The sequence below is a fragment of the Ixodes scapularis genome, unplaced genomic scaffold, assembly GCF_016920785.2.
Source record: "Ixodes scapularis isolate PalLabHiFi unplaced genomic scaffold, ASM1692078v2 PGA_scaffold1__304_contigs__length_218370807, whole genome shotgun sequence".
NCBI classification, from domain to species: domain Eukaryota; kingdom Metazoa; phylum Arthropoda; class Arachnida; order Ixodida; family Ixodidae; genus Ixodes; species Ixodes scapularis.
The window spans coordinates 22,768,074-22,838,420 of NW_024609846.1; the positions used below are offsets into that span (position 1 = coordinate 22,768,074).

The 70,347-nt window shown below is 47.0% G+C and overlaps 4 protein-coding genes and 2 non-coding genes across 6 annotated transcripts in view; 2 read left to right on the forward strand and 4 right to left on the reverse strand.

Annotated features, from left to right (window-relative positions):
- The first annotated feature begins 21,645 nt into the window (after window positions 1–21,645).
- Window positions 21,646–25,983, forward strand: LOC115311629 (TATA box-binding protein-associated factor RNA polymerase I subunit B). The gene has a single exon (XM_029970371.4). It carries the CDS (start codon window positions 21,965–21,967, stop codon window positions 23,894–23,896), a length of 1,932 nt encoding a protein of 643 aa, XP_029826231.3. The 5' UTR covers window positions 21,646–21,964; the 3' UTR covers window positions 23,897–25,983.
- Window positions 25,984–26,021: 38 nt separating this feature from the next.
- LOC8025369 (alcohol dehydrogenase [acceptor]-like) lies at window positions 26,022–42,492 on the reverse strand. Its single transcript, XM_029970387.4, has 6 exons — window positions 42,338–42,492; window positions 41,622–41,769; window positions 39,550–39,713; window positions 36,493–36,670; window positions 32,324–32,540; window positions 26,022–26,366 (listed from the first exon to the last, which is right to left on the reverse strand). Exons 2-6 carry the CDS (start codon window positions 41,725–41,727, stop codon window positions 26,165–26,167), a joined length of 867 nt encoding a protein of 288 aa, XP_029826247.4. The 5' UTR covers window positions 41,728–41,769; window positions 42,338–42,492; the 3' UTR covers window positions 26,022–26,164.
- Window positions 28,426–28,498, reverse strand: Trnar-ucg. Its single transcript has one exon. It is a non-coding gene; the product is annotated as a tRNA-Arg (tRNA).
- A 3,270-nt stretch (window positions 42,493–45,762) lies between the features above and the next one.
- Window positions 45,763–54,492, reverse strand: LOC121046529 (glucose dehydrogenase [FAD, quinone]-like). The gene is made up of 4 exons (XM_040500871.2): window positions 54,261–54,492; window positions 53,734–53,926; window positions 51,683–51,814; window positions 45,763–45,938 (listed from the first exon to the last, which is right to left on the reverse strand). Exons 1-4 carry the CDS (start codon window positions 54,345–54,347, stop codon window positions 45,763–45,765), a joined length of 588 nt encoding a protein of 195 aa, XP_040356805.2. The 5' UTR covers window positions 54,348–54,492.
- Window positions 54,493–61,470: 6,978 nt separating this feature from the next.
- Window positions 61,471–61,543, reverse strand: Trnar-ucg. The gene has a single exon. It is a non-coding gene; the product is annotated as a tRNA-Arg (tRNA).
- An 8,217-nt stretch (window positions 61,544–69,760) lies between these two features.
- LOC115311639 (anther-specific proline-rich protein APG-like) overlaps window positions 69,761–70,347 on the forward strand; it is a 1,560-nt gene continuing 973 nt past the window's right edge. Inside the window, exons 1-2 of the mRNA XM_042290100.1 lie at window positions 69,761–69,836; window positions 70,143–70,267. Of these exons, the coding sequence (XP_042146034.1) occupies window positions 69,761–69,836; window positions 70,143–70,267 (201 nt within the window). The remainder of the gene's footprint in view (window positions 69,837–70,142; window positions 70,268–70,347) is intronic.

The window sequence follows — 70,347 nt, forward strand, 5'->3', positions numbered from 1 at the left end:
AGAGGTTATGCAAGTAAAGTAATAAGTACACTGGGCAGTGGCGTCACTCAAAAAGGAGTTGGGGGGGGGGGGGGGGGGGGGGAGGGGGACCGCCTCGGGTGCAACTCTCGGGGCGGTGCAGCTGGGCAGTGAAAGTGGGAGGGGGGATGTCGCGGCAGGCCACGAGAGGGTGGTGGGAGGGGGTGTTGCTGTGGGCAACGACCCGGGTGCCGCTCACCCTAGTGACGCCACTGACTCCGGGTGCAATGTACTTGAAGTAAAGTACTAAAAATACAATGTACCTTCCAAGTAGAGTACGGTGCCCTTTCAATTCCCTAATTTTTTTTTTACATTGCTTATGCTCTGTTTTACACTTAGCGTACAACACTGTCAAAGCTACTGGCGCGAGCGTGAGGCTTGATATCGTTGATCATTGGCACGCGCGCTCGAGCGAACAAAAGCCACGCGCTCGCGCCAGTAGCTTTGACAGCGTTGCATATTAAGTATGAAACGGAGTATAGGTGTGTATTAGTCATTTTCGGAAATGGCGCCGAATATTGGATAAAGTCAAGTTGCTACAGAGTTGACAAAGCATCATTTTGTGATACCAGTTTTGGGGAATGCACTTTTAAGTCAGGAGTTGTAGTTTCCTAGAATGTGCAAGAAAAGCAAATACTTAAAAAAATCTAAACCACAAAAAAAAGTTTCTTTTTCTATTTTTAGGCGATTTAATATGGTGTCAAAAGACTACCCAATCATTATTTTGCTACAGTGTCCCGTATATTTTCGATAAACTAAAAACTGGACTGGGGACGAAGCAGAAATGTAGAGGAGGAGAAAGTTGCCAGAGCGCGTTTCCTTTTCTTTTTTTCCCCTCTTCGTTTTTTTGTCCGTGCGAGGCAGACGAAAACCGCGCACGTCGCACGAAAAGCACAAACGTCAAGCACGAACGTTTGCGCGTCTGTTTCAAGCTTTTACCAATTTGTGTTCGTAAGACGAGCGGTGTCTTCAGCAAAGAGAAGCGGCGACGACTCGGCGACGTATTCGTGCAAACCAGCTTGGTGGTCGGGAATATCGTACGGGAAAAACATTAATTGTTTTTATCGGTAAAAAAAATTGCTTTCGAATCTAGACCGATCCGTCGGTACCGCGAACAACAGTTTTGAAGTAGAGGCGGTCCCACGCCCGTAGTCCGCCGCCATCGCATCCAGCTGTCGAGCCCTCGACTCCCACGATGCGACTACATTGTTCACTGTAATACGCCGCCATGTTGTTACGCAGAGAATGCACCAAGTGTTTCCGGTTCTCTGTGCAACCTCTTTTTTAAAGGGCAACTCCGCTCAATTCCGAAAAATTTAGGCTTCCATGTGATTCGCATTCACAAAGCACTACTAAACAACTATACGTCTTCGGATTCGCGAAATGTGGAATATTATTTGTGTAATTCTAATTTAAACATCAGCAGATACCGAAACCGAAACTTCGGTTGCGTCAGGCAACATTGGTCATTGGTCGTCAGAGTCATGGCACGTCACGTCGAATCACGTGGTCTTGTGACGTTCGGGAGGAAGCGAGAAACCGAGCGAGGTCTTTTTTTTTTTTCTTTTTTTTATTGGACGTGGGCAGGTCGCTCCCCATGGCGTGGACGGTGATGGCCCGGGGGCGAGGGGGAAGGGGAGAAGACGAAAGAGGAGAAAAGGAGCGGAGAAACAGACCGATAAGCCCGCAGGGCAGCGCATCCCAGGCGCATCCGTGTTAAAGCGGCGGTGCAACGATTTTCGGACTTCGGTCAAAGATTTCTGGAAGTTGCCCCCTGACACTTATAAAGTAAAGAACAGAAAACCGATTTCGCCTGCGTGTCCTAGTTGTTGCGTAAAAAAAAAGATAAAGATTGGCATTTCGGGCACCCCTCAACTCACTCCCAGTCTTCAGGGTCACACCTGGTCGCACTCCCAGTGACGTCATTCGGAGTGCCGTGTAGCTTCCCGTGTGCTATCTCGGAGGACGCTTCCCCTCCCTCTCTCTGCGTACATTAGCGGGCGCTATGCTGCAGCTTAGAGCCGAGCGAGGTCACGTAATCTTTCCGCCGTAGTTCCTTCGGCTGCCACTTGGGGCTGCAGGTGGGGGGAAAAGCTTGACTTTTGCTTTGCGATTATGCAGCGGAATCGCGACATTTTTAAAGAAGGAAGTGTTTTCTCTATCCTCTGGGACACGATAAACAACGTAAAAATGACGAGATGCAAATTGTTTTAATCATAAAATCGTTGCACCGCCCCTTTAAGGCTAGCCCACATGGCGCGTTTTTCAGTGCGTCTAGACGCGCGTCTCGGCTTGGCGCTCGCTCTAAGCCAGACGCGTGCGCCCAGTGAAACCACACGCAGCGCTACCGGGCAGCGCTTCGCGTCTGCGTTTCCGAAGCGTCTGTCCAACGTAGCCAGACGCGCTTAAGAAACATAAGCAAATTTAAAATAGAAATCGCGCGTTAAATGATGGTTACATGCCGTAATATTTAATTTTAGCAATAGTAAGCACGCATTTTTATTACAGCAATTGCAATGAAGCTCAATTTCACTAATTTTCATCCTTTTTAGTGCGGATACGCCATTGGCATCACCATCGCCCGCGCCAAAACATTCACAGCTGGCCGGCTGGCCGCTGGCCGGTGCAGAGGTTGCATTGTTGCCGGTGTTGCCGGTAGTATTGATGTTGTACCTTTGTCTCTCGGTGTCCTTCTAATCTTTACATTTGGCCTGCCAGAGTGCAGGACGCTTTTGTACTTTGCTAGGTCCTCTCTGTTCCGCTGAAGGAGCGTAGCCTCTCCCGCGGAGCAGAGAGGACTCCCTGGACTTGTGTAAAAGGTATGATAAACTGATATCCGCGGGGGGAAGGACGTAACTACCCATGTTCGCCCTGCTGCTATTGTTGGCGGGGCCTAAAAGCCGTTTTTATTGAAGGCCGCGAGCGTGCAAATTTTGTAAACTCCGCGCGCGCGGGTGTGTGTGTGTGCGTGCGCTCTGCCTTGGAATGGCACAGGGCTGCTACCCGTATTTGTGTTTGTATCTTTCTGTTTTGAGTGTTTTTATTTATTTTCCTTTCCCGTATCCCCTTCCCTACTTGGCGGCGGGCTAGCAGGCCCACCTGCGTAAGGGTCTCAACCTTTTTGCCTAGCCTCGCACGCTGCCGAGTGGGTATCGCAATATGTGCAAATAAAAAGTATTAATATTATTATTATTATCGCCTTTGTCGCGAGGTCCGGGGCGAAAACTACAGTCCTCAGTGGCGAAAACAGTGGAGAAAATTCAAACGCTCCTTGCGACTAGTGAACACGGCGGTTCATTGGTTGTTGCCTTCTGGACGCAGCGCGAGACGCGACGCGTGGACGCAAAATATCTGGCTCCTCCAGATACGCCGGAATGCGCCAAAAAACGCTGCGTTTCGTCCCGGCGCCGGAAGTGACGTCAAAGCGCAGGCGCAGACGCGACGCAGACGCGGAGAAAAGCGCACCATGTGGTGATCACGTGGCCTTGGTGATCACGTGAACGCCCGGTCAGCCAACACCGGGAGGAGAAACTCATGACGTCATCGCTCAATTTCGCACTGAGAAGTAAAAACAAACAAAACGTGAGAGTGACGTATGCATGCCTCTGACGTAGTGGCTCAACGTTGGCCGCCCGATCTCCGTGGCATTGACTGCGCTGGTGATTGCGCCTCGCGCCGCACTCTAGAGTTGGCAGATTTCGGCGACTTGGCTCGCTTGAAGGTGTGCTGGCCAGTATATTAAATATATAGACGGGATTTGATCGTAATATTTGACATGGGGTCTTCCTATATGATACTGAAGAGGGCTACATAGTTTTCTAAATATCAAAAATGAAGCGGAGTTGCCCTTTAAAGGGGCCATGAAGGCAGTTTCGAAGTTTTATTCGACAATTGAAATGGATGTCTCAGGCACGTCTCAGATACTGTTGACCAAGTTCTAGCCCGAACAGAAGTTTGGGTGTTGCACCAATCGAGCAAACAGGCGCGGTAATAATAGCGCCGGGAACGATGCCCAAGACCCCACCGAGGCGGCGGCAGAAAGGTGAACTAAAGTGCGCCGTCGAAGCGTGACGACAACGGGCTCCTCATCTGGCGATCGGTTCAAACGATAGACGCGCTCTTGGTTTCGATTTCGGTGCTGAGATGTGATGAAAAAAGTTTATTTGAACGTTGGATAATCTTTTGAAGTTGGTAGTTGGGAATTTATAGGTTTCATACCGTGTATAAAAGCATAATCTGAAGCGATCCCTCCGTTTGTCACTGGTTGAACGCATCCCGCACTGTTACCTCGGGTGCGTAACAAGCATCGAACAACCATGGACAAAAAAAAGAAAAAGAGGTACGAGCGCCGGGGGCGGCGGACTTTTGGTTTTGGTTTCGTGCGTCGTCTCGTGTTCGCTTTGCGAACTGGTGTCTCACCAACCATGCCGCGTTTATGTGCAGTAGTAGGTTGCGCGAAAGGTCGGCTAAAGACGTGCGGTCGATCGGGCGACGTTAGTTTGCATAAACTGCCGACCGATGCAGCAATGTGCAGCATTTGGTTGCGCGCCGTCGTCTTGCGTAGAGCTGTGGACAGCGGTGTCAGGATTTGTTCGTTGCATTTCCGACCAGAAGACTTTGAGCAGCACCTTCACGACAGCCGGAGTCTGGGTAAAAACATGAAGTTCCCGTGTCTGAGGAGACGGGAGTCGCTCTGAGGCGGCGACCGAGGAGTTGGTGGTAGGTCTGGGGCGCCCTCGTAAAGCGCCAATCCGGAGTTCTGCGTCCTTAGCAGCATCTCCCGTTCAGTCGGCGTGAGGTCGCTGAACGGGAGCTCAAACTCGTTTGCGAGCGCGGCGTTGTCGTCCATTTCTTCCAGGTTTTCTTCACAGACCGCCGTGCACTAGAGCGAACCACGGGAACCACACTGAATGTGCACTAAATCCTACCGAAGCCGACAGTGCTCCCTGACGTCACTTCTCTTTCCAGAGGCGAAAAAGGGGAGAATTCTGAATGTTTGTTTCGGTTTCGCAAATTTATTTGCAGGTACAGAAATAAGAGTCACAACGTTCAAGAAAAATTGTCTGGCATGCCAGGACCCCAATGCTTCCAAAAACACCTTCTTTAAAAAAAAAAAAAAAATTAAATTGCTTTCATGGTCCCTTTAATTACGTTTTATTAGTTTTTTTAAAAGCCACAAAAAAGGAATATCACGTTTTTTTTTGTTTTTTTTTTATTTCTTGGTATTGTGTGTGTACCTTCGATGACCCACGATGTTGATTATATTCGGTGGTTGTGTCCAAACCGCGCGTGACCACAAAGAAGAGAGTGAGCGCGACTCTACCCGGCCGGTTTTCGATTAGTGGTTTTCGGGCGCAAAAGAAAACGTATACTTCGAGCCGCAAATTGTGTTCTGTGCAGTTGGGCTCTCATATGCTATACACAAATAAAAACATTGACAAGCATCAGCATTCTGTCCGTGGCAGTTTAAGTAGAGTACGGGTGCATACACAGAGAATGCACTTCAAGTCAAGTAGAAGTATTCTAAACCTTTTTGAAGTAGTACTTTAACTGCAATCTACTTAAAGTCCTTCCCAACACTGTATTTATTTGACACGTACTGCAGACCACGTAGGTCCAGACAGGGTGGACAAAAACAAGAAAAACCAATCGCGCGTACTTCAAGCGCGACAATTAATGCTACGATGAAAAGGCAAACGCCATTATTCGACGCTCTACGCATTCTGACTGACCGCACACTCACGCAAACGAAACACGAAACACAATTTTGAATTCATCTAGTTTACATGATATTCACAGTGTCGAAAATATGTAACACTGATAAATCTTAATCTTCTGAGAAAAAAAAATACACACAGAAAGCGCAGCAAACGAACAGTACAAAATAAAATAAAAAAAGACTATATACTGAAATAATCAAATTTCGATGACGCTTTCTAGTGATAATGCAAAATGTGCGGAAGGAAACAATTTTTGAGGCAGTACATTCAACTCGAGTACTGTCCGAGTAAATTTGAAAGCCTAAATATTATTTAGAGTGGAGAGCGTGCGGTTAAAGAACGCATGCAAAGCAAAAAACAATACATATATCTTTTTTTAAACCAGCTTAGATGGAAAAAAGGATATCATAAAACGAATTTACAACGAACAAGAAACATTTGTGAGCTATATTTACCGCGCGAAACGAATTTGTGGTTGGCGCCCGCTGGCGCCCGCGGAAAAGTGGCCGCAATTTATCACCTGGCTGGCCGCTATTTATCACGCGGTGCTTTCGCTCTTTCGGAAGCTTCCCATGGTCTCTAAAAGTCACTTATTCATCTTCGTTTGTAGTGCAAGAAAAAATCATGAACCATTCCACTCTGGGAAGGTGGATGAGCAGCGAAACTGTTTAGCGCACGACACAGACCCGCCCCGAGGAGCCGGAGGAAACTAGACACGCGCGTCGGGACCGCCACCCCGGGAGAGCAGAAGGAAAGGAAACGAGGCACGCAAGCGCTTGGAACGAGGACAAAGAGAGGGCGGTGCGAGCGTAGACATGGCCGACGCGGGTCGCACAGCGGCAAATCCTCGAGAAAGCTTTATTATCTACCTGAGAGCCATGCTGATCTTGAAAATGGTGCCTACTAATAACTAATCTACCCAAGCATCAAAAAGAGTGCAGAGAAGGGTGTTCGTCTGCAGCAGTAACTGTTCCAAAGCAAAATCCTAAACCAAATGGTATCTTGTATGCGCGTTCGTCAACGCTCTATTTCGGTTATTTACTTCGAATATTTTGTATCCGGAAGGCGTGCGCGTGCGGCGCGTGCGGCGGTGCGAGCGTAGCGTTTTTCATCACACACACGAAAAGTACACGGAACCCTAGCCATATAAGCAGCTTCGCTGTAAAACGCAGATTAATAAGTAACTTTTAGAGCCCAAAGGAAGGTCAGGTCAGGTCAGGTCAGACAACGTTTATTAAGAATGAAATTCTGCTGGCGGTTTACACTACGGTACACTCTAAGCCCGGTCCCACTTAGTAAGAGGGACATTTCTTCGATTTTTTCCCACTTAACTTTAAGGGGGGCGACAGACCTCTTAATATTACATGGAGATGCTCCCTCTTAATTAAGTGAGACACCACCCCTCTTAAAGTAAGCGAGGCGGCGTCTCCCTTAAATTTGAGGTCAGAGTCCCTTAATTAAGAGGGACAGTTTTTAGATATTTTCTTCCTTAAATTCGGAGGGACGGTGGCCCGCTTAAAATGCAGGGGCATAGTCCCCCTTAAGTCGGGGTCACGCTGCTTATACTTCATACAAAATACATTCTGCAGACATGTTCCGAAACGAGTCGCCTCGACATCCGCGCTTCGTACGCCACGAGGTAACCAATCAAGAGGTTACTTTGTCACGTGGCATACAAAGCACGGATGTCGCGGTGACTTGCATTGGAACATGTCCGCAGAATGTATTTTGTATGATGTATAAGCAGCGTGACCCCGGCTTTAAGTTACCTCTGTTATTGTACAATTTCTGCTCCTTCGTGTTTTGAGTGTCAGGTGACATGCTGCACTGCACTTCTCGCACTTTTGCTGATATGGTTTAACCAAAGTTATTCTGTGCTGCGTAGCAGAATTGAAATTTGATCTGTATATCTTGTTTGATAAACGGAATCAATGTGTTAAAGAAAACAGTAACAATCTTCAAGAGTAAACACTGTTTTATTTGCCATGACACAAGAAAATATTTTGATATGTCTTCATCAAAATAATAATTCTATAACGATGTTCTGGTAGCTTTTACGAATAAAAAAAGGCTTAGAACGACGCCAGAAATCGGCGTTTCTTGGAAGCTATCACACAAAAAATTTCGTGCTGCAGAGTGACTCATTTTGCCTATCATAAACAGCAACAATACAATCGTGATGGAAAAAAGAAAAAAAAACCTTTTTTTAGCGGATAACACAAAAAGAAAAGTACATTCTAAAAAAAAAAAGCCCGTGCGTCTACTTTCCCGCACAACACTTGGAAAGACAATCACCATAACTCTCGGAGGCAGCTCAGCGAATGTAGATGCCGAAACATATGATTATACCAAAAAAATGAGTTGCGACATTAAGCACAACAAGCGTGATGTTTTGCATTGGATAATGTCACAACTCGGACTGGCTTTTTTGGTCTAATCTTATGTTTCGGCATCGTGATTCGCTGAGCTGCTTCCGCGAGTTACGGTGATTGACTTTCCAAGTGCTGGCTCGGGAAAGTAGATTCCTGTGCTTTTTTTTAGAGCGTAGTTACCCACTTCATAGCATTAAAAACTAATTATTCGGCGTCTCTTGCCATCAGCAGAAGCTCAGAATTTCTGTTGTTTTTGAACGGCCATAAGCGATTTTATGAGCTTCTCCGACATAAACTGAATCGAAACACTTTATTTTCAACGAGCAGACCCTAGAGGAGTCCAAGGGTTTGTCCACATGCGACGGGGTAGGAAAGTCCCGTTATGTAATACACCCATAAGCACATGACTAGTGCCCCCTCCATAGTCGTGCTAGCGGTGAGTTTCACTGACCAGTTCCCAGAAACGATCCCTTTCTCCGAACCGAAGAAAGTCTTGGGTCTTGGAACTTTTTCGTCAGGGGTAAAATCGTCCTGCAAACAGCAATTCTTAAAAAAAAAAAAAAATGCGTCAGCGTCAAACTTAGATTTCTATTTTTGCATTCGCTTTTTCACATACCATAGGTGATGAAAGAACTTCTGGCCAATCGAGACCGGAGGATGGTCTTAATGTTCAAGAATGTTGTTGGGTTGTCTCCGCAGAAGGCCCCTTTTACCTCCTCCAGGTTTCCCAGCATGGTGACGATCGTGTTATGGAACCGAAGTTGTGCATCCACCTTTAGCTGAATGAAAGACCATATTGTTTTCCTTTAGATACAGAGGGTGGGAATTAGAATAAAGGTAATGAAGCGCTTTCACCTGTTATCAAGCAGGCGATAGGAAACAAATGCGAAAATAAAGTGCAAACAGTCCAAAGATTCGGAACCCAAACTGTATGCGATGAAATAGCGAGTGACATTAGCTTATGACGCAACTTCTGCTACTATTAATTTTTGGTACGAGAATAGACTGCAGTTTTAATTAATTTATGAGAATCAATTGTTTCTGTATTACCAAGACAAAACGAAAACGCATTTAGTAGTAGATGAACTTTAGAAGCCCCATGTGCTTTGGAAAGCATGGATTGCATTTGCGGCTCGAAGCTGCAGAAGTGATCTAGCGCATGTTTTAGAAAGCAACATAATCAAATAAAAAATTACATTTCTGTAAATATTTCGCCGCAAGCCATTCATTTTTTTTTTTTTCAGAAGCAGTGCATATGCCAACAGAACGTAAATAGAGCCAGCCTACCTACATACCGGAATACAAAAAGTTAATAATTACCGAGTTCGTCGTGAACCGTGTGCGGGTGGCCGCAGTAGGCTCACCACTCAGGGTGGTGCGTTCCACCGTGCAGAGGGTCCCGGTAGAGCTCTTTACACGAGCAATCCGAGCGGAACCCCCGCCTGATTCCCTTCATGTCAACGTTCGTTGCCATTGCCTCACTCTGAAAACAAGATTGTTAATAACGGTCAGTCATTTAACGCCCACAGTCAACGCACCAGCCCTAAAGCGCATAAGAAAGAAAAGAAAAAAAAAAAAGCAAACTTCTGTTTATATATTTTTCGCGGATGCACGACACAGAAAAAAAAATATTCAGCCAGCTACAGAAAACAAAGAGCATAATAAACATCATAAATAAAATCTCCAAAAACAAAAACATGGTCGGCGCCAAAAAAAAAAAAAAAAAAAAAGCCGGTAGCTGTGCCGGCACGACCGTCAAAATATAACGAACAAAACAGTACGCCAAAGGAATACAAAAAAAAAAAAAAATGTACACCCTGGCCGCCGCTACACCCTTCCCCCAGACGCCGCGACGCCGACGCAACGCGAACACGCGAAGAAAAAAAACCTTTATTTCTTCTTTTTGTTTTGTGCTCGTCCAATCCCCCTGCCCTTTTCAAAAACATACACACACATTATGGGTTTTTACTCGCCGCCCACTTGAGAAAAAAATGTTCATAATCACTGCAACGCTACCGATGTCTACAACATAACGTTGCAGTGTAAATTGCTGTAATGAATTGTGAAGGCAAACAAACGCAAAATCGCCAACATTGTTTCTGTCAATCAACGCTCTCGGGCGGTCAACCTCAAGCATTTAGAGTGCCCACCGAGAAAGAAATCGGCGAGCCAAGCTTACAAACACTGACTGCCCCAGCTAGGGTGCCTTTATGTTGGCTTTGCCTTAGGGAGGGTGATGCCATCCTTTGTAGTACTCGATGTCGACAGTGTACGCTCACGGATAAAATACCGGGAAATTGCCGGTAATAAAATGCCGGCGTAGCACTGCCAAAGTTAGCAGCTCGAGCTGGGAGAAGAACGATCGCGCGTTCGAAATTGAAAAGTAGACAAAAGCGTCGGACTGAAAATGGTCTGATATCACCAGCTTAAGACAGACGCGTACACATTGGGACACCCTAACCCGCTAAAAGTGTTTTGTGCGAAAGACAGCCCTGCGGCTCACGGCAGGGCAAACGATTAGCGACGCTTTGTCCTAGCTGAATGAGCAGATCCAGGAAGCGACCGCGTCCGCGGACTACAGCTGAACACTCTCACTCTACATGCAAAGCTCGTGCATCTCACAGCCAGCGTGAAAATATTGATGGCTCGTTATTCCCACCCGCAATGCACCCAAAACAAAAGCGCCAATATGACAGGATTACTCACCCGAAGGAAGTCAAACGAGCAGCATGACGCTTGCGACTCTCCGGCAACGACCGTTTCCAGCTCTCCGTGAATTGGCGCGAAGCCTTAGCACCGTCTGAACTCTTTGCCGTGGATTAGTGCGCCTGCCCCCCTCCTCCTGACCGAACTACATTGGTCCAGTTAAGAGGGACCGGTCCCCTCTTAATATGAAGGGACACGCGCGAATCTTTTTGTCTGTCTTTCCTGTTCAGAGGGACTAACGAAACGGTTTCCTTGGTCTCTCTTAATATGTTGGTGTCCCTCTAGATGTTGCTATTTTATTTTTCAATTTCCCTCTTAAAAAGGGTTGTCCCCCTGAAAGCATTGTTGTCCCCTCTAAAATCAGAGGGACAGCGTTTTTTATGAGGGACCGGTTTTAGAGTGTAGGGCCAGAGGGGAGGGGGTTATAAGGATGATGGAAGCGCGCAGGGTTGTAATTGTGGCAGCTACAAGTCTCTGCCGAGGTTGGCCGTCTTCAGAAAGTCGACCAGCGATCGGAGGATGAGGCTGCGTCGTTCTGAGTCTCCTGCCGGGTTTACCCATTCGTCGAGTGTTGAAGGTTTGTCTTCATGGTTGAGCGCTCCCAGGGCGTCATTGCGTTCTTGGTCGAGCTTTGAACATTCCCAGACCAAGTGTTGAGTGTCTGCTCTGAGATTCTCTAGGCAGTACTTGCACTGGTCTGGTTTTGGTACAAAGTCCGGATTCTTCTTCTTCTTTTTAGCGTCCGCCCATTTCTTCGTTATTGATGGAGTGACTGCAGCTCCTGCTTGGAGTCTTCTTAGCAGGACGGATTCGTGTCTTCGGAATCCCTTGGGAAGGCTTTCCCGTGCCACGTCTTTGTGCTTGTCGATAGTTTTCTTCCGAGCGATCCTGGCTGCTTTAATTTCCCAAAAAGGGTCGTAAAAGCCGTCAGGTTCGCTCTTTGGAGACTCGATTGGTTGTGACATTTGTGGTGGATTTCGATGGGTTCGAGAGGGCGCGGGGGCTTCGGAGTGGCATTGAAGGCAGCGGAGGAAGGAACGAGTTAACTCTCCTGCTGCCTCGTTGGCTATCTCGTTGCCCTCGATCCCTTCGTGACCCGGGATCCAGCGTACCGAGGCTCGGATGTCGCGCATCCTTAGCTTGATGGCCGTAGTCGTAATATTTCGAATCGCCTTGCACGTTTCTTGATGCGTCTTCAGTGAACGGATGGCGTCTTGGGAGTCTGTGAACATGATGATGCTCGTGCCGCATTGGGCTTCTTGTCCTAGTGCATTCAGGGCCTCTTCAATGGCCGTGATCTCAGCCTCTTGCGCTGTTCTGCAGTACGGTGCATGTTTTGTGCAAGTAGTTTTCGTGTTTTCAACGTACCACGCAAGAGCAGCATTTCCTTGTTCACTGAAGGCTGCGTCGGTGTAGCAGACGATGGTATGTGAGTCGTTACATTCGATGATGGCTTTTACTTCCTCGGCGTGCTTCATTGCCTTGTGTCGCCGTCTTTCTTTGTTTTTTTCGCCGTTCATTTTTCGTGGTATAGGGGCCGATTGGGCTATGTCGATTCTCTCCCATGGTGGTAGTTGGTCTGGTATGGGTGTATTGTTCTCGAGTTTCCAACCAAGTAGTTTGGCGATTTCTCTGCCTTGCTTGGTGTGTTGCATCTTGACTCTTTGTGCTTGTTCTTGCGTGGAGGCCAATTCTTTCAGCGACGGAAATGGCACGCATTTGTGTAGTTCTATCAGTCTTGTTTGTCTCGGAAGGCCCGAAATACATCTTCTCGCGTCGTTCATCAGGGTTTCGAGACGGGCCCAATGATGCAGTGTCAATCTGTAAAAGCGACAGCCATACATGACTTTCGGTATGAGTGCCGCTTGAACTATCGTTCTGGCAATTCCCTCACCTGCTCCGCCGTGTTTATTCGCTATTCTTCTGATGATCGAGGTGCCGTGTCTCCATGTGTCGCGCATTCTTTTGATCCATTTGTCGGGATTGAGTTTGGTGTTGACGTGGATTCCGAGGATGGTGTGTTCGTCACTCTTTTCTATTGTCTGCTCGTCGAATTTTAGAGTGGGGTTGGTGTTGTCTCTTTCTCTACCAAATATCAGGAGTTTAGTCTTCTCTGCTGATGGTTTCATTCCTACTTCTTTTAGGAAGCTCTCTATTATGTGAAGTGCTGCCTGCAGTGTTTCGACCTGTTCCTCTTTCGTGCCTTGTGTCGTCCAGATTGTGATGTCATCTGCGTATATAGTAAAATGGAGTGTCTCTACCTCGTCCAACTTCCAAGCTAGCGGTGCCATCGCTAGATTAAAGAGCGTGGGGGAAAGGACAGAACCCTGCGGCACTCCAATGTCATTGCTCTTTGTGCTACTTTGATCTTTGCCCACTTTGATTACGTATCTTCTATTTTTGAGAAATGTCTTGATTAAGTTAAGGGGTCTTCCTAGGATTCCTTGTGTCTCCATGGTCTTGATTATTACGTCGTGTGGTAGCGAATCAAACGCTTTCTTGATGTCTACAGCCACCAACATTCTCGTACTGTGGGCTTCGGGGGTGAATTTCAATACTGTTTCTCTAAGGAGTATTAGACTGTCGTGCGTTCCCAAGTTCTTTCTGAATCCCGTTTGGGCCGGGTGGTATGTACCATTCTTATCCGTAAACCAATCGATCCTAGCAAGTGTCATCCTTTCGACGAGCTTGCACAGTATCGACGTCAGGGATATTGGTCTTGTGTTTTGAGGTTTGTCTGGGACTTTTCCGGGTTTTGGTATGGGTGTGACCCACGACATCTTCCAGTCCTCTGGCATTTCACCTAACTTCCAGATGATGTTGATCTGCTCCAATAGCGCAGCTCTCGCACATTCGGGTAGGTTCTTTAACATACTGTTGGTTATTTGATCAGGGCCTGGTGCACTTCTAGTCCTGCCGTTTGCAATTGCTGCTTCAAGCTCCCAGACGGTAAAGTCGCAGTTGTAGTGGTGTTGGTCTTCTACTACTGTTGGGGTGTAGATTATTGCGTTCGGCTTGGTTGCAGGTTGAGGGAAGAAAAGTGGGCCCGTTTCTTCAAGTACTTCTTCTAGCGTTTTGTTGCTTCGTAGGGCTATATTGGATGTGATACTCCACTCTTTCTTTTTTCCGAGCATAGAGTTACAAATACTCCACATTCGTGTTATTGACGTATGCTCGTTAAATGATTCGCATAAGTCGTTCCAATTTTCGATACATAGCTTATTGGCGTAAGATTGTGCTTCCTTTGCAAGCTTGTTTGCCTCAGTTAAGTCTTTGCGATTTCTGGATGTTCTATATTTGTCAATGAGTTCCTGTCTGTGTCGCCAGAGTGAGAGAAGGTGTGTGTCAGGATTTGGGCCATCCGCGTTTACTGCTTTCTGAATTGTCGCTTTTACAGATGCTTCTTTCATAGCGTGGGTTAGTTCGTCTATGTTAGTTATGTGGTAATCTTGATTCAAGATTGTTCTGAAATCATCCCAGATGATGGTCTTGCTGTTTCTTTTCAGTTTAAGTTTGCTTCCGAGTTCTAGTGTTATGTGTATTGGGAAATGATCGCTTCCCCATGGGTCATTATTATCGCATTTCCAGGTTATTATAGACTTTTGTGATGCAAGGGTTAAATCGGGTGTTGTGTCTTTCTGTTTGGGCCCTTGTCCGAGCCTGGTTTTAATTTCGGGGTGATTCAGTAGGTTGAGCCCTGCTTTTTCATATTCATCTTGAATTTTGACGCCTCTCTCATTGGGTTGGTCTTGTCCCCAGTCCGCGTGCCAGGCGTTGAAATCTCCCCCAATTACGATGTGGTGCTTGGGATACGTGTTAACAAAGTGTGTTAGCCAGCTGTGCTCGTCGTTCGTGAAAAGTGCTGGTCTGTAGTATACCGATATGAGGATGATTTTGATGTCGTTATCTGTTGTGCGGACTGCTACTATTTCTTGGGTTTGGTTGCACCATTGAGTAGTGTCTAATTGCTCATATGGCAGTGGTTTTCTTAGGTACACCGCTACTTGGGCTCGGACCGTTTCTTTCTTGCCTCTTTTGTGGATGATTGAGGGTGATGTGAAGCTTCTGTATCCTCTAAGACCGATGTTGTCCCCATTTATTTCTTGTAATAGTAGTGCATCTTTAGGTTCTTGTTGCAGTCGTAAATTAAGTTCCGCCCTGCGAACTCGGAGGCCCCGGCAGTTCCATTGGAGAAAATCGAGTGTCTTAGTCTTCCGGGAATCCCTAGATGGTTTGTTCTGCATTGTGGGTCGGGGTGGAGGTATCCTCTATGCTGCATTGTTGTACTTGCGATTTCTGGAACTGCATAAACATGATTTGAAATTGCTGCATCATCTGCTGCATCTGTTGGTGCTGCTGTATTTGTTGCTGAATTTGTTGGTGTAGCATTTGCTGTGTTTGTTGCGTTTGCTGAGCTTGTGTTTCTACGAAGCGCAGCACTTTCTCTTCCCAATTCCCGCTTTGGGTAGCTTGGGTAACCGCACAGATCGGCGGGTTTTCTGACGGTGTTGGGTTCTTTGTGAAGGAGGGAATTAGCACCATCGTTTGTTCAACACTCTTCTTGATCGCATCTTGCTTCTTTTTTTCCAGTTCTGTTTGTCTGCGTTGCTTGGCACGTTCTTCTTCTTGTTTGTCTTTTTCAATTTCCACTTTGAGCTGGGCCACGCGTCTTTCAAGTTCCTTTAATTGATTTTCTTTGGCTTCGATCGATGTCTTGTTCGTTGAAGACGTTCTCTTGGCCATGTTGGCATTGGCGTTTGGTAGATCCTGTTTGTATGCCGTGCAGTTGGTGCCGGTGGGGCCCTTCTTGGTACTGCCGGTGTTTTCCAGCGGCGGAAACTCTTCGAGGTCTTGTAGGGTGGAGAAGCGGTTTTGGTAAAAGGATGTTCTTCCTCTAACTGTGCCTTGGTTGTGCAGGGCAGTAGCCATCCTCTTCCATGGAGACGCACTTGCCACATTTGTTGCTTTGCTTTTTGTCTGTGTCATTGCCTGTGCTCTTCTTTGTAGCTTTGCGTCCGTGCTTTTTTTGGTCTCGCAGTTGGGGTCGAAGGCTGTATGTCCCGACACATGGCAGTTAGGGCAATACGTATCTTCACATTGTTCTCCTTCTGCGTGAGGTTCACCACAACGCCTACATCTCTGCTCTCTCGTGCAGACAGCTGCCTTATGCCCGATGCCGTGGCATTTGAGGCACAGGACGGCTGTTGGTTTGTACGTGTATACTCTGAACAGTCTTCCGCGATGCGTGATCTTCCTAGGAACTCTATTTCCATCGAACGTAAGAAGAAATGTGCCTCTCCTCCCAATGGGTCTTGCATGTAGGACATTGCAGTAGTCAGAGTCTGAGTAGTCGACAATGTCTTGTGCTGTGAACTCTGCATCCACGTCGTGTATTACTCCTCTGGGCATGAGGCCCGTGGTGGATCTGTATGTTTGGACCCCTACCTCCGTGCCGTCACCCAGCGTCAGAGTGCTCATCTGGAGGATGTCTCCTGCGTGCGCCTCACTGTAAACAGTAATGGCTATGGTGTTGTTCCTGTGATTGGGATCGTAGCTAAGTCGGTCTCTGTTGCAAGGAATTGTAAAAAGCTGTTTCAGTTGGTCCATGAGGATCCGCGATGAGATGTTCGATATTCTGGTTTGCGTCGTGGGTTTCACCACAATCACAATCTTTGGTTCGTCAAAGCGCTCAAGGTGGTTTTTGTGGTTTTTGCTTTTTGTATGTGACTCGCGTCCAACTGTTTGTCGTTTCAGGAGGAGAACTATCGTTGATGTTAGCTATCCTGCTAATCTCGTCGTCGCTGATCTCGAAATTATCGTCCCGGTCCTGACTACGGAATCTTTTCGCCGGAATTATCACCTTTCTTGCGCTGTTCTTGTTGGTTTCTAGCTCCATGCTATTGTTTTCGTCGTTCTCGGTGCACCTTTCGATCGGCGTTGTTTCAGTACTCGCCATGTTCAGAATGCGGGGTGATGGGCAGGCCTAGTTCTGTCTACCCGGGGTCCGGGCCTACGGCGGCCTCTCGAGGTGAGAATTAAAAGAAAGACTCGCCTACATTTGGTTCTGCTGGAAGTCTTTCGATGGGTCGCCGTCCTTAGGTAAAAGATTTGGGTCGGGGGACCCAGTTGATGGCAGGAATTTAGTGGTGTTAGCGGAGCTGAAGCGAACGCTGCTGCTCCTCATGCCACTTCGTCGTCTTTTCGCCCAAAGGAAGCTCCTGAAACCGCAAGCACCACGTGATAGATCTGTGCACCGGTCAGGTATTGACGGCGGCGGCGCGCCGGAGTGTGGATGTGTTTTGCGAGAGCAATGTGCATGAAGCCGTATGTACCTCTGGATCAGCGTCTTACTTTACTCTGACGACTGTATACTTGCGGCACTAGCGGTCCAGAAACGAGCTGGATCCAGCGTCCAGTAGCAACAGAAGAGGGGGGGAATGTATGTCTCTTTTTCGTCGTTAGACGATTTAGAGAATACCGCGCACAACAGCTCCTCATCACTGATCAGTGCTGGCTCATTATCAACCTACTTGATTGCCCTTGACGTTTGAGCGCGGCTCGCCTATAATTGTGATGGGTCAACAGATTGCACACGGCCATATGGACCGCGCCTCAAAGAATTTCATTCTCGCCGTCTTGTACTTTTTGCCTTCAAAAACCCTTCTTGCTCCACAGCATTGCTCTATTCGTGCTACCATGTGATCCATTAGAGTAGATTTGGAACATAGCTATGGTTAATAGTACGTAAGAACACGTACCAGATCTCTCTTTCTCCCCCCCCCCCCCCCCCCCCTTCCCGCCTTTTATTGATAGCAACTCACCGGAACAGCTGGACGACACACCTTCAAAACTTTAGTGCGGCGTCGATTCTTGATCGGTATCCAAGCGTGCGCAGGCACAAAGGTGCAGCACTCGGCGTGCCAAGGAAGCTTTGATCACGCCGCGAGACCGGCGACACTTGCTTTCGACGAGTTGTACCTTTACATACGGCTTCGCACACATTGCACTTGTAAAACACATCCCCACGGTGTCGATTCTTGTTCGGAATCCAAGCGTGCGAAGGCACAGAGACACAGCACTTTGGCGTGCCAAGGAAGCCTTGAGCACACCGCGAGACCGGCGAAAGTTGCTTTTGACGAGTTGTGCCTTTTTCCTGCGGCACCGCGCTTTCGTAAAAATTTCCACGTGTTTCTCAACGGCAAGCATCACGGCTTACACAGGATCTTAAAGAACAACTTCGGCAAATGACGACGAACGAGTAGAAAACGTGCTGATAGCACGCTGCCACCGGCCTCTGCTACGCTAGCAAAACAAAAAAAACGGCGTGCCAGATGGCCGGTTGCCGCACTCGCGGAAGGGGAATGCGCAGTATTTGCTGCGGCTTTGGGGAGGCGGGTCTACCACGTGACCAGTGGCGGCTCCCGCGGGGGCCATCTACAAATTCCTTTCCCGCCGTAAATATTAGAGATGGGCGGAATCTGCCGAACTTCAGATTCAGTAAAGTTCGGCAAATGCCGAACTTTTGAATAGAAGTTCGTCAAAATTTTGGAAAAAATTCGTTAAGCGTCTGCGCACCCGCGAAAACGCGACGGGGCCATCGATTGCAAATGGAGCCGTGCGGTCGTGCGGTTACCATCGTACGGTGTAGTACTACCAGTGGTTACGGCGAGGTGCGGAATAACTGTGGCAGTATGCGTTAAAATATACTTAAAATCTTTTTTCGCACGAAAATACGATATATCAACTTTTAGGTCTAGCAGCAATGTATTTTTGCCGAATCTTTGCCGAATCTTCAGATTATTTATACTAAATATTATAGTACGCGCAAAACAGGGAGTTAAAGAGTACCCATGGAGACTCGATTATCATACCGCTATCACCAACACTGCTCTCGACATGATGATTCTTTGAAAGAAATTTAAACTTTTCTCTGTCCTATTGAAAAACTACAAAACAAGTTATAGGTTTTATTTCTGCCCCATCGAAAGAAGACTGTAGCTATCTCGAACTTCTTAGCTTCCTCGTCACCTTTACGACTCCTCCCCTTTCCTAAAACTAACAATGATAATAATAAAAAAAAGAATGTGCTAATAAATATACTCACGAAATAGACGGATCCGTCTTTTTTTTTGTTACTTTTTAATTGTGAGTGAGTGAAAAAACGGTTCTTGATTTTTGGGGATACATGTTCACTCACCACGCGTTGCTGTGTTTGTTTTCTTTCTTACATCACCGGCGTTTTGTTTTTTTTTAAATTATTTCTATCACTTTCCTTGAATTCTTTGCAGCATCCCTTTTTCTTGGTCCCAAACCTCCTCCCGTCCACCCTCTTTTTCTCCAGTCCTAAAACAATTGAAATTGCAAAACGGTTTTCTGTGCGGAATTTTGATTCCCATTAGCATCCTCGATCATCGGCACCGATGCGCACGGGGGCATCGAGGTGCACCCCGTTGTCTTCGATCGAGTGCACCGGTGCGCACCGGAGGTCCTCGATCAACGGAGCGCACCCCCCCGGTGCGGCTCTTCGCTGCCCCAACGCGCACCAAGAAAATCGACTGTGCGCCGTGGTACAGTCCCATCAAGCATTGCGACCAGGAGGGGGAATCGAAAAGATGGCGGGAGTCGAATAGCAGACGCGTAGCCGTCAGGAGAACGCAGCAGGGCGGTTCAAACAAATGCCTCCAGCAAGCCGCCGTAGAGTTCCTGTATTCGCGTCTCCAGCTCGACGCTCGCCCTCCTGCGGCGGAAACGGGAAGCGCGCTAGTGAGGGTCCCCCGTTTCTCCTGCTCTGCGGGCACGGCGGAACTACTCGCGATCGTGGCTCGCGAAATGTCATTTCCGAATTCAAACGACACTCTTCACTGTCCCAAAGTAGTGCTGCAGCCGGTATGGGATTGTACCTTGCTGGAGAGTTTTAGTATTGCGCAGAGAAGCAAACGCAAGCGGTGTGCGTTTGCATTAAAGTTGCGTGCCCCACATTGTGCGTGCGCCTCATCACCATGCGCCGTCCAAGACCGCAATTTTGGGCTGCGCGCACGTGCAGTGTGGAACGCGCAATGCTAACGCAAACACACATCGCTTGCGTTCGCTCGTATACGCAATACTAAAACTCACTACTGTTTCACCGGCTTCAAACGCCAACGAAACGTTCTGCAGTGAGCAGACGTGCAAGCAGGTTGGCGTTTCTTCGAACTGGAAAGGCTGAGATCGGCAAAACGACGGAGCGTAAAAATGAAAGTAACTAAATGTTATTAAACATTTTATAATTAAAAAAAAAGGGTTTTTGTTTGCTTTTCTTTTTGTTTTTGTTTTTTGGGCATTTGGTTTGGAAGGATATTGGCGGCAACGTTGGACGTTTTGCCGATTGTCAAAAGTCGCGACTTTGAAGAAAAATATACTTTATCCACAATTAATGTAATTTTACATTGATTTCTTACATTAGCTATAATGTTTTATTTGATTTTAGACTATTTTTATTTTATTACTTGGTAATTAAAAATGCTGCAATTATTACCAGTGATGATAGAACACTTTTGATTGTCACATTTGTTCGCACGTTTGAAATGAGATCATGAGCAACAAATTATATTAGAGCTTGAAAAATTACGTAATAAAATATCTTAAGTTTAATATTATTATTATTAATACAAATTGCGGCAATATATGCCCCCAATTAACGCCAAGATCACGAAAATACGCCATTTAACCATAATAGTCTTTCCAGAAAGGTGTAGTTTTGTTTCCTTTTTAGCGTATAAAAAACTCTGACATCGTTATCAAGATAGACAAACAGCCAAACACTGGATGCAATATAAAGTCCTATGCGTCACGCGTTGCTGTAAAAAAAACACACACACTTCAGTGTTTGACTCGGATTCAGTCTTTGGATTGTTGCAGTGAGAACAACGGTTATTGATTTATACGTTTTGTGGACATATTGTAAAAATTTGAATGATTCTCTTATAATTGTGGTGGGAATAATGTCAAACCAATCAATCATCTAAATACCCAAAAACCCATTAAAAGGCCCGCAGTTCATTATTTCCCATGACAATTATCTGAGCGAGAAAAGGCAGCGAGAACGCACAAATATCAGCACTGATTTTTCAACAAGTACAAGTACCAGCCTGGATCGAACACACATGTCACAAAATAAAGTTTCCGCGAACAACTTCTCTAACGATATAATTGCGATGGGAGACACATCTTGAGCTATGAAAGAATCCGACATTAACTTCAAAATAGAGGCTAGTTTCGGTTTCGCTTCAGAATTAAAACGCGCATCCTTGCGTAAATACTGCGCTAAACACCGTTCTTGTTTTCATGGTAACAAGGTGACCTGCGCTCATAACACCCTAGCTTCCTCGTATTACCATAAATAATTTGTGTCGCTCAGTGAAGCCAGCACACTAGACAGACTCAGCAGCGGCACGCCATTTTGCAAAATGAGTAGCGCCACCTATAGTTAGTTGGAGTCGCGACGTAGGGAGCCCGAGGAAAGTATGTGACTCCCTCGCCGGGGCGAAGAGGCGGGGGAGGTGAGAATTTTTGTTTTTTTTCCCGATCCCCCAGAGGTCTGGTGACAGTTTCGAAATTTCAAAGGGTAAGCAAATTGCCAAAGAAATCACACTTTTGGTTCTTAATTTTTAGGCTAGGTGGCGCAGAATACCGCCCATTGTAATGTAAACAGATGTTAGCCTTCTTCATCCATCCCAGATTCCCAGATATGTGGCGTCATCTGGCGAATTAAAGGCGAATCATGTATATCTTTTTGGACTCGCTAAAATAAATGAACATAAAATGTACACTGTAATTCGCTCAAAACGCTATAAAACAGCTAAAAAGCAAATTCCTCGCATTTATTTACAAACTATTTCTCAAAGTAGAGAAGCGCAATAATACAATAGTCCTGGATAATGGTAAGATCAATGCACTGCCGTGGGGACGGTGGTGGGGACTACGTTATTTTTGCAATGGTGGAGTGTGGCGGTTCTGTGTTGCCCGGTTCTGTTGTGATTCTCAGTTTCAGCACGTGTCGGCACGCTTTGCGTGCCCGAAAGTTCCCTCGACGACCGATCGCTACACTACGGCTCACGAATCGCCTGACAAACTGCGATCGAACCATCGAACGTCGAGCGTGTACAAACAATGGTCGTCTGTCAAGCGTGCGGCGGCGAGACGTTCGAAGAAGTCTCGGGCCTCTACTACTGCTCGGAGTGCAACACGCAGAGCCAGGAGGTCCGGCTCGAAGAGGTCGACGACGCCTTCACGGCGAACGTCACATACGGCCGCTCTTCGTCCCGCTCCCCGTCGCGATCGCCACGCAGCGATGACTCCGGCGACGAGGGGGCCCCAACCAAGAGGCCCTACCCGACCAACGAGCTCTTCAACATCATCCTCGTGCGGCAGGTGAACGCGCTGGTGTCGCTGGGCGCCTCGCCCAAGCTCAGGACCACGGTGTGCTCGCTGTGGATGCGGTACCTGGTCAAGGTGGAAGCCCTCTCGCAGAACGACGACGGCTCCGTCGACGAGTTCGTGCCCCGTGTCAGCGTGGTGAACCGCTGGAGCGACCTGAGGACCGCGGAAGAGATGATGTCGGCCGGAGCCGAGGACACGCAGAGGCGCAAGGTGAGGAAAGCGCTCTTCTCGAGCGGAGTCCGAACTCGGCTGCTGTCGCGTCCCCTCCGCAATATGTTGAAGCAGAAGGTCCGAAGCGTCCCCCGAAAGAAACAAAACTTGGACTCGGACTACGAGACCGTCTCGGAAGGAGAGGACTCTGACCAGGAACTAGACTTGGTCTCCGGCGTCGCCAGGGACTACTTGGAGAGGGCGACCGAGCGCGGGGAGGACATCCACTCCAAGAAACTGACGAGGGAAGCCGTGAACCTGCTCGTCACGATGCGCAAGCTGGTATGCTTCCTCTACCTCGGGGTGCTGTTGAACAGGGACCCGATCCTGCTGTCCGACATCCTCCGGTGGATCAGTGACGGCCACGTCCCCTACCTTAACGCTGTCCGTCTGCTTCCGCCGGATGTCCGGCTTTGGGGCGCACAGTGGGGCTGCTTCGTGCGGCAGCTTCCGCCCCAGGCCGAAACTGTTGCCTGGGAGACCGCCTACCTGGCCGAGTTCCTCGGGGTCAAGCAGGAACTGACCCCTCCAGACGTCCTGCCCGTCCTGGGCCGCCTGCTCGTGGACCTCAACCTGCCGCTCGGACTGCTCGACGTCTGCCGCATGGTCCTCGCCGTGTTTCCAAACCTGGAGCTGCAGTGGCACTGGTCCAGGGAGGGGTCAGAGTCCCCTGTCTGTCTTCAGCCCAGCTGCGAAGTGAGGGCAGCAGCCATACTGCTCCTGGTGCTCAAACTCGTGTTTCTGCTCGACGGCAAGCGGGAGAAGCGCGTCTCGAGCGAAGCCGAGAAACTGCAGGAACCCTGTTCCGGACGTCGCCTCTTTTCCTGGTCGCAGTGGGAAGAGCACACAAGGGCGAGGATCCTCCTGCTGCGCTCCAACTGCTACCTGTTCGAACCGGATGACGTAGACATGTTGCGCAGTGTGGTTCCGCTTCTGCGGGAACCCAGGGAGCCGCTCTCCAAAACCTCTCCTGTCGCCATGGCACTCCGTGAGGGACTCCAGAAGGCATTCCGAGAGATGCACGGAGAGAACCTTGCGTGGCAGCAAGTGCCTCCTTCGAGCTTCGCCCTGACGACTGCCGTCGACTTCTTTGCACAGAGGCCGGAAGTGTCGCCAGGACTGAAGCAGGCGCTGGATGAGGAATTTCTGCACACGGACGTGACCTACCTGACAAGAAACCGCGGGGAGCTCGCCGAGCTTGGAGAGTGGAACGACCTGATTCGGCGGCACCCCGAGTTCGGACGTGTGGCTAGAAAGCGTTGTGAGCACTATTGGATCATGCACCCGCCCCCACTAAGGAAGACTAAGTACAGGTGCGTGCGTCATCGTCTGCCGTCCGATTTTGTTTGGCTGCTGGAGTTCTTGGCTACGGTGGTGCACTGCGAGGCCGGGAAGTTATATGCGGACCTCGTTTCTCTGGAGAAGAAAAGCATCATCAGACGACGCTCCTGACAAGGTCATTTGATGCGGGCTCGTACGTCTTTGCGCAGTTGAATTCAGGCCATAAAAGGCTTCCACCATGAAGACATATCTTAAAGGTGCACTAAAGTTGTTTCTGAGATTGTCTGTTGTTGGTGATAATTAGTCTTACGGACTCTAAGCATCCTAGGAATCCAAAAACTATGCTTGTGAGACGTCTATTTCCCTACTAAAAATGTGATAAAAGTTTGTGCCATGTACCTTTCTGAGCAGAAAAATGTGGAGCACAGAATTCATCGTAAGCGCTGGTGACGTGACGACGGGCGCGCGTCGGCCACTCTCAAGCCGTTTCTCTTGGAAAGGCGGCTTGCTATTGGCTGACGCGCGCCCGTCGTCACGTCACCGGCGCTTCCGCTAAAGTTTGTGCTCCAGATTTTTGCGGTCGGAAAGGGACACGACACAAACTTTGATCATGTTATTAGTAGGGAAGTACACATTGCACGAGCGTAATTTTTCGATTTCTGGGAGGCTAAGATCCCATAAAATCAGTTACCACCAAGAACTGACGTTCTCGGAGACGTCCTTAGTTCACCTTTAAGTGTAGTTTTTTTTCAGATGCGACTTTGTGTATTGAACACTGTTTTATTGTGCTGAACTTAAGGAATGTTATTCCACACTCCATGAAGGAGAAAATGGTGTCGTAGGAGAGGCATATGTAACCAAAAAAAGGCAATATGACATAGCTACAGCACAAGTTATTTCGGCGATAGGTTGTCTGTGTGGCAACTGCTCTGATGCAGCCTCTCGGGATGTAGAGCGCTCACTGATAACGGTATCCCATTACTTGTTGCCAATAATTTCAGTAAGGCAGTATGTGATTGGTACTACAGCAAAACTTCTGGTTAATTTATTTTGGCATGGCAGGTAGTAAAGAACACCCTCGATGCGTCTCAGCATGGCAAAGAATGGTTGTCTTTTGGTAAGAGTGCACGCAGGGAATGACAAAGAAGTAGGGTCGTTCATACCTCCCTACGTGTCTTGGAAGTGGGATTTTCGTCATAAAGAGGTACGCTGTACTGCATTGTTAGGTTTCCTGAGGTGATATGGTAGACGGAAAAGAACACGACACATGTGAAAGAAGCAGACTAGCAACTGTTTATTTTCTGTTTCTTCCTCCTGTATACCAAAATTTTGAAAAAAAAGACCTGGGTCAAACCAAGTGGCCCAAAATCGAAGCATGGTTAGATTTTTTGGCAGCCAATGAAGTAGCAGATGTGCAGAAGTCACAAAATCCAATGTGTAAGCTGCGTTTAAATCGTATGACTTCCAGAACTCTGTACAATACGGACACAGAGGGAGTCAATAATCTTTATATGATTGCAAATTCATTGGAGAGACGATTGTTCAGCCACCAGTGTTGGGAAGTACTTTAAGTACATTGTGCTTAAAGTGCTACTTTAAGGAAGTATAAAATACTTGTATCTTACTTGAAGTACAATCTCCGAGTATATACTTACACTTTTTTTTCTACTTTTTTTTTTGTACTCTCCGAGGAAAGTACAACTCTTGATGTCATTGTACATTCCCCAAATTAGGTCTCGCTTATTTTATATCACAAAATTACACTTTGTCAAATCTGAGGCCAGTTGACTTTATTCAATATTCGCTGCCACTTTCGAAAGTAATTGATGCACCCCTAGTATCTCTGGAGCAATGCATATTTAGTTAAAAACACTTACAACTTTACTTGAAATACATAAGCTCTCATTTACTTCGTGCTTTGCTCGCAGTATTTTTTAGATGTACTTTACCCAACACTGTTGACCACCGATGTGCATCTATTATTCTGGCTATTCACCATCTTGAGTCGTCACCTTTGGAGCTTGGCGCACCTTGGCTGTGTCTACGTCTCTAAGCACACTGGAGAATTTCCTAGAAAGAAGGTTAGGCATTGTTCCTCGCCCTGTCTTAGTGAAATGAATGCTTAGGCATTCCCTACTTTGTGCATTGTGCGGTTTGCTTTGGTTTGTTCAAACATGAAAATGGTGTCATTGCCTTTTTTTGACGACACCCGGCTCTGCCTACGAAACATACAACATTAAATTTGTTTTTATACTGACTATAATAAATAGATTTTTCTGCACTGGGATGCAGGTCCTCCCGAAGGTCCCACGACGCTCGGACTGCTTTGAATTGGCTTCGATTTCTTTTGGCATCCTCGCGGTGAAGGTGAAAGAGTGTCGCCGACAGGCCTCCATTGACGGTCTCTTCCCATCCGATGCCCTTTTTCGGGGTGGCGTTTCACTGAGACAAGTTCTTCGCGGTCAGTGGGAGGCCCGGCTCATGGAGCGCTTCTTGTTTCAGCTTTGCATCCAAGTCCTCGAGAATCATGTGCGCCGCCTTTTCGGCGATCATCATGGTGGGTGCGTTGAGGTGTCCGCACACCTGCTCGGGCATTATGGATGCGTCCACGACACGGAGGTTTTCGACTCCACCGAGGACCCTGCAAAGAACGCAGACGAGGGCGGATTGGGTCACTTGTATGAGAGGGAAGTGCTCACCCTCTTTGCACGTCTATTCCAGAGCTCTTTAGGTTTACACCTGTGGAACCTCAGGCAAACAACATGAAATACACAAGGAGTGTCTTGTTCACACAATCAATGTACTCGGCTTTCAAGCAGTGATCTAACCCCCCTACCCCCTTCACCTAACACACCCCCAGACTGACTACAACAATGCCCAGAATTCCCTACACATACCTTTGGTGTACCCCCCCCCCCCCCCTAAACCCCTCCCAGCAATTAGTCACAAAAGGATTTAGCATCCTTGAGTTTCAGGAATTGGACTGATACCATGGCTGCCTTCTTTCTCTTAGGGTGACAAACTAGCACTCGCCAGGCTGAATTGCTGTTCAGCTGAACCGTTTAGTGAGAGAACAAATAAGCCAAGTGTCCTGTTGCTGGTTGAGTAGCTGAATAGTCTGTTACTGAAAGTTTTGGATGAGGTTAAAGATGACACTGCTAAATGTGTTGCTTCAGTATTGCATTTATATAACTATTTGAAACTGACGACTCATTTCCAAACTATATGCTATCCCACATTGCTTACACCATTTTACACAATATGCACATACCAAATGTCGCCCCCAATTTTTTTTCCCCCCGCAAATGTAAAGCACGCATTGCGAAATGATCATTTTGCACCCAAATATAGCGCTAGTGGTTCGAACCAGATGCGAAAGTTTCAGAATCGTTATCTCATTGAAACGTTATAAATGATTTTCTGAAAATTTCAATGGGAAAATGGCGCCCTGTTATGCCCGTTCCTGGCGCCATTCTGCACCATGTATTTCAAAGCTCTGTCGGCTGCCATTTTCCCATTGAAAATTTTTGAAAATCGTTTTTAACTTTTTAGTAAGGTAACGGTTAGCTCCGAAACTGGCATCTGCTTCAGACAGCTAGGGTTACATGTGGTTGGAGAATGAGCGTTCGGCAATGCATAATTTATGTTTGTAAAAAATAATAAAAAAAAATATATATTTTTTTTTAGGTTGGGGGGGGGGGGGGGGGCGACACACTTTGTATAACAGTGTAATAAAACAATACATAGTTCACAAGCAGCATGCCACGGCAGAATATGATGTATGATGCTAAAATAAGAAACTAACGGCGGGTTAGTAACATGTCTCTCACAGATATGTTCGTCATCCCTTGTCCAGAATTTGTCTTATTCTGTCCGTGTCAAGTAAACTTCACCAACACACTCTACAGGTAATTTAGCAGGATAGGTAACTAAAAATAAAGTTGCTCCCTCGTAATTCAATAAATAAATCCACTTGCTTTGGAAAAAATTAGCCCCTTTGCCTAGAAAAATATGTTTCTGGCTGTTGAAGAACAAACAACGAGAGAAAGTTTGCTCCTTCTTAAATTTAAGAAAATCCAAGAAAAAGTCTTTCCGAACCAATAAGTTCCTTGTAGCGCTTTTTTTTTTTTTTTTTTTAGTTACGGAAAAAAGTAATAAGAAAAGTTAAGCTCCAGATTTTTTCCCCTCTCCCTCAAGATATCCGAAGAAATTGCACCGTAACGCAAGGCGCGCAGTTCCGGCCCTGACGCCGTGGTGATGTTGCAGAGCTGTAAAAGCCAACTTGCTCTGACGTGAGGCAGCACAATTTTCGTAGATCGTTTTCGCCGTCCCGCAACGCTCTCCGCAACCATCGGCGCGCAGGCGCAGTAGCGGCTTCTTCGTAGCGGGGGCTTAGCGGAGGGGGAAACGCAGTCTACGAAAACTCCCTGATGCTTCACTAAATTGTGCGACCGATAGTTGGTGAGAAACCCAACTTTATCGCGTTGCTTAACCTTGTAGGTGGTTGAGCGTGTTGAAAGTAGGACCTGGAAGACAAACAGGCTGTGTTGTCTGTCTTCCATGTCCTAATTTCGTTATCGTAAACTTCATAACTTGCGGGGGTCTTGTTTTTTAACGCTATAGGTTGTTTAAATGTATGCTAAAAGCAAAAAAAAAAAAAAAAAACACGAGTACGTTTTGGCACGGACACAGTAAAAAAACGTCCGCGACAGGACTCGAACCTGCAGTCTTCTGATCCGAAGTCAGACGCCTTATCCATTAGGCCACGCGGACGGATGGTGTATGTGATCCACCTGCAGCGGCAGAAGCACGACCTACTATAATCCCAACCTGCCTACAGAATAGCACCCCATGGGAGAGGCTGTCGCCGATGTAGTGCCTCGCTTCGCCGGTGGGGAGGCTCGGTAAAGGTTTTCGTTCAGTGGGCGGGTCAGGATTGCAGTGGGACGTGGGCCGATGATATGGTGTCAGGGGGGGACTGCGTGGGTACGGCTGTCGCGCACTTCTATCGTACCATATCACCACTTCTATCGCACCTGACACTCTCGCGCAGTTCTGTCGTATATCTGACACCTGACGGTTCCACTGGTTCGGAGAACCTTTGAGCTTCTGCAAAATTCCACATTTGACTTTTTAGAACGTGTTGCTCGACTTTCCCGCTTCTATGAACATTTCGTTCACTAATTTATTTTATAGTAAACTTTAAGATTAGGGATTGTTGCATATGGCGGCGCACAGAACGAATACGACGAGCGGCATCGGCAGCTATGGCTTAGCGCTCCATGGATTGGCTCTCACCTTAAGTAATCTTGCCCATGTGTAAATAAATAGCTAACCTTAGTCAAGGAACCAAAGGCCCCGACGACTACAGGGGGAGGAGAGGAGGGAACTCCCCCTCTCTCTCTACCATTCCCCCCGCCTTTCTCCGGAACACTTCTGACACCCCTGCAGATAACCATCATTAAAGGGACCATGAAATGATTTTAAAATCGAATTTCATCCACCGCACGTCGTAAAAGGTGTGAAAAGGAACACAAAAACACAAGACTAGGGAGCCAAAAAAAATTATTTGCTATAGAACTTTTAAAAGAAAACTGGACTCTTTTGCGTCTTCTTTCCTTCGAAAGCTCTGCCTTTTCACTACGATGCATACGCAGAAACGGTGCACGTCAGCCGAATCCACATCGCCTATTGGGTAAGAGCCTACCTCACCAGCACCGCGATCGTAAACAATAAATAGCCGGCGAATGTTTCCTAAAAGTTTTGTTAAATAATATTCAGATCCACATTTTGTAGCATAATTAGAGATGTGTGGCGAAAATTGCCAAATTTGATAATGCTGAGAGCCAAGCGCCATCTATCGTGTGGTAAACGAAGCAACTACTGCGCGTGCGCAGTAGGGCAGGGCCAAGTTCAGAACGGTTATTTCCTTTGGTTTCCTTCCTCTCAAAACTCTGACTGACTGAACGTTTATTTTTCTACGTGTTCATCTCGCGCGCGCCGACTTCAAGCAGCAAGAAAGAAATGTACTTAAAACAAACCACGACGAACAAGAACGCTGGATCCACAAACACCCGAGAAGAGCGACAACAGCCGCGAATCCCGCTCCGACGAAGCTCTCAGAATAAGGCCTAGCAGGCACTCCGACTTGGCGCAGCGTTGCTTCGTCGCAAGACCGTCTGCCTACGGCCGGCTGGCGTACTGAATGGAATATGCCCGCGCTACCCTTGTGGACCCTTCCGTATTATAGTTTGATCGCTGACCTCAATTTTAGGTTAAGAGGTGAGGTCAATCTCTTCCCCTTGTTTTCCGAGGCAGTGTTGACGAACACTCGTCGAAAAGGGACCCTCGTCGATCCTCTCCTTGTTTTGTGTGATATAGAGCTGAAATAAACGCCGAATGGATTACCTTCGTAGCACGGTATGTACACTTTGTTATTGGTATGCCATTTTTATTCTGACAGACTGCACGTCACTGTCGAGCTGTAACAGTTCGTGGGAGGTATACGTGCAATACCGGTCCAACCTTTCTTTGCCGAGTGTCGCGTCAGTATCGAGTTGCAATTGTAAAAGATCGGTCCCGAAGCGCTTACCAACAGCGCGAATACAGCACTTCATCAAACGCGCGCGTCCGCTCCGAGTGTGAACAGGTATTTACGTGGCTCTGCTGACAGTTCAAACGTATCTTTTTTAACGTCGGCTCGCTCCTGCATCTCCGAGACCGCGAAAAACGCCGCGGCAAATTGTTCCCATCTGCACTTCCCAAAAGGCATACCGGCGTATGGGACTAGTCCCATGCTGTCGCTGTAGCGCAACGTATCTCATTGAATTTCGCTCAGCTGCGATGCGGCGATGAGAGGCGCCGATTCAGAAAATACGTCGGTGACATCGGCGCAGTAAAACCCACCGGCGCACTCCAACTCGCTAACGCTCCCATCTCCTACTGCAGAGAGAACTTCCGGTTCCGGAAACATCGTACGTCACGGCTTGTTTTGCGGTCAAGAAAAAGTCGATATTTCATTAATTTTTTGTGTAGAAGTTAATAAACCGAGACGAAAACGGATGCCTGTTCGGCATTCAGTGAACATTGACGGTTTATTGTAAAAGTTATCTGGAAAAAGTAAAAAGGTCATTTCATGGTCCCTTTAAAGGGATGCTGAACCGAAATTTGAATTTCCCAGAACACGCGGCAAAAGCGTGCAACGGGATGCTACAAACACCAAAACATCACTCATACGGCGATACCTCGAACGGATGACCGTAATTTTCAAAATACGAGGCGCATTTGGCAGGAATGTTGACGTCATGTTTCTCCGAGAAGGAGAGGGAACGGCCTCGCGTCTTCTCCGCCTCGCGGCCTTGAGGGAGCGAAGCGAAGAGAGGAGGAAACACGGTATCTTGACGTCACGCGCCCCGTCGGCCTGGTTCAATCTCGACCTCTTTTTCCAGAAATACGGCCGTCCATTCGAGATATCGCCTTGCGAGTGGTGTTGGAGGGATTGTAGCGTCCCGCCTACATCTCCTGCATTGTTTTTTTGAAGTCCATATTTCGGTTCACCATCCCTTTAATAACCAGTGTTGTACGGAACGGCGTTCCTGGAACACGTTCCTCTTACCGGGAACGAAGGAACGCCGCCGTTCCGTTTTGAATCGGTAGAACTGGAACGGGAACGCTTTAAAAATTAAAAAAAAAAAAAACGTTTTTTTTAATTTTTTTTTTGTTTTTTTCTGAGTGAGGTAATTTTTATTTTATTTCTAAGGGGGAACTTTAAAATGTATAAAAAGAGCTTTACGAAGGGCAGGATCTCGATAACTTTTTGGTCACTTATTTTAGGGTTTATTTTGTGGGTTCCTCAAATAATAACAGTCGAGTGCAGGCGAGCTGGTGGAGTTTGATTCTTGTTTCGGTGCAGAGAGCCTGCGGCACAAAACAAAAAACTTTGTCGATGAAAAAGACACCGAATGAGGGACCTCTCAAACTCGGCTACTTTCTTTGCTTCGACGAATCCTCAAACACACAGAAATGTAAGGCCGGCTACAGGCATCACTGAACTTCCACGAAGAGACCTACCATTACAACAAAAGCAGGTTGCTAGACATCGACCGTACCCTCGTAGCTGGAAGATTGGTCACTTAAGAGATACGCAAAAATTAAATCTTACATACAACGCTCGCATGCGAGCAGTGTAGTGTTTGAAAAGCGGGGCGTCCGATGCGTCCTTGGTAGATGAGAAATCCAGCCAGCGCACTACTGCCGTAGAAGCCTTGAGGCCGTAGTGCTCTGTGTTTTTTGTTAGTTTGTATTACTAATAGTGAATTTCTCAGCTTTTCGATCTGTGGTTTCCTCGTACACTCATTTGGGAGGTGTCTGCCTTTCTCACTTTTATATTTTCTGAAGTTTTTGGGAACAGAAAGACTGCTAGTTATAAGGGAAACTAAAATATGAATGAGAGAGTAGGCCCAAAGTAGGTCGGTCAGTCGTAGAACTGTACCTTATTTTATTCGAAGTCTGGAGACACTGCTGATGCACTTTCCTGCCTTAACTACTTCTTTGGCTTTAGTGAGTTGGGCGAAGTTTCTTTCCTGTGCTTTGACATACCTGAGCCTGGGGTCGACGACGGCGTCGGGCCCCTTGCCCATCCTGCAGGTGCCGGCGGGATGCCACAGCGCCGTGGTGAACTGCCGCGCCAGGCACTCGAGGTACGCGTCGCTCCAGAGCAGCTGCTGCTCGCAGCCCGGGAAGTGCCGGGGCCACATCTCGGAGCCCAGGGCGCGGAAGGACGGCGCTTCGGCGATCCGCATGGCCACCTTCATGCCTGCGGGGCGTGCAAAAGCTCTTCGGCGGACATTGCATTCGCAAAAAGAACCGGGCGTTCATATAAGAGAAGAAAACCGTGTTTCTCGGCCCACGTAAAGGAAGCTGAATCTCCGTGAGAATTTTGACGCTAGCGGTGGTGATCGAACGCGAAAGTTTGAGAAGATGACGTTGCCCGGATCAAAGGAGAATTGAGAAAGTCGAAATTTCTCTTTGAAGTGGCCGACGTCCACCTAAGTCTAATATCGAAACAAAAACTGAGATTATGGACGCATGTGGAAGGCACTTGCCAGAAGAAAGAGAATACTGTTTTCTTTCTTACTGAGAAGTTCTTCTATCAGTGAAATAATTTTTAAGCGCGTCCACACTGTAATTTCTTGTTTTGACAATATTAAACGAAGACAAAGTAGAAAAAAAAAACCTTGATATTGTTTTTTTTATTTGAGCGAGTAAGGTTTATATGATTAAAATCACTGTAGCTAGAAAATACCGATCCTCTACCACTAGGTACGTTCATCGGATCGCAGAATAAATAATTACCGTAAATGTAAAACACAGTTGAATTAACAACTTTTTACTGGTACGACATACTAGAACAAGATCACATGGTTGAAAAAACCCCGAGACTGCGGGTAAACGACACGACACTCGGGTTTTTTTTCAACCATGTGCAATGTGCACCAGCTCGTTTGCGCCCTTACTTTTGGTTCAACAAAATCAGTTTGATTTTTTTTTTGTTGTTTTGTTATTCAAAAAGCTTTGTTATGTCTTTTGCGTTCTGACTCAACTGCAATCGGAAATTGCTTTTCAGGCTCACAGTACTTTCTTTCGCGTTCTGATTTTGTTGCCGTATGAGGCTCCATAGCTGGCTACCAAAATGTAAGGTAGAAGAAATCAAGCTCAGCACTCCGATTTGATAAAAAAAAAAAAAAAAAAAAAAAAGTCACATCCTTAGGTCGTGTTCAACTTTAATTAAATCTTTCTTCCTCTATGATTCTTTGATTAAAAAAATGCACACAGAAATCATCAAATGATAGACAAACGGCGAATGGAAATATTTTCAGGATTATTTTTGCGAGAAATGTTCAATTGGTCTAATTAAAGTCAGGATCTGAATCATGATTTAAAGCAGAATTTAAATCATACTATTTTTAATTCTCCACCCCGGTTGTAGGTGAATGTCGGCTCATAGAACATTTAATCTTTCTTAATTATCTTTTGAATAGGGTAACGTCGTCATGTTCTCACGCAGTTTCACCTTTCAGCAATACTTTATTTACGCAAACAAAACAAAAAAGGAAAACATTTTGGTTTTCTGACGCGGCAATTTTTTTTTTTAATGTCCGGGATATGTACAAAAAACATTGGCCAAAGACGCCTCTAAAAAATATATATATATATATATATATATATATATCGCGGAAGAAAAAACATATTTGTGCTGATAAAATGCTTTTTATGTCCACTTCAAGTGAACAATACGTGTTTTCAGGAGAGCGTTCATGGTCGGAGGGGCTCATCTTTAAAAACTAATTTCTCAGCAACAGCAAAAAGTACTTTTCTAATTTTGTTGAGATATTAAACAGATTAGGTGAATTGAGCTTTTGGCTAATTCGAAAGTTCCGGGCACCGCTGCCCACATTGCTTTTAATGACTCTCAATGTGGTCGTTTCTGGATAAACTGAATATGTTGTCATTTAATTAAAACGCAACAAAACGAGACCTTGAATGTTGAACACACGCACTTAAATTTTTAGTTCCATGAGAACGAACAAAAAAACTATTGTAACTAACATTCAAATCCAGGTTGACTAAAAAAAAATCTGATAGTCTCTTCTTTTTTTCGGAGGGGGGGGGGGGGGGGGGGGGGGGGGGGGAGCTCCTATTGGTACTTAAACGGGCACTGACACCCCAAAGGTCGTATTATTTTTTATTGTCTAAAACGATGCAAATTATAGCCATAGACACGCAAAAAAAAAAAAAAAAAAAAAAACGCATCGCAAAAAAAAAAAAAAAAAAACTTTCCCGCGCGCGCGCGCGCCTTTTTATTTTTGGCGTTTATTTTTCCCGCGCTCACCTCCTTGCTTCGTTTAATCGGTGACGTCAAAATAAAAAAAAAAAAATTTAGAAGCTTTGTAGGCGACATTTCTATAACATTTAATAAGGGCAATCGTAAAACATGTTTTTTTAACGCAATTGCAAACGCCCTATGGCCTTTCTTTTTGAAATACCAAAAATCAGATTTCGGTGTGATGTCGCTTCCTGGATTTGTATCCTCCCTCAGAAAACTTGGCGGCGCTCGAGCAGAGGCTTATCGGCGAGTCGGGGAAGAAACCGGTCTTTTTTCCCGTGCCGGCGCCCTTCTATCCCGTCTGGTCACCTCCTCCTCGCTTCGGGTCGCGGTGGCAACGGAGGTCCCAATGAAAGTCGAGTCGCAGGAGACCGCAAAATTTGACTCACTGCACTGGCGCGGATCACGGGGGAACTTCAAATTCGGCATTTGGAAATTGTTTTTTAAATTCAGAAATACTGAATTCCCAAGTTTAGAATTTTGAGGGTAATGTCCCGGCATCGTTTTCAATCGTTTCGGATTAAAAGAAATGATTTCGATGTGTCAGTGCCCCTTTCAAATGGCGTCTTTCAGTGTTTGTATCTTAGCGTAAGCAAGGACATGTTGTCGGGTAATTAGGCGCGCACCTAAATTTCTGTGGTACGAGAGCGTTTTTTTGCAATGTTTTTTCTTAACTACGTGGGTTTGATGCGAATTCCAGACATTTAGAGCATAATATTGCAAAAATAAAATTAACTTTTTTCCCAAAAAATACTTTTCTTGGAGTTCAGAGGCGTATTTATCCAAAATAATTTTTTTGTACGTATCCCCATTATGAAAAAAATTGCCGCGTCTCCCTTGGCATGGAATACATGTCCGGTATCTTTTTTTCACCTCATTGAAGTGCGCAAACGACGCTCCGAGCTGATATGGGACCGATCAAACTGCTTCAAAAGCTCGCCCATGTGCTTTTTGCCCGTGTTCTGTCATGGCTGAAGCTGGAAAGCCCAGTGACTTGCGTTTTTTCACGCTGTTTGATTGGTCCGATCAGCTCGTAGAGTCGTCTGCGTCGGGAGGTGAGCTGAAACCAAGTTTCGTCACCAAGAAACAAATTGGCTGCGGCTTATTATGCTGCCGCAGTTCTCGCTTGATTCGTCCTTCGGCGCTCTTATCCAGTAATGGCACATTCTCATTGGCCTTGGAAGGGTCATCAGATGTCCGGGACTCGCCACGTGACAGCTATGGTCAGGGACTACTGTTGTCACGTGCCTCGCTCCGACGGGGACGCCGACAGCCCCAAAGATATATATTTTTAATTGTTTGCCAGGCGATTTATTATGGCGTCTGAAGACTACCTAACCAATATTTTGCGACAGCGTCGCGCATATTTTTAATAATGAAAAAAAAAAAAAAAAAAACGCAACTGTTCGAATCCGAAACTTAACTGGTGCAAAAGAAGAAATATGGAGGAGGAGAGTTACCGGAAATCACGTGGGTGTGCAACCTTTTTTTTTTTTTTTTTCATCAACGTATTGCAGCTTTTTAGAAGTTGCATAAAATGGGTATACTACATTACTATTCTTAATATTGAGTGTGTGCCTTCGAGGACCCACGTCTTTGATTATACGTAGAAAACGGCACGTGATCACGGAGAAGAGAGTGAGCGCGACCCGAAGCGGCCAGTTCTCGATCGGCGATTTTCGGGCGGAAAGAAAACGAATTTCGAACCGCCAATTCTGTTCTGGGTATGTGGGGCGCTCATAGGTCACGTACAAATAAAAACCTTGGCGAGCATAAATGCTCTGTCAGTGTCCCCTTAAATAACTCCTTGCGGGCGCAGTTTCCAGGGTTTTCCGAGGCAGGGCGTAAAGAATCCATCGTCTGCAGCGCTCGAGCCTCGCACCTTGGACGATGACTTTGACGTCGTCCGGGTGCGACAGGTACCGCGGGTCGATGAGCGGGGGTTCCTCCGGGTTGACGCTCCGGAGCCGGAGCACGCCCCGGGACTTTGGCCGGAGCAGGATCGGGGCCAGGTTGTAGCCGTGGGTGCCCCGGAGGGGCAGGTAGTACTCGTCGTACACCTGCGCGCACCACAGCCAAAGCGCAGAGTTGCCGGAACGACATAAGTAGCGTCCTTGCGCCTGGCGGCCGAATATGGGGTTACGCTGGATCGTATCAACATTGGTGCTTCAAAGAGGAAGTAGCATCAGGTAGTATCTGCGCACTTAAAATAGAGAGAGAGAGAGAAAAAGAGGGAGAGAGAAGTGGAAGTTCAAAGGCGAAAAGATTGGCCTGTTTTATATTCAATTTACGCACGAAATAATAAACAAATGTGACGGAGCGCAGAACGCGACATCTTTAAACTTTTATCCTGGGTACGTGACCTATATCCGGCTTCCTTATGCTGGCGAGAAGGAAAGAGATGGAAAGACTGAAACCTTGCCTCGAGGGATGAGAGGAGAGAAGCAATGTGGATACTCGTGAGGCTGTTAAACCCGAGACCATGTCCAACCATCCCTGACCTCAAGTGCTTGGCTTGAGAACTCCCCAGAGATGAGGAACGCGGCGATTAATTTCTTTCCCAGAGGAAACACATATGGGTGATTTCATCTGAAATCGCGCAAGAAAAAAAAAGATAAATCCCCCCAAAACAGTCTAATATATATATATATATATATATATACAGGTTTTTTTTTTTTTTTTTAAGTTTGACATATTTGTTTAAAAAGAGTCGCGAAAGTTACACTTATGCCGCTTGTGGAAGGGAGTTGTACGACCAGGGGGACATAATATAGGGGGCTAATCGTAACGTTCAGTCGTCTAATTAATTAAAATTCGTTAATTAACTTTTTAATTAATGAAAATAGACATATGGTTCCAATTAGAAACTTGCTCGGCGTCATCGAAAACCACTAAATCAGTAATTTTCAGAAAGACCCTGAGCACTAAAGTTACCACTCGTGGAGCAGGTACAAAGCTAGCGGTTGCAAAAAGGCGCCCGCGTGATTTTTCCATCTCTTATCTAGACCCAGCCTTGTACCTGCTCCACGAGTGGTAACTTTCGTACAATACTACGCTTCTCACCCGCCGAAAGTCTCTCTGAAAATGACTGATATTGTGGTTTTCCATGACGCTGAGCAAGTTTCTAATTGAATCCATATGTCTATTTTCATTAATTAAAAAGTTAATTAACAAATTTTAATGAATTAGACGACCGATCGTTAAGGTTAGCCATCTATAAAATGTCCCCCTGGCCGTATAACTCACCTCCACAAGCGGCATAAGTGTAACTTTCACGGCTTTTTTTAAACAAATCTGTTAAGCTTAAAAAAAAGAAAAAAGAAACACCCTGTATATATATATATGTTGCTTTTTTCACTAAGTGTTTTTCTTTGCTTCTCAGTATAGATGAGGCAGAGTAGTTTGAGAACAATGGACTGGGAAAATGTAATAAGTCAAAGATCTGTAGTTTCGGAGTTACTATGCTAGGACTTTATTGCATAGCAACTCCGACAGTACGGGACGGTGCGACGATTTTTGTACTTTGTGCAAATATCGCTTAGAACGGATACCTAACGTTAATGATCTGCGAAACACCCGTTCGTTTGCATTATTTGCATCTTAATCATAATCCTATATATGTTTTTTGTTAATCTCATATGAACGCTTTAACATTATTTAAGACAGTTTCAATTTCTGTAGTATAAGTAAGCAAATTGAACGTGCGGAAGAACCCTTTATCACATTATACTCTAAATACTATCGTTGTATAAGTTTTTCCGAACTGTGTGGGGACTCGAGAACCATATAAAATTATGATCATGTTAGAAAAATAGCAAATATTTAGGTGAGAAACGAAATGACAGAGATGTGCGTCGTAGACTCGAGGTAAAATGTGTCTTCTTTTCAAACACACTGCTTAACATGACGAAACCATATACCGTATGTCATAGAAATATTATCGCATTTATAAGAGCACATATAAAGCTTTTCACATAAAAATTGGAAAAAAAATTATGTAAATGACCTTGAATTTTGTGCTTCTAGCTTTTCTTCTCACGTTTAGTGTCGTTTATTTTATATAAACTATATTTAAATTAATATCATAATTTTTTAATTGGGCTTCGATACACGCTCTCATTTGATATGTTTCTTACGCCTTAAATATTTGTACATCGAAAGCTAGCTGGATTCCAACTTGCCCCATTATTATCGAAAGTGCAATACCCAAAATATTTTATTTTGTAACAAAAAAAAAAAAAAAAACATCAAAAAGCACACTTCTAGTGTACTTGATCCCTTCTATATAAAATATAAAAAAGTAAACAAAAATGTTATCACTGTTGTGAAAAAGATGATCTAAACGTTGCGAGACTCCAAAAAATGTCAATAGTGAAAACCGCAAAAAATCACGAGACCAACCTTCTGCCCTTTGAAAGACCAAAACTCGAGAAAAAAGAAAATAAATCCGTAGTTCAAATTTGGAGTTTTGTTCTAGTCACATATTTTCCACCAACATATATTTCTTCAAGGTTTTTCGAGGACCCATCGACTTTGTCTCGCACAATTTGAGATGAAATCACCCATATACGAAAGGCCAACCGAAAATCTTACGAAATATGGAACTCGACAAAGTTACTCCATGCTAATCGCAGGCTATTTGCTGCTCATAAATCGCAAATACGATTTTGTCAAACTGTATATCTGAGATTCCTTTTCCCTCCTCTAACAAAACATTATGTGGAACTATCTTCGCATATTCCGAATTTCGTCCGGCATTCGGTCGGCATTTTGTGCACGTGTGCAGCCTTTTGTAAGATGGTAATATTTGAATAGCGAACACATACGTCATGAGATCCGGGAGGATAGCGCATGAGTGCAACAGCAATATATTGCAACTTCCATGAGGAAACCCGTGTGGCAATAGTGACATTCTATTCAAGAGTCAACAACAACTCGCCTTCGGGTCCAGCCCGATGTCCAGCATGAAACGCTCTCCTTCTTCCGAGGCCGGGGACATGGAGTAGAGCACTATCTCAATGTCCGGCACAGTCGGGGTCTCGTTGGCCGCCTGGGTCTTGACGAATGCCACAGTCTCCACGCCACCAGGAATGGTCCAAGGCCCTGCATTGGTTCGCAAATTGTCATCGTATCTGACGTCCATGAACGCTGCAACTAATAGCTAGCTAGCTTCCACAGGTAGCGCGCCAGAGAAACTTCAAGCTGGGTACAAGCTTTACATTCTATAGGGGACCTATATTGGGCCGAATACGGTTTGGCTCCAAAACGTTAGTTGGTACTTCGGTGTTTCTCTGTCTTTTTTCAAGCTCACGTTATTGCCAGAGTGACAGAGTCGAGCCAGAGACGTCAGGTGTGAACCGAAGAACCAGCAGTGAAGATTAAATCGAGCAGTTGTTTGGCTATAGCCTATTTAGGCCTAAGTATGCTTTGTGATAACCAAGCTACCAGTAACTTTGGCTCAGTGTTGTACAGAACGGCGTTCCAAATTAAGGAACGGCGTTTTTGGAACGCGTTCCTTTTAGGAGAATCGAAGGAATGCCGCCGTGACATTTTGCATCGGTGGAACTGGAAGATTGTCCTGTCTGTATTGCCCTTATATGTCTCCACTTTCTAAATGTTTAAAAAGCACCAACACGCTCAAATAATACAAGTTGGAACAGGAACTCGTTACATTTTTACTGAAACAGAAAAGGAACGGCGTTCCCGTTTTGTTTTTGACCAGAAAGTAATTTTTAAATTTATTTTTAAGAGGGAAAATCTAAAATGTATAAAAACAATATCATTACGAAAAGCAGGGTCTCGTTAACTTATTTGTCACTTATCTTAGGGTTTATTTTGTGGGGTTCTCGCTTGGTAACAGTTGGGTGCAGAAGAGCTAAGGGAGATTGATACATATTATTCAGTGCCCGAGACTGCGGTACCAAAAAAAAAAAAAAAAAAAAACTTTTAGTTGAAGGAAAAGCCGCAGAAAGAGGGGCGTCTCAAACTCAGCTACCTTCTTTACTTCCACGAATACTCATACACCCAGAAATTGAAGGCCGACTACAGCCATCACTCAACTTTCACAAAAAGACCTATAGTCAGAACTGAATAAGAGGCTACCAGACATCGAACGCAACCTTGCATCCCGAACCAAAATCTGGATTCCACAAAACACGCAGCAAAAGCGTGCAACGGGATGCTACAAACACCAAAACATCACTCATACAGCGATATCTCGAACGGATGACCGTATTTTTCAAGAAAAGGAGGCGCGTTTGACAGAAATGATCACGTCATGTTTCTCAAAGAAGGAGAGGGAACGGCCTCGCGTCTTCTCCGCCTCGCGGCCTCGAGGGAGCGAAGCGAAGAGAGGAGGAAAGTAGGTATCTTGACGGTCACGCGCCTCGTCGGCCTGGTTCAATCTCGACCTCTTTTTCCAAAAATACGGCCGTCCATTCGAGATATCGCCTTACGAGTAGTGTTGCAGGGATTGTAGCGTCCCGCCTACATCTCCTGCATTGTTTTTTTTTTTTTTGAAATCCAAATTTCGGTTCACCATCCCTTTAAAAGATGCACAAAAATTGACCTTCACTCCTTCTCCCCTTATCCTCCCAATCACAGCCGCTGGATTTCTCGCCAACTTTCTCGCCAAGTGTCCAGATTAGGTCCCCAGCTCAGTGATCGTGCCATGACCTTGTACTTTTTGTCTGCGCGTGTGTTTGTGCTTGTTTTGTAGCCTTTAAGTGGCGCCGATTTATGGTGAACCCTTCAGGTGGTTCCTTTTCAAGTGATGACTTCGCGCGAAAAACATTTTTCAGGTTAGAAGACAAGGCTTCACTGCACCTCACCTTCTGTTAGAAGACAAGGCTTCTTCCAACCTGGAAGCCAATCACGGATGTTTTAAAATTTGAACAAACGTTGAGGCCGCACGCTTTCGTCTGTGGCGACTCCTGGGGTGGCTCTGCACCGTTTAAACTGCTCCTCGTAGACCGAAAGGTGATCTGCTCACACCAGAAGCCGGCCACTTACCCTTGTTCTGCGTGTAGTACATGACTGGACCGGCGAAGGGCGTGATATCGATGTCCAGCTTGCGAGACACGGTGGCGCTCACGCCCCCGACGTAGACGTGCTCCATCAGGTTTTCGCCCACGCCCTTCAGGTCGGCAACGACCGGAATCTGCGTGTATAGGGTGCGCACGTTCGCCTACTTCTTGCGCGGAGAGTGAGGTGACGTAAGAGCGCCGAGCTCTGATTGGATGGATTAGTGGGTAGACAAAAAGGCTGGTTGCCTTTGTCTCTACCCGGTGTCTCCCTCCAATCAGAGTGAGCAAGGTCGTTGTCTGCTCCTCGCTCAGAGGGAGCAGCAGCGTCAGAGTCTGGCGTTCGGGCCCCGAACGCCTGTATGGTCTGTTAGTCGTAGAAATGGACGGCTTACCTTTTCTGCTTCTTTCGAAAAACCACCCGTTATTTACGAACCAGGACTTAGCCTTCGAGGAAGAGGAAAGTAAATGCCTCGAAAGGTGTTGTCTTTTGTCGACTAACGACTGCCAGACGTGTTCCAGCAAACGAGAAGATACCGACCGAGAATATTTCGTCTGCTCTGGAACGAGGAGCGGCTGGGGGGCGGAGCTTCTTCGTACAAGTCATCTCTCCCCTTCACCGCTCCTCATCTCCTCCCCTCCTTCACTTGCGCGCCGTATACGCGTTACGCAGTCGCGTTTGTTTCGAGGGCGTGCGACGTCTACCTTGAATTGCTCGAGGTGCTCCTTGGGCCCCACGCCGGAGAGCAGGAGCAGATGGGCTGACCCGATGACTCCGGCTGACAGGATGACCTCCCGCGTCGCGGCAACGGTGCGAGCGAATCCTTCTTTGATGAACTGCACTCTCGTCGCCCGCTTGCCGTCAAAGACCACCTGAACAAAATGGCGCCACAGCGTCATTTTAAATTCTTTTTTTTTTTTTTTTTTTTTACGTGGGATAGGATGGAATGGCGGTGAAGCTGTAATCACGTGAAGGCCGCTGGATTATACCTGAAAAATAATGATCTGTAGACATCGACGCTACAAGATGCCTTTTAAAAGTAGAGCCTTTGTTAGTGCGTATGAGAATATTCTGCTCGCATACACGCATACATGGCCTTTTTTATTTATTTTTTTAAAGGCGTTTATTACACAGTGCGCGGGTTCTTCCGCTTGGAAAGGATGTTGCATTGAATACCAAAGTCTCGTTTCATTTCCGAAACATGAATCGGAGATTTAATCAAGGTAATATCAAGATTTGCAAACATTGAGCACTTAATCGATTTACAAATCGGTTAAACACTCAATGTACCAATCGTGCTGGTAGTGCCGCACGCCGTAGCAGCAAAAGAGTGTAGCGCGCGCGTCATACGTCTGACCAACGTGATTTCGTGCTCTGAGGGCACCAGACTTATTACTGAACATGATGGTAAACCTGAGACTAGGGTAGGAAAAATCGTTCAGCCTTGCCATCCTCGTGAAGGAGGACCAGCGGAACTGTACTCGATACACTGCGTGCTTCTTCTTCGTCGTCGTCTGTTTTTCGCGCTGTTTCCCACGATGAATTCCCACCAACGCGTTCAACTATCCATTCTTCTATTATAGCTGGAAAGGTTGCCGCCATCTACAAGTGACGGCGGAAACCATTCTGGTTGTGTACTTGCCGCCGTCGCTTATAGATGGCGGTAGCTGTCCAGGTGCAGGTGTGTGTCGACATACACGGAGACGATCCTGGGGAACCTAGCCCTTAACAGCTCCGCTGTAAAAAAACGCGAAGAGCTGAGTTTGAGACGCTGCCTGTTCTTTTTCTATCTTCCTTCGCGTTTCTCTTTTTCCAACCCGTCTCAGGTTTACCATCATGTTCAACTTACACCAGTTCGCCTGAACTTTGACCATTTGTTTCGAGATCTATTACGTTCATAAGGTAGGAAGCTTCTGGAGGCGACATGATGCCACCATAGATGAAGCCGAGGGAGACTTCTGGTTTGAAGGGACACGCCCCCAACAATGACCAAAAACCAAAAGACCTTATCGGTCGGAAAGGACAGTTGATTTGGCGCAAACAGCGGTTTTGGTAACCGTTGGGGGTCGTTCCCTCCGGCCACGTTCTGTGCTTCCGGCTTCACTTGTGATTGTCTCGTTTGGGTGGCTTGAGTCGGTATATGACCACCTTTTCTTCCAACCTCCATGATTACGCTGGTTCGAATTTTGAGAAGTAGTACTTTTCGAAGTTTCTGCTGATTTTCACTTAAATTAATGTCGCGTTTTTTTGTTTTTTTTTGGATGCTCGTTCCGTTGCAGCCGAGCCTGTTGGGCCTTTTCCTATATTAATAACGGCGTAATATATCTTTCAAGTGAACGTTCATCTTTGCTTTTGTGCCAATATGTTTTTTTTTTTAAAGTTCCCCTAGGCATATAGGACGCTAGGCTTAAAGCTTTGAGCGAGATGAGAGTAACGTTACAAAATAACGTCATGCATCAAATGCCCTCACACGGCCGATAAATATAGCGAACTGACGTCTCGACATATTCTCCTAAATTAAGCAAGTATGGCTAATTTAATACTAATAATTAATCGTGACAACGGAATAGCGGAAATGATGCAAAATAAGTAAATTCTTTTACCCCCTCCTTGCCAGCGCAGCCTCTATCACGTGACACAGGAGAGCGCGAGAGGGTACCGGAGTTGCTCGCCTGCCCTGGCCCGCTCGCTGTCGCCTCCAAGGTCGCCCTGTCGTCCTCTACAACCGGTTGAACCTAGCGTTCCCTACATTCGTTTCGGAGCCGCCAATGGCGCTGCACGCTTGGCAAAAGCAGAGCCGTGTAATTGGAGAGTTTGGCTAATAGGCGGAGCAAAGGCTGCCGCTAGCGCCGAATATTCCCCCCGCGCTTAGAGCGTAAACTAAATTTGTGTCACAGCGTCGACCAATCAGGAGACCGCGACGTCACAATATTGCAAACGACATTTAAAGCGTGAAATAGAAGCGTTTAATCTCGGCCTCTCTACTCCCTCTCACAAATGTCTGCAGTGAAGACAAAGGCACAGGCGAGTGAGCCTAGCTCAGCAAAACGCTTTTGTTTGTACGAGAACTCGTGCATTGGAGGCACTTTCCAAAGCCACGCGCTCGTGCCCATGCCTTTGTCTGCACTGCTGATGTTGGCTTGCTATACTTCGTTTCAGCTTCGGTACAGACGCAGCCGATGCTACAAGCGCGAGCATGTGGCCCAGAACAGTGCTTGCACTGCACGAGCGCGCGTGCTTGTCAGGGATGCTGAAAGCCCGGAGCTCGCGCTTGTAGCTTTGGCTGCGTCTGGACCGAAGCTGAAACGAAGTATAGAACAGCATCCCGAGACTGGCTGAAAGAAAACAGTGCAAAGAGTGGGGCGCGCGAGCGTCTTGAGACGCGGAGTCCCGCTCGGCTCGAGCGCTAGCTTTGGCAGTGCTTCCTTTCCCCGTCTCAGCTGAGACGCTGCTTCTAGCAAGTCGGCCCTGGTTTGGAGCGCACGTTCGTTTATTCTACACTTGAATATTGGCGTGACTAAAACCTCACATGCACAAAGTTTTCAGTCACCGAGAGCTAAACTTTTTCACTCTAGCGACGCTAAAACGGCTCAAATTAGTCGTGTCACATATTTAGAGCACACGACCACCGCTAGGGGCTGTTTCACGGCCTGCGGTTGGCCCCGAGATGCTCGCCTATTCAAACCAATGTATGGCCAAACTCTTTCAATAAATCGCTCTGTGCGAGAGCTCTTATGGGAAGAGAAACATACGCATCCTTCTACTACATACTCTGTGTTGGCCGCCTTACCTATTGGATTAATATTAGCAGTGAATCGTGATACCGTAAGATTAAGACAAGGGAGGCTTTGCAAAACGAGCTGCCAACCCCCCCTTTAAAGGAACCCGAAGGGTAACATTTTGTGTGCGAAGAACGACATACACCAGCTTTTTCTCAGAGAAGAAACGGTTAGTGTTGAATAAAATTACAAAGTACATCTGGGCAACCCATTGCCCGAAACGCAACATCTTTCCGTGAGGTCAGCACTCTCTGCAGATTCCTCCCCTCTCTAACCAAACTCCCCCCCCCCCCCCCCCCCCCCCCCCCCCGAAGGAAAAAAAACAACCTTCGCTCATAAACTTGCTTAAACTAGATTTTTTTGTTAATGGCGAGTAATGCATTTGACGGAATCACCTTTGTGGCCCTGGAGGACAATGCGACGTGCAGGTTGTTCCTTCCGGCGGGTCCGGCCACGGGCTTGAGGAAGGCGCTGGCCGAGCTCAGGCGAGCGCCTTTCCGCGTGGTCGTCTGGAAGGCTGAGAACCCTGTGGCCGCCGGGCCACAGGAGTCATGGTGCCGGGGTTGTCCTTTGACAATGCAGTGTAATGCACGAAATCTGAGGTCCGGTCGAGTTTAGAGATCCGGCAGAGGAGCGTGGGCAGGCTGGCACTGGTGGCGCGAGGGAATGCACCGAATGAAGGAGTGCAGGGAGACATCGACTGGCCATCTCTCGGGGTAAGAGAGGCGATCAGTAAGTTGAAATTTGAACAAAGGCTAAACACAATGAAGGATACACGATAGGCGAGGGAGGTGTATAAGCATCTACATATGAAAAAGTCTGAACACTAAATGGACAAACCGAACACGAAAACTGAAGTTCAAGTACCAACAGTCAAGTGCGGAGTCAGAGGAGAGTACCTATGTGGAAAAGGAAGTAAAAGAACCCGATAGAAAGATGTGGGAGGAAAGAACGGAGAGAAAATCAGCTTTGACTATCTATGGGGGATGAAAACAGGAAATAAGGAAGGAATGAAAAAACGGTTAAAGTGCAAGCGAGCTGGTGTAAGTTATGACTTATGCATGATGATTGAAACCTGAGGAGGTGGCGACAATGGGGGAGGATTATATAAGGCGTAGACACAATAAAGTCTGTTGCTCAGTTTGAGACGTTGTCTGTCCTTTTTAGAGCGCAGCTCTTAGGGGCCCGTTTCCGGCTTGAGCGGCGTCGCCGTCGCCGTCGCAGTCGCCGTCGGCGTCGGCGTCGGCGTCGCCGTTGGCGTAACCGCGCGGTGCATCATGGGAAATGTCCCATAATGCACCGCGCGAGCCCCCACCGGGGTCACGTGACCTCGTGCGGGGTCACGTCACCCCCCGAAGTCACGTGACTCCCCTGAGGTCACGTGACCCCCTCCTCGAGGTCACGTGACCCCCGCCGATGTCGCGTGACCCCCATGACGTCATCGTCACTGATGACGTCACCGGCATCCACATCGTCATCGTCATTATCACTGATGACGTCACCGGCATCCGCATCGTCATCGTCATCATCACTGATGACGTCACCGGCATCCACATCGTCATCGTCACCGATGACGTCACCGGCATCCACATCGTCATCGTCATCATCACTGATGACGTCACCGGCATCCGCATCGTCATCGTCATCATCACTGATGACGTCACCGGCATCCACATCGTCATCGTCATCATCCCTGATGACGTCACCGGCATCCACGTCGTCATCGTCATCATCACTGATGACGTCATCAGTGACGTCACTGATGTCGTCACCGGCATCCGCATCGTCATCGTCATCATCACTGATGACGTCATCAGCGACGTCACTGATGACGTCACCAACATTTGCATCGTCATCGTCACTGGTGAAGTCATCAGTGACGTCACTAATGACGTCATCGGTACCCGCATCGTCATCGTCACTGATGACGTCATCAGTGACGTCAGTGATGACATCATCAGCATCGGGGGTCACGTGACCCCCAAGGTCACGTGACCTTGGGGGTCACCCCCCCCCCCCCAGTGCCCTTCCCTCCTCCTCCTCAAGAGCTGCGCTCTAATTCGGCGTTACAGGGAGTTGTAAGCGGCTTTCATTTTTTTCTTCCTCCCTCACGAGTTTCCGTTTCTCAATCCACAGTCTCAGGTTTCAATCATCAAAGGGGGATCGGTGGCAGAGGGGGCTAGCGCGCACCAGCTCGGAGCACGTGGAGCAAAAGCTGGCGTTGCAGAACCTAGGGATCCTGGGTTCATTCCTCACCCTGCCCGTTTCTATCTGGATGAGCATCGTACCGGCGTGCGGTCGTGTACCACTACTGCGTGGTGCGCGTTAAAGGCCCTGGGCTAGCAGTCGTACTGCACTGGTTAAATGGCATATCTACAGTGGGTAGCTATGTTCTGGCAGATTAACCTCCTGCTGTATAAACAACTAACGACTAATTTTACTTTGATTTTTGTCAATCATCCTGTATAAGGAAGGAATATAGGTATAATAATTCACAAGAGAACTCGATTTTTTTTTTTTTTTTTAGGATAGGACAGGACAGGAGTATTGAGGACTAGGACATACAATACAAAGTATGAGAAAATGGATACGCGCTGTACCGTGCGCCAAGGGGAAGACGAGACAATAGAAGATGTGGTGTTGAGGTGCAGAGGGCTTGCTCCCGCCCTCCCGGAGGGTGCGACGGGCTTAGCCGGAGCGCTGATGCTTGCAGACGAGGATTCGAGAATGAAGGATAAGTGCTTTTTAATAACAAAGAAGTGATTGGAAGGCTTGTGAAAGTTATCTAGGGAACATGGAATGATGTACAACTAACTAGCCCGGCTGGGGACAGGCGCGAAAGAGAAAAATTGAGATTCGCTCCCGCGCGGCTCCGGCCCAAAGTCTCAACTGTCTACCAAAGGGCCCGGTGCCGGGGTAACGCCGACAAGGTTTGACCAGAGGACAATTGGCGACTCCCTCGCCGGGAGGAAGAGGCGGGTGATGATCTTTTTAGTTTTGTTGCCCGATCCCCGAGAGGTCATTCTGGTGATATACCAGGTAATAGTTACAAAAATTGCAGAAGCAAAGCAAAGTGGCTTAGAAGGGCGAAGGGAGAAATGATACTTTTGGTTTTTAATTTCTAGGCTAGGTGGCTCAAGCTGCCGCCCGTTTTAAAAAGTACAGCAGGTAGCATCCATCCATCCATCCGTCTCACGATAGCGGACAATAGCGGACGTGCCGAAGACATCAGGGGGGTCGTCCAGCAACCCGGACCTCCTCTCTATGACTCCACACGTCACGAAGCTCGCCTCTTACCACCGGCGGTATAGCTCGTAGTGAAGTAGGAAGTTTTTTACGCCAATTTATTCCCCCCCCCCCCCCCCCCCCCGAACCGGGTTTTATATACACATACAAACATCGGTTCGGATATATCGAGCAAAATTCAGAGTAAAAAGATGGCCGAGATGACGTGGGTGCCCCATTCGATTCAAATTATTATTGACAGACCTGTGATTCGGATGCTGTTGGTAAACCTTTTAATCCGCAGTCACCCTGCACAAACATTAAACAAAAAACAGAGGCATGACGACAGGCATGACACGCTTCGAGCATGTTTGTTACATACACATGCATGTTTCCAATTCATGTCTGTACAGCTCGGAGCGCGTGGAGCGAAAGCTCGCGCTGCAGATCCAAAGGGGTCTAATCCCCACACCTGCCCGTTTCGATCCGGATGAGCATCGTCCCGGCGTGCGCGTCACTGCTGCGTGGTGCAAGACCCGGAGCTAGTGGTTGTACTGCAATGGCTAATGGCGAATGCCACTAGGCGTTTTGGTGCGCGCCGGGATCAGTTGACCAGATCCGGACTGGAGCACACAATCCGAACGGGGTCGCGCCGCCTACGGATCCCCAGCGGAACGTGACCACTGCTCCGGGATCGGCGGATGCCTTTCCGTCATTCAACTGCCCGGGAATCCCCTTTCCGCGGTCGTTTCGAAGACGTTTTCGCAATCGCGGCGCTAACACGTGTTCGACGCACGAGCGGCAGGAATGGCTCAGGCGCTTCTGGCAAAGATTGCCAGAATGCCCGTAGCGCGGCCAAATACCTTCTCTTCTCCTTCCTGGAAAACGAACCGGCTGTCGAGCCAAGGGGTAAGCAAGCGGCCATTACGAATTCTTCTGATCTCGAGACAATCTAGGAGCCCGCGACGTGCTTCTTCTTCTGAGGCGAGATGGGTGAGATCAGGCGAGATGCCCCACGACAAATTAAGTCACGTGTGTGCGCCGAGGGCTGGCCCGGCTGGCTTCCGGTTGAATCTGCCGAAATCGTAAGAGCGACTTTTCTCGGATCCAAATCGAGATCTGGAGCGGGAGCTAATTCAAAAAGACCAGTGAAACACGTCGGTATCGATCCCGATCGCCCCGTGAAATAGGCTCGCTCCAGAAAAGTCGATCACGGCGCGCTCCAAAACGACCAGTGGAATTCGCCATAAATTGCTCATCTACAGCGTAGTCTAGCGTTGCCACCCCTCAAAAGCAGACCTACTTTATGCTTTCTAAACACGCACGTAGAATTGGATATCTTTCTTTTTTTAGAGCGCAGCTCTTAGGGGCCCGTTTCCGGCTTGAGCGGCGTCGCCGTCGCCGTCGCCGTCGGCGTAACCGCGCGGTGCATCATGGGAAATATCCCATAATGCACCGCGCGAGCCCCCCACCGGGGTCACGTGACTTCGTGGGGAGGCACGTGACCCCCCGAAGTCACGTGACTCCCCTGAGGTCACGTGACCCCCTCCTCGAGGTCACGTGACCCCCCGAGGTCACGTGACCCCCGCCGATGTCGCGTGACCCCCCGATGACGTCATCGACACTGATGACGTCACCGGCATCCACATCGTCATTCTCATCATCACTGATGTCATCATCAGTGATGACGATGACGATGCGGATGCCGGTGACGTCATCAGTGATGATGACGATGACGATGTGGATACCGGTGACGTCATCAGTGATGATGACATCAATGATGATGACGTCATCAGTGACGATGACGATGTGGATGCCGGTGACGTCATCAGTGATGATGACGATGACGATGTGGATGCCGGTGCCGTCATCAGTGATGATGACGATGACGATGCGGATGCCGGTGACGTCATCAGTGATGATGACGATGACGATGTGGATGCCGGTGACGTCATCAGTGACGATGACGATGTGGATGCCGGTGACGTCATCAGTGATGATAACGATGACGATGTGGATGCCGGTGACGTTACCGACATCCGCATCGTCATCGTCATCATCACTGATGACGTCATCAGTGACGTCACTGATGTCGTCACCGGCATCCGCATTGTCATCGTCATCATCACTGATGACGTCGTCAGCGACGTCACTGATGACGTCACCGACATTCGCATCGTCATCGTCATCATCACTGGTGAAGTCATCAGTGACGTCACTAATGACGTCATCAGTGACGTCAGTGATGACATCATCGTTATTGGGGGTCACGTGACCCCCCAAGGTCACGTGACCCCCCCTGGTTAGTCTAACCCCCCCCCCCCCCCAGCGCCCTTCCCTCCTCCTCAAGAGCTGCGCTCCAATTCGGCGTTACAGGGAGTTGTAAGCGGCTTTCACTTTTTTTTTTTAAGGTATGAAATGCTTTTTAACAAAAACCTTCGATCTCAAAATTGTGTTTTTTCGTCCGTTCATTTTCGGACAAATTTAGCGGAGAACTTGACTTCGAGTGACCTCACGTCACGTGACCCACACACAGTGGACGTGACTACACGTAAATTCAGTTTCCCGTTAAATTTAGCGGAGAAATTGACGCCACGTGATTAAGCACCAATTGAGTTTCCCCCTATATGTGTTGCAGTAAAATACACGTCGCGTGACGCACCGATTCCTCTCCCCAATCTTTTCACCTCCCTTCCATCTCCTCAACCTCCTACATTGCCCTCTCTGCCTCAACATCTGCGTACCTTGGCCTGTATTTCCCTTCCTTTCCCCTTCACCCTCCCCCGCCATAGTGGGTAGACCTCAAGGCATCGAGCATTGAGGTTTACCCACTATTTTCTTCAATCAGCCAATAAGAGCTCGGCGTTGTTTTGAAGTCACCGCCACTTCTGAGCAAGAAGCCCCAGACTACTTGCTCTCCACATAGAAACTACACCTTAGCAAGACAATACACTGCCAGGATACACGGGTACCCCAACTGTGCCGAGCCAACCTTGGACTGGGCAACGTCGCCACAAAGAGCAGCTGCCTTCCTATAGGACGCACCGATCTGTTGCCCTCCGTTGTAGTCGACGATGTCATAGCCGAGTTCCTTGCCCGCTGCCAAGAAGGCCTTGGCCAGCTCCGTGTGGGACTCCGCGCTGGACAGGGTCAGCTCTCCGGACGTGCCGTACATGTCTGCGGCGCGAGAGACGGATCGTCGCACAAATCCACACATCAAAGGCCGTGGCGCTGGATTTCATCCACTGGAGGCCAGCTCAGGGCATAGATTGGACACGAGTGCTGCGTCCTCCCTGCCGAACGCTGATGCATCACTCGTGTCTGATCTGTGCCCGCGCCGGTCTCCGGTACGTGATGTAGAAATCCAACCCTATATATGTACCAACGCACCGTTTTCAAAGAAGCCCGCGTTTGCCCACACCGTGGCGTAGGCACTGCGAGCGGGCAGAAACCCGATTCACGTGCGATGAAGCCTCTGTCCATGCGTAGTGCCGACGGCAGCACCACCGCGGTGGCGAGACGTCAAAGAGTTGAGTAGGTCTATAAGGCCTTCTTGTCTAAGAGGTCTTAGATACCGAAACTCTAAGCGCAGCTCATTTAGTGGCTCTAGTTCTTCCTTACTCGCACGGTCCTCGCGTTCTTCGTGAACAAAACGCGGGCGTCTACTTTCTTCTAGTGCACCTGTTTGGACCGTCACTGCGATTGATTGTGTCAAGCCAGTGATGGTGCCGAAAGAAGCGTTTGTTAGGACAGAACAAGCGGGTTGGTAGGGATAATTAACCTTGAGGAAGAAAACGAGAAGGGACGTTTGTTCGCGCAAGGATGCGATCGGCGCGCTTCGCGCTTGTGAAAGGACACGCTGTGCTGGAGCACAATGCGTATTGCTGACAAGATGTTTCGGTGGCGCCCTCTTATGGGGTTCCTATCCGTGACATCACGGCCAAGATTACTAGTAGCGAGCGACAAGTTCGATGGTGCGTGAAATTGCGATTGAAGCCTACTCATCACGTGCATAAATCAACGGCGTCCGAGTTGTTACTCTGACATTGCTCTTATATCCGTCGATGAGAGCAGAAATAATCCTACCCAAGACCGGAAGTGAGCTAGGGTGCCGTCATGTGCGCTTTGCTTAGGGTGGAGGTGGGGTGGAGACATCTAGCCATTTTGTCCCACAGGTTTATTTTTATTGATTTTTTTTTTTGTTCAGAAGCGCGTGAAAGAGCGTGTCCCTGCACGCGTTTGTGGCGCTGACTGTGCTATGGTGCCATTTTGTTTTCGTAGATTTCTTCGTATTTTTCCCCGGACGCGCATGACGTCGGCATCGGGTACTACAAAGGGTGACAGCTCCCTAAACAGAAGGACATCGAGGCACCCTATAGTGAGCGTTTGGACAATTCTGGAAGGCCGATCACAGCGACGTTTTTGGTCTCGCACGCCGCCAATGCCCCTGTGAACGTTCATTCTGACTCGTCAGCTGCTAAGTTACTTTTAAACGTCATTAGTGCTGACTACCTGTACGATATGCTGCAAGGAGCGGCCATACTGTGTGCATTGGTGGCACTATACGAGGAGAGTGATAAAGGAAAAGTGCATTAGTACTGATGCGATGGACAAACCACTTTTGGAGATTTCATATTGTCTTTGAAGACGACCTGAAGATGATTCCAAAATGTATGGTTCGCGCTCCCGGTATACAATCGCAAATTCTCCAAGATTAACCAGAGCGGACGCGATATAAACCACGTTAATAAAGTGAATTCGTTTTTGTTTTGTTTTTTGCGTTGTCTTTATGATTATTTTTGGACAACATTTTTAATCAACACTCAACAAGGCTCCACCTCACTCTGTACTTCTCTAGGCAATGATATGACTAATTAATCGCACTAAACCACAGTGATTTACATAATCAAAAAAGTTTCGCAGTCCCGCAAAAGGAACTTTTTGGCGTTTGGTGCAATCTTAAGCACTAGTTCTGAAACGTGTTCGTCGTTGGCGACATTCAATCGCAAGAACGGTGAGCAACAAGCTACACTTCAGACAAGCCTACGAACGGTGTATGCTAAATGTTTGACTCGAGGATGTATGCCAAACCTTACCGGTGGCCGCCAGTGCAGCGTTGGTCTGTGCCTCGAACTTCTTGAAGAACGGCAAGACGGAGTCGAAGTCCCACCCTTCGGCGCCGTGGTCCGAGCTCCACAGGTCGTAGTCGTGAGGATTTCCCCGAACGTACAGCATGAAGTTGATAGCGCTGCAGCCTCCCAGCACCTTGCCCCGAGGCCACGGACTTTTCTGCGTGACGAAGCCAGGGGACGACGCCGCGAGTTTGTTAGACTGAGCCGTAAAACTCCCTAGATAATAAAACCAGAGCTGAATTTTCAACACTACGGCTTTGTTCAAAACAGAGGTGTTGCAACGGAGCCTCGTGCTTGCATGCGATTTCCGTTCTACAGTTTTATCCTTTGAACACCAGACTCCGCCAGACGAGCTGTCTCTGTACGCATGCATGGCATCCACTGACAACACATCAGCGGCCATTGTAGTGGACTTGCTGCCGAGCGCGTACTTTCTGCGGCATGCATCTCGCACCACCGATTTAGCGCCGTCACGTGCAAGCCACGTCTACCTTGTTCTTGAGAGCCAGGCAGGCGTTCCTCTGGGGCTCCGTCCAGAAGTCCCAGTCCAGCGGTCCTCGGAGGTTTAGGGAGGCCATGAGCGGCACATCGGTCAGCGTATTCTCGACGCCGCCGGCCTCGACGAGGAGCACCCTCAGCTCGGGCCTCGAGGACAGGCGGTTGGCCAACAGGGCGCCCGCCGAGCCACCGCCCACTGCACCCACGTAGCACGGAAAGGAGTTTGGACGCTGGCTACTTAGACTTGGTCAGGACGCAGCCGACGCTATACGAGCTGATGGGACCAATCAAACTGCGCCAAAGGCGCAAGTCAATGGGTTAAACCAATCATGTGCACGGAAGCACATGATTGGTTCAGCAATGATAGAACGCGTACGCGTACACGTAACGAACACTGTGTTGTTGCGCTTTCTATGCTGTTTGATTGGACCCATCAGCTCGAAGACTCGGCTGCGTCCGGACTCATAACGTGCCCAAACAATGGCGGACTCGGATAATTGACGTAGAAGCTACCAGATGGCGCGCACGTTTGAGAAAGCTGTGTAACCGAGCCTTAAGAAAGCTCGGTTACACACCCACTTTACACGAAGTGCCCAGTTGCCGGCTCCCACAAGCTATCCGGGCAATGGAGTGCCAATGCATTAGGCTTAGCTCTTTAATAGAAAGACTAGTTCGGACAAAGTATGAAATAGAACTGCACCTCCTTCGTTGTCCAGCTTTTACCACGGCCAGAATACACCTCGCGAAATTCCCAAGCTCCAAGGAGCACGCTGAGTTCGAAGTTACACGTGCTGGTGTCTGCAACACTAATTTTTAAGCAGAAATCTAGAACAAATTACACTTTGCGACTGCATTCGTTTGAATCGCCTTGTTTTAGTAGCTTACTTTGAATCATTCATTGACAGAAGGCGGGTGCGAGCGTCACGTGTAACTACAAACCCTGCAAGTTCTTTGATGCTTGGGTATAGTATTGAAGTTGGTCTAACGAACCTGTCCCTGACAAGAGGGCGTGCGAATGAGATTGTCACGTTGCTGGATTTTAGAAATTTCGAATATGTCGTTCACCCAAAGAATTGTCTCGTTCCGTTCTGATCACGTCTACTTTGTGCAGAGGCAATTCCTCTCCACAGAGGGTGCAGGCGCACCCAACGTCGGCAGCGCCGGTAAACGACAAGACGGAAATAAAAACGCTTCGAAATGCAGTTTACAATACGGGCAGAAACTGGGGGAGAGGAGGAAGCGATAGCGCGCGGGGACGTGAGAACGCCGATTTCTGCTTGGAATAATCAGTAAAGGTAAGCTGCTTTTGGTGTCTACTGCACTCGTCAAACGCGTTCGAACGCGAACGCTAAACGATGGACGCCGGTGTTCCGAGTACTATAGCGTCCGAACAGTGCAGTGGAGACAAAGGCAGCCAGCTTTGCGACTACCCACTAATCATTCCAACCGGAGCTCAGGGTTTTGACGTGCCCCACGCGCTCTCCTGTCCTCCTCTCCCTCAGTGTCTGCCCGCATAGCAGTGAGCGTTATGCAAGCAGGTGAAACGTTCTCCTTCAGTGTTACGGCAATTACTTTTATTTTTCTTTCTGGCATTGACTTTGAACGTTCTGCACGAAAAGTTAAGGCTGGTTCACACATCTGCGTTGGTTGCGTTCGCATGCAGGCGATACGACCGACGAAGTCACCGGGACAAGTGTTCGCCGTACCCAGCATGGCAAGCGCTGCTGAGAGTATCTTCGCGAAGCAGTCGAAGAGTCACGCTTGTTGCGGTGTTTTGGGCCTCTAATAAACTCGTAAAACACAAAGTTGGGGCCGAAGTTGACGGAGCGCACCCATTGGACATCACGACGGTGACTTCGCGCTTTCTTAGCCGACGTCCGATCGGCGCTCTTCTGCTCCAACCTTATGTTTGACGAGTTTAGGGCCCTTGGTCGTTACAGTCGTTTCGGTTGCATGCAAACGCAACCGTTTAAATGTGTGATCCAGCCTTTTATACGCACGGTCTTCTTCAACGTAGTTTGGGAAAGTGCATGGTTGAACGAGCACTCGCACATTCATTCATGTTACAGTTATCGACACCAGGATTAGAACGGCGGAGAGGTTCTTTGATTGTCCAGCCATGCAGCCCGAGCTTCTATACCTTCGAAAACACTTCGGAATCTCGTGAACTTCGAGCGTGCACGCGCGACCAAAGCACTATGGAAGGCTAAGAGCCCGTGCTGGATGCATTCGAAAGAGACCCCTGCCGTTCTCTTCATGTTAGTGACTAGAGTGGTGCATGCTTTTATTTTTCTTTATCACACGATGCATTTCTTTTTTTTTTTTTGTGGCTGTAAATATTGGAAATTTTGGAAAAGACAAAAGAGGCCCCATACGACGAAACATCTTTATCCAAAGAGGCATGCGCTCAATGTACTCGCGTGTACTCACCAATCACGTAGTCGTACACGTCCAGAAGTTCCGTCCTGTCGTAATAGTCGGGCTTCACGGGAATCCTGGCAAACATGACGGCGAGGAACTGCGTCATGGCCAGCACTTGGGCCTTGCTGAACATGGCTTCGTTGTCGTTCTCCGGCAAACTCGGTCAACGCGACGGGATGTCTCCAGGAAAGCTGCGCTATGAAGATGACCCGAGTGCAGGAGAAGGATGTCAGACCGCGACGGCGTGATTCAGAGTTACTGTCATCTCTCGACAGTGACTCATTGCTGCAGATCTTGCTTTATACATACGATAATTGTATGTATAAAAACATACACAACAGACGAATAACGGGGAGAAGCTAACGATAAGTTACGTCTTTTTTCCCCTTTGTGTACGGATTAAGATCTCGTCCACTCAATCACGCCTTCGCGTTTTCAGCGCTTATCATATCAAGAAACGGTTGACTCAAAGCTTATATATATATATATATATATATATATATATATATATATATATATATATATATATATATATATATATATATATATATATATATATATATATACTAGGGATGGTCGCGAACCACCCTAGGTTCGATTTCGAAAGGTTTCGATATTTGCGAAGCGAACACTGAGGTTCGATTTCGAAACTTTTCGATATTTTCGTACCGACCGAGGTTCGAATTCGAAAAATTTGAATACTTGAATATGGTCAGCTGAACAAATATTCAAGTATGTACCAACTAGCTCAAGTAAAACCCGTCGAAAAATTCGCAACTTTCGATCACAATGGAGTTTCGATTTCGAAAAGTTCGAAGCTTTCACGGTTTCTAAAATTTCGGGTTCGAATATTTCGAATATCTTTTTTACTTGAGGTTCGATAAATCGAAGGTTTCGAACTTCCCTAACTTGAAATTCGAGATATTCGAAAAATTTAAATTTCTTGGGATCTGAAGTTCGAAAAATTCGAAGATTTTGAAATTCTTTGGAAATAAAATTCGAAAACTTCGAACACTTCAAATTTTTATAGACATGAAGTTCGAACAATCGAAGATTTCGAATTTATTTCTGCATAAAGTTCGAAAAGGTCGAAGGTTTTTGATTCTCTTTTAACGCTAAATTCGAAAAAAAACTTCGAAGATTTTGAATGTCTTTCAAGTCAAAGTTTTCAAAGTTCGAAGTCCGGTTTTCAAGTTCCTAGACAGTTTGAGTTTCAAATAATGTTTTCACGACTCACTGGTTTTCACGAAATCAAGTTTAGAAAAGTTAGGGTGTGATATCCAGGCTCTGCGAAGTTGGTCAGGCAATTAAATGAGACGACGAGTGTCCCGGATGTGCTGGAATATTTGCCAGTGCAAAGTGACGTGTGACCATAAATCGGTAATTGTGACCGCCAGCCCGGGGGGTCTTTAACCTGCATCACGCAGTAGTGATCACATGAACACACTGTTTTACGATACTCATACAGTTCGAAACGGCCAGGGGCGAGCAGGAGGTTGAGGCTCAGAAAAACCTTGAAGCGACCTGGCAAACTACTTCCCTACCCCTTGCACCCTGGTAGTAATCCGATCGAACGTCGCCCGAGTGACGCTATAATAAGTTAAGTTCGTAATTGTCCTGGAGGTTTATTTTCTAGGACGGGGGAATCGCCTCGCAAAAAACACAGAAGCCGACACAACTCGAGGTCGAGGAGCGTTCTAGCATACAAGTGGCGTGAGAAGAGGAAAAACGGGGGGCAAGAGGGGAGGGGAGGAGGGGGTAAGGGGGGGGGGGGGGGTTCAGCCCCCTTCCCCCCTTCCAGATATTTCGGACTGTTAAAGAAAACAATTCGGGGAAAGAGGGCGTGGTCGAGCTTATTTTAATCTGAAATTATGTATGCATATGTATAGCTACTGTCGCTCTTCACTGCATAAAGAATCGCGTAGATGGTCATTGTTAGCAACTCGTTGTCACAAGGCACTACTCGTCACATGCTTAGTGGTTCGGAAGTTCAAAGCTATGTCTTTTCGACCTAAATACCTGTGCAAATAGTAAAAAAAAAAAAAAAAAACATACTAATAAACGCGGGGATAAAAAGCTGTAGAAAAAAAAAAAAAACTATCAAGAATTCGCCGGAAGTGTTGTATTCTTGCATATTCAGAGGTTCAGAAATTTGAAACAAGTTTCTCCTACCAAAATGTGTACAGGCTAAAAGAAACACGTCCCAGGAACGTGTTTCTGGGAGCGTTCCTGGGATGCTTCACGTCCCAGGAACGTGAAGCGAAAAAAGAGAAGTTTTCTTTTAATGACGTGCTGAACTTGAACAATATTAGAAATCTTCTCCCATGAGTTAATTTATTCCTTAACGTGAAAAAACAATAAATCCATTATTTTGTATTCTGCAGATGGCAATGATATGTACTGTCTGTGGTGTTAATTTAAATGTGATACCTCAAACAACTTAGACGAAAATAAATACCAAGTTTAGGGCATAATTGCATGTAGATACATGATTGGACATTTCTTCGAAACTTATCTTAAATAAAAATAATCACATCGTAAGACGACACTTACTTAGGCTATACATAGATCATTCTTAAAAAGTTTAACATCTCTACCATAAATAGCTTCGGCTACAGCGCGCTTCAAATCTGGCACAAACGATAATCATCAAAAACTCGCTGTCCTTCCTCGCCCAGTCGGGAATTTATTTCCTTAAAACTAAATAGGCCAGAACATTGAAATAAACGGCATTGTCTTTCGTAAGGAACGCAGCACCGCGTGTAAAAGTTCGAGAAAAAAAAAATTACGAATGTACCTCACTACTTGAATTCAAATGAAACCGTCCACCGGTCTTTCGAAGTTCGACGAACGTCGAACTTTTACCCTAAAAGTCTGAAGTTCGTCGAACTTCTGACTTTTCAGGATTCGAAAGTTCGAAACTTTTCGATTCTCTTCATAAATAAATTCGAAAGTTCGAAAATGATTGAATTCCTTAGTATAGGAAATTCGAAAGTTCAAAAAGCTTCGAACTTGTTAGTACGAGAAGTTCGAAAGTTCGAAAATCATCGATTTTTTTGGTTAGTGAAGTTCGGAAGTTCGACAAGCATCAAATTTTGCAGCGTGATAAGTTCGAAAGTTCGAAAACGCTCGAAATTTTTAGCGTAATAAGTTCGACGGTTCGGAAATCGTCGAACTTCTTAGCTTAACAAGTTTGAAGATTCGACTTCCGTCGAATTTTACGATATGGAAAAATCGAAATCTTTCGAACCTTTCGAACCGCTTGATTCGATCATCGAAACTTCGAATCGAAAAAAGTTCGCCGCATCCCTAGTACATACTGCTAGAGATGTATTATTGCAGTCGACTGACGTCATTGCTTTTGTTGCGCGTCACACATATGAACGTTAGTAAGAGCTTACGAGCTGACTATGGTTGAACATAATATACCAAAACCCAGATCCGGGAGAACGAGGGACGACACGAAAAAGCTAACTTGTATTCCGCACGCAAGTGTAGTGTGCATGATTGGAAGCACAGAATGCGCAGGGGGTTACTAGAGCCACTAAATGAGCTACGCTTAGAGTATCGGCACTCTGTTCCCCGGTATTGATGTGGGCGCCGCCATCTTGGTTCTTAGGGCAGAACAGAGGCAAACGCGGATCATCATGATTCGAAAGTGCGACTTCCACAGCATTAGATTTGCTGTTATGGAGCTCCTGTAATGTTGCTTTGCTCTGTCGCGAACTGGTAAACATTTGTGGAGGAAGGAAAAGTGTTTTCTGTGATTTCAGATAAAGCTTCAGATAACTACGACGGGTTAGTGTCCTTACTCTGAGGCGTAGATTATTTAGTGGTCCTAGGAGTTACCAACGCGCCGAGAAACTGACGGTGAGGACGAGACAAGAGTGCGCAGGGGCGTCAACAAGAGCACGGTGTCTGAACGCCGTACTCTGGTTGGAATGATTAGTGGGTAGGCCTAAAAGTAGCACCATTGCCTTCCCTGCCTGCCAGCCGCACACAAACAACATGTACCGCCATCACATGCAACGTCGGTGCTTGGAGGCATTGAAAAATAGTTTTCCTGTCTTGAAATACGCGAGAAGAGCAACATAATTGTACGAGATCGGGAGAGATAAGCATGAGTGATAGGTTTATTGCATGCACACTACAAAAGACGCTTATATTAGCGAAAAACGCTTTCAGTACGACGATGCTCCTATAGCGATCTTGGTGCGACTGTTTGGAACGACCCTTTCCAAGCTTTGAAGGCCGAAACTTGCGATCGCCATGGCAATCGAGATCGATTAGCCAATCACCTTGAGGGGTTTTGACGTCTATATGTTGTTTGCGTGCAGGAAAGGGAGCCAGTGACCAAAGCGCCCGGTGCGCAACCACTATTGGCCCTCTCCTCCCCCCCCCCACCATCTTTCACAACGCTTAGAAGAAGAAGTGCAGGAAAGGCAATGCAGCTACTTTCCCAGGATCCAGCGACTGCAGCCCTTCTGTCCACTGCACTCGTGGAACGCGTCAGAATGCAGAACGCCGTCGTCCGGCATTCGGCTCTCGCATTCGAACGTGTCCGACGAGTGCAATGGAGCAAAGACAAGCTTTAGGTCCACCCACTAATCATCCGATCGAGAGCTCGGCCTTCTGTCCCCCTCTCGTCTTCTCCTTTACTTTCTCGGCACATTATTGGGAGAAGTAGCTCATTTAGAAACACAATGTTAACGTCTTTTTTTTTTTTTTTTTTTTTCATTTGCTTAATGAACAGAAAAAAAACGGCAAAAGAAAATACTTCCACGTCCGCGACAGGACTCGAACCTGCAGTCTTCTGATCCGAAGTCAGACGCCTTATCCATTAGGCCACGCGGACAGATAGGATTTGAGCTCTCGCTTGAGCGACAGAACAAGAGGGGCATTAAAGAGGGGGTGCAATGATTCCCGGAATTCGGTCAAACCTTTCTGTAAGTGGCCCTCTGACTTCTGAAGTAAAGAACAGAAAACCGATTTCGCTCGCCCGTGTCCCTGTTGTAATATCTTTCTTCGCCTCAAGAGGAAAAAGGCGATATAGCGAGCCTTCTGATGTAGACACTAGACAAAACAATTGTGGTCATCGAAAAAAAAAAATCCAGCAAGCCTATCTCTTTTATTTTCTTTTGCTCAATAAAACTGTTTTTCACTTCACCCGATGGTGAAAGCGATTTTGTCTATTGGGTCGAATTTAATTGTGCGTGTTTTATTTATAGTTGACTCGGACAATGGCTGACATCGAGTAATAACGAAGAGATGCCGATAGGTACAAAAAAACAATCTAAGTGGAGAGAGAATACACTATAGAGCGAATCCATGATTTCGTGACCTCCTACGCCTGTCAGTGTATGCATGCATTCCGCGGAACGGGGGAAGCGGGGAGCCTGATGCAAACGGCTTCTAAAATTGTTTCGTAAAAAATATATATATACACACAAAAAAAGTAAAAATAAGAAGTACAAAAATTAAGTCTTTCTTTTATACCTGCGTTTAACTGAGTAGGTCCGAGCGCAGACAATGCTACGGCCCGATGTAGCCAATCAGGAAGCACCAAAAGTGCTTCGTCACGGCGCTCGTTTCCTTTACTCGCTTCCTGTCATCGACAAATTAAATAACTAAAACAAACGCGGATCGTATAGATCTTCTTATCGCTTACTGTCACCTCTGCGAAATATGCTGAGTCACTGCGATGTGGACGCATGCGCAGCGTCCGATATATTGCACAGCAGAGCAACACCGCACGCTCAGCGAAGGCGAATTTTGCATAGATCTATAACGTCGGCCACGATCCGATGTACACGGTGTCACAAAAGAAAATTTACACGGTCTTTATTACCGCAAAAATAAACTACGCATCGCGGAACGCTCATTCTTTGCCTAGAGGTCACAACCAGATGCCAAAGTTTCAGCCCGAACCGATAACTTAACCAAAAGTTATAAGTGATTTTATGAAAATTTCAATGGGAAGATCGAACCCATTTTTGCCCGTTTTCGGTTTCTGGTGTCATAGAGCCCCATGTGTTCGAAAACACCGTCGGCCGCCATTTTCCCATTTAGATGTTCAGAAAATCACTTATAACTTTTGAACAAGGTATCGGATCGGGCTGAAACTTAGGCTTCTGATTGTAACCTCTAGCTCTACCTTTGGGCAAAGAATGAGCATTCGACGATGCCTAGTTTATTTTTGCGGTAAAAAAGACCGTGTAAATTTTCTTTTGTGACACCCTGTATATCAACGTGTTTTCCCCTCATTACGTCAATGATTGCGACAGACGTAAGGATGAACATAAAGTACCTAGAAATTAATCCCCGAATCGTTGGCGGCTGTCTTAATTTATAAGGGACTGTCATCACCGTGCTTTCTCTGCTGACACAGAGCGAATTTCCCGAGACCCAAAATTTAGTGCGCAGTGTTCTATCTATGATGATCGCATGAGGCAAACGGAAGTGTGACCAGAGTTTAGCGCTTTTAACCCCTAAACATGTTCAACCAACTAGCCCAAATCCAAACCCTTCTGTGTGACCAGAGGACGTGCGAAGGGGCTCTAGAATTTCCGAGATCGCAAAGCGGAATGTTATCGAGAGCACGACGTCATCTCGCACGTTCGTCGAAGGGTCTTTCCATCGAGGGCCGAGGACCGGAAATAAGACGGGAAAACAAAATCGAGATACGTAGTTTATTAGCTCCAGAAATACGAGAGCACAAGAAGGCGGACTTAAACGGCAAGAAAACGTATCTGCGGCAGTGCCATCAGCGTTGTGAAGAGTGTCTTCCATGCAGGGGCTCGTCCACCGTGCCCTTGCGGGTCTTCCAGCCCGGCGACTTTCGGACGAAGCCTCGAGTACTCTTGTCCGCGAACGCGAAGGCTCTGTAAAATGGAGACTAAATGCTTGGTAGCTGAAAAAATAGAAAGACGAAAGGCACGGTTAAATAAACCATCCACCGCATGGAAGGCAGTGCACGCGTACTATAATTTGCGTAGTCAGTAAACATCGTTCTACAGGTAAACAAACTGACACAAATGGTTATTAGGAATAAGCGTTCTGTACCGGTTCAATTTCTATGAGGCATATCATCTCTTTAAACCATGCCAATAAACGAAGAAACGCTCTTGTCGAACCCTGTTTAACATATTTACGACTTAGGATGTAACAGTTTGTTATTCACCTAAACGTTAAAGACCCAAGGCTAGCGTCGGCACTGCATTGGGAAAACTTCTCTGCAGCTGAGACCGCAGAAACTCGTTAAAGAATACAAACTTCCGGCTGTCTAAAGAAACAAACCACACAGTTACAGGACCTTGAACAACCGAGACTTGGAAATAAAACGTGAACCACACACACAATGGACAGCACAACTCTGTTTGTGTCTCGTCCACTTTTTGTTCGCCAATCTTGGAAGTTCAAGATATTGAAAGTTGACCAGCTCGCCTGCTAATTCTCTGTTATTTCTAACACAATTACTCTTACCCTTAATTTAGATGCGAAGTCTTTCCTCGCCAAAGGCTGGTCGTGAGAAACTATTTCTCATACGTCGTCCGCAAAGTGAGCACCGGACTGCGTCCGGTGCTCACCTAGCCGCTTGAAAGAGCGTCTCACCGGAGGTCCCCTCCAACTCAGCTACAGGCGCAGAAACTCCAGGCTGAGGCACGTTATGGAGCTCGGACTGAGGGAAGCCTGTCGCCGACTGTCTGGGACAATGCCGCCGTGGCATGGAGTTGGCGATGGTTCAGCTGTAGAAGGGCAGGACCGCAGGTCCGGCTGCAGCTCAGCGAGCCTCGGATGACGACGCCATCGAAGCGCTGTTTGGGAGCCAGAAGGCGCGTGACGATGGAGGCGGGCCGGCACCGAGGATCCTTGCCAGGACCCGCTTTTTTGAGAGCCGTCCGTCTGTACCTTGAACGGTCTCGGCCAATCCGGATTTTCCGCCTGCATAAGTACAGAAAGTCGATGTCAGCACGATTCAACTGAGTGCGTGCTCATGCGTGTACAAGGGCAGACATTGCACAGCTGCTGGAAAACGACTTTTATCGTATTGTAGGAGCGATGCTATATGCACTACGTAGTGCACTTTGGACGGAAATTGCTATATGCACTACGCTGAGAGCTCATGCCGCTCGGTGTTTTTTTTTTTTTTTTTTAGTTTTCATCGCAAAAAAGAAATATAAATATCGCCAAATGCCTCGTCAAAACAACGTTCAAGAAAAAAAAGAAAAAGAAAAGGGTAGGATCACCGCGATTCGAACCTGCGTTCACTTGCGTATGAAGCGGAAACGCTAACCACTCCGCTATGCCACCGGTTCGAAAACTCGTTGTGATCATTCATTTTATACGAGACAAACGTAGTGCATATAGCAATTTCCGGCCGAGCTGCACTCCGGAGTGCATATAGCATTACTCGTATTGTAGACATAATAGTCAAAAATACTGAGCGAGCATATAGCACTTTAGCGTTCAATATCTCTGTGCAGTTTTTGTTATACTTTCAACGTGAAGTAACTTTATCACATAATTCAAAGCGCGTTTAAAATAGAGAGAGAGAAAAAAAAACCTGGAAATTGAGATGATGCTGCAGCAATGAACCTACCTGCCTTCGTTGTACACAGACCCAGAGGTCTTCCACCATGTTGTCCTCCACGCGGCGTTCCTTTGGAAGTCGGTCGATCCGGTGAAAAGAAGCATCCGAGAGACCGTGCGTGTCGATGTCTTCGTCTGGAAGCACGAAGCAGATGTCAATATGAAGCCAAATAAACCGCACTGTGTATGTCTGATAAGTATAAATTATAAAACAGACAACATATGTAGGTCTGAAATTAGGAATAGAGTTACGCTACCGACCATGCGAATAGATAGCAGGGCTGCACGCACCCCAGAGCATACGCAGAATGTTCTCCTCCACGTTGTGTAGCGGCGTAGACGCGTCGTCGCAACGACTGGATGCCTCTTGCTTCGGCATGGTTAAGAACGGAACAGATTCCAAGACGGTGGTGTAAGGCAAGCCCCGGACGGACATCCGACGTCGACCAACCACGTGACCCTAAGGTTCGGAGGAATGACCCAGTTTTTCTACTCCACCCTTCTTCAACGAATCGGGAGGTACGCAGACCGATTTCCCTCTCCTGTCCGCAGCCGAATGGCGAAGGTCGCTGTGATGGGCGAGGGTTTTGGGGTTCACTGCGCGCCGTGACCCCCGAGCCTATAGGGAAGGGGAAACTGATTCCTCGCAAAGGGAACAAAGGAGTGTGTTAGTTTAACGATAACTGACGCTGAAAGAATGAAACACACACGTGTGACGAACGACCAATTCCTCGCGCCTCGGACTTGTGTTGTTTTATGTGTTTTCATTCCGCCAGGAACCAAGAAAACACGCTCGAAGGTGAACCGAGCACTTACCCAGCACTAGTATGTTTTCTCAACTGAAGTATGATTAAAGCACTAACCAAAGTCTCCAAAAGGTTGTGAATTTCGATTATATTAAAAATGGGGTTGCAGTTTGAAATCTCAGTCAGTACATTCCCAACCAGATATATTTCTGCCAAGATGCATTCACGTGACCTCACTTCAGTGTTCTTTCTGATGGCCAGAAGCAAATTGTTAACGCAGTGCAAGCTACCCTCTGACGCCCACTTTCCCACATTATGTCTGACAAAGTAACGTGCAAGCTGTAGTTAGATAGTTTATTTCGATGCCTATGAACAGCCGAGAGGCCCACAGGACAGTACACTTTGTCGAATAAGACTCGCTGTTCTTGCCAAAGGCAGAGTAAAAGAAAGTGAAATAAACGTCATCAAAATCGAACAAATCAAGTAAGATACGGCAGAAGTGTGCGTCAGACGTATAGTGTTTTAGCGATACAAAGTGCATTAAAAATGTCGTACTCCAAAATTTTTAAATTGTGTGCCTTTTGCGGTTGTAGCACGATTGCCCCGCGTGCAGACTACCCTGTTGCAAAAGCCCCGCATCATTAGCCCCACGTTCCGAAAATCCGGTGTTCAATTTCCCCGTCCCGTATTTTTTCCGGTGCCAAAAAACCCCGTCCTTGTCTCTTGTGGTAGTAGCACGATTGCCCCGCCCCCGTCCCAGATTCGTGCTTCAACCAGCATTGTTTTATGTCTTAACCTCATCTGTTGAGGGTCTACAAACGGACTTTTAAGTGAAAGGGACAACAAAATAAAATTAACTTGAACCGCGAAAAAAAAAAAAGCTTCGAATGACGTAGTAGTGGCCAATTGCATAAATCTGCACAACCAGTGATGCACACCGCTGTCATAGAGGTAATCTCAGACGTGAATTATAAACTTAATCTACCTAGATGGATGGATAAAAATATATTTTGGACGACGTAAAAAGAATGAAACTGGTGTTTAGTGCTGCACGTAACAAATGTGCGGCGCCATGAGCTGCGGGTTAACAGTTTTGGCAGGACCCTCTTCGACGGAACTGTGAAGCCGCGCGTGCTTCAGAGTCGAAGAAAGCTTTAATTCAATGCTTATTCATAAAAACGAACTTTAACTATTTTTCACCGGTGACTGGTATTTTCTGTTTTCAATTCTATTGTCTCTATACGAGAATGCATATAGCGCACGCCTGAAGAAGATTATTCAGTTATTAACCTTAGGAAGGGGTAATTATTATTTACCGAAATTGCAAAAAGCGTTTCATGGCTCCTTTAAGTCCTCAACAACGTAATATCGTTTTTTTTGTAATTTGGTTTTTCTTTTTAATTTGTTTTTGATAAAACAATTTCACCACCTATCAGCACAAAAACAAACAAATTAGTCGTTACTTGTTTATACAGCAGGAGTTTAGTCTGCCAGAACATGGCGAAATTGTTACCCACTGTAGATGAGCAATTTAGCCAGTGCGGTACAACCGCTAGCCTAGGGTCTTTAACGTGCACCACGCAGTAGTGATACACGACCGCACGCCGGTACGATGCTCATCCAGATCGAAACGGGCAGGAGTGGGGCTCCAACCCAGGATCCCTGGGTTCTGCAGCGCGAGCTTTCGCTCCACGCGCGTCGAGCTGGGTGTGCGCTTTAGCCCACTCGGCCACCGATCCCCTATCTAGCACAGCTTGGTCATAGCTCGCGAAATCCAGTTGGTAGTCGTACGTGATGAGGAATAAACAACTAAAAAAACTCGGACAGCGACAAATGAACGCACATGACAGGACAAAGCTGTACTCGAAACTGTAGAATTTAAAATTTCCGTACCTGATGTAACGACACGCATTAGAATTGTACCGTCTCGCCAACTTGCTAGCATTTTGAATAAAAACACTGTCGTTCCCGTTCCTCCATTCACTCGGGAATTAATCGAACTCAAACTGTGCAGGAAATACAAATATATTCGAGCGACATCTCTTCCTTTCCTGGCTCTCTGAGACAGTCCTTGTACTTTAATAGTGTCCAGAAGGCGAGAGTCCCGAAGTCCTTGCTTGTATCTTTGACAGTTCCTCCTGCTGAGAAAGAAACCGTGCAGCCGACGGGCGTCCTTGACCGAAGGGATCCTAGCCTATACTTGGTTTCAGCTTCGGTCCGAGCGCGGCCGATGTTATGAGCCGAAGGGCCAATCAAACAGCGCAAAAAGCGCAGCGTCATGGTGTGCTCTCTGCGCTTGATAGGACTAGCCCGCGTAGGAGCGCGCACAGAGAAACGGCGAATACCAGCTGGTCCTATCAACTGCAGAGAGCACGCAATGACGTTGTGCCTCTTTCGCTGTTTGATTGGCCCTTCGGCTCATAACATCGGCCGCGCTCGGACCGAAGCTGAACCGAAGTATAATAGCGGAAGTGTCGTACAGGCGATCAGCATAAAAAAGCTGAGAAGCAAAGATTAAAATGAAACGCGAGTCAAATGAAAACAGAATAGTATAAGCTATGTGAATACGTTATCTACGTTTCGAGCGGAAATGTATCGTTGACGTAAGATCAATGAGCTAGGCGGATGCCATTTCTAGCGCTCGGGACATGGGGACGGGGGGCTCGCAGCTGGTTGACTGCGCGCCGCGATCGGCAAGTCGAGGGTCGCATGAGGCCCGCGGGCCCCGTGTTTGAGACCCCTGATCTAGATATTTCATTCTTGCACTACATGACACTTTTTTTTTGCCGCAAGAACGAGTTTTTTTTTTCTCACAACGCCAAGGATAGTTTGCTGAAGTCAACGGCGGTTCGCTATCATGTGTCAGGGAACCATTGTTGGCGTTATCAGGAAAGGAGCAGTCGTACCCGCGGGAAAAAATGAGTCGCGTAGTGCAAGGGTGAAAGATCTAGACTATGACGTGTTACTTAGTTGGCGGGTGTGGCCATCTGTGTTGTAATCAACTAAGATACTATGCATGTTTTCGTTATGCAGTTTCTTCTATTAAATTTTAGTTGCAAATACAACTTTGTCCTGTCGTGTGTGTGTTTTTTTTTTTTGTGTTTCCCGCGTTTTGAGTTGTTTTTACCCATCATTACAACGATTTTTTTTATTTATTTCATGGGGCTAAATTTACCTAGCTAATAAAGTAAAAAAACAAAAAAAAAAAAAAACCACCGCCATGAGTGCATGTTCGAAGGGCGTGAGTGCCCTTGGGAAGCTTTTGAAACTATTCTATTGTATTCTATAATGAGAGAGGGAAATGTAGACGGCACCCTTCAAACGGAACCGGAATTTCCTTCCTCTTTCGTTTCGTCGTATTGACCGAAAAGCAACAAAGCACTTGTTTTGTTTCGTTTAAGTTCGTAGATGTGGGCGTTTATACTGGGACGGTGACCTTAACCGTTCCTCACCCGCTGTTCCACTTTCTGTTCCCCATTGTAAAAACCCAGATTCCCGACTAGAGAACAAAGATACTCTCCCTCCCTCTCCAGACAGCGATCGGGGACAAGGTTCGGTACCCCTCGCCCTCTTTAGTATGAGGTCAGAAGGTGAGGGAAAACTCAAAGCTGGTGCAAGCTTCTCATCAAAGGCTTCGAAAAGTCAAGGACAGTCAGTTGAGGCGGCTATAAAAGGAACAGAATGTAGATATTTTCTCACATACCTGAGCAGAGCGAAGTGCTGCTGTGAACCACTAGATGGAGAACCAAAGTCCAGTCGACCGTTGCGCCGGAGGACATACGTTGAGGGACAAGATTCGAGGACTTTTAGAAGGTATGTTACTAGCGTGTAGTTGTTGTTCTACACTTCCCATGCATGTCTTTTGAGCGGATAATCTTTAGTGCGTTTGAGTGTTATCTTTTTTTGCTCAGGTTTCTGCGAAGTTTACCAACTCGCTTGTATCGTTTCTCTTACATCCATCATTCAGTGGACTTCTCGTTCTTTTATTTCTTGTTTCTATTTTCGTTGGGCCAACGTGATCTTTTTAGTGCCTCGGGGCGTCATTTTTTGAAGTATTGCCGTGATTTCACTACTCGAGCTCGAATGCTTATTTATTTGTAATTTTCTTCTTCGATTCAGAGGAAAGCATGGTAGGCTTGTACGAGTTCTCAGTCGGCCGATCAAGACGACGCTACCACGAACGCGAGAACGAGTCCAGCCGTATGTTCAGGAGAACACTAGAGACGAAGCACGAACTGGAAACGGTATGTGCACTAACATCTACTAGACCTATTGTCGTGCTGATTGTGTTTGCCAGAACTGAGATTAGCAATTGAGCCTTTCC

Excerpts from the sequence above, each read along its gene's own strand:
- LOC115311629 (XM_029970371.4), top strand. The coding sequence starts at position 21,965 with ATGGTCGTCTGTCAAGCGTGCGGCGGCGAGACGTTCGAAGAAGTCTCG.
- LOC121046529 (XM_040500871.2), bottom strand. The coding sequence starts at position 54,347 with ATGGCCTCCCTAAACCTCCGAGGACCGCTGGACTGGGACTTCTGGACG. Across the intron at positions 53,927-54,260 it reads GCCTGGCTCTCAAGAACAAG|AAAAGTCCGTGGCCTCGGGG; the intron begins GTAGACGTGGCT and ends TTCGTCACGCAG. Across the intron at positions 51,815-53,733 it reads CGCTGCACTGGCGGCCACCG|ACATGTACGGCACGTCCGGA; the intron begins GTAAGGTTTGGC and ends CTCGCGCCGCAG.
- LOC8025369 (XM_029970387.4), bottom strand. The coding sequence starts at position 41,727 with ATGGAGCACGTCTACGTCGGGGGCGTGAGCGCCACCGTGTCTCGCAAG. Across the intron at positions 36,671-39,549 it reads ACATCGGGCTGGACCCGAAG|GTGTACGACGAGTACTACCT; the intron begins GCGAGTTGTTGT and ends TGGTGCGCGCAG. Across the intron at positions 32,541-36,492 it reads CGTCAAAGTCATCGTCCAAG|GCATGAAGGTGGCCATGCGG; the intron begins GTGCGAGGCTCG and ends CACGCCCCGCAG.